This window comes from Tasmannia lanceolata, unplaced genomic scaffold (assembly GCF_043159265.1).
Source record: "Tasmannia lanceolata isolate RefF3 unplaced genomic scaffold, GAP_Taslan_0.1 ptg000016l, whole genome shotgun sequence".
NCBI lineage: Eukaryota > Viridiplantae > Streptophyta > Magnoliopsida > Canellales > Winteraceae > Tasmannia > Tasmannia lanceolata.
The window spans coordinates 1,617,395-1,673,062 of NW_027518693.1; the positions used below are offsets into that span (position 1 = coordinate 1,617,395).

The 55,668-nt window shown below is 39.2% G+C and overlaps 2 long non-coding RNA genes and 1 pseudogene across 3 annotated transcripts; 1 reads left to right on the top strand and 2 right to left on the bottom strand.

Annotated features, from left to right (window-relative positions):
- Window positions 1–21,087: 21,087 nt before the first annotated feature.
- Window positions 21,088–28,889, bottom strand: LOC143848124 (pentatricopeptide repeat-containing protein At3g57430, chloroplastic pseudogene; annotated as a pseudogene). The gene is made up of 5 exons (XR_013235323.1): window positions 26,696–28,889; window positions 26,303–26,591; window positions 25,317–25,567; window positions 21,514–21,617; window positions 21,088–21,405 (listed from the first exon to the last, which is right to left on the bottom strand). The product of XR_013235323.1 is annotated as a pentatricopeptide repeat-containing protein At3g57430, chloroplastic pseudogene (transcript).
- A 6,822-nt stretch (window positions 28,890–35,711) lies between these two features.
- Window positions 35,712–36,242, bottom strand: LOC143848851 (uncharacterized). Its single transcript, XR_013235484.1, has 2 exons — window positions 36,108–36,242; window positions 35,712–35,949 (listed from the first exon to the last, which is right to left on the bottom strand). It is a non-coding gene; the product is annotated as an uncharacterized LOC143848851 (long non-coding RNA).
- Window positions 36,243–49,424: 13,182 nt separating this feature from the next.
- On the top strand, window positions 49,425–50,030 carry LOC143848194 (uncharacterized). The gene is made up of 3 exons (XR_013235339.1): window positions 49,425–49,527; window positions 49,704–49,765; window positions 49,953–50,030. It is a non-coding gene; the product is annotated as an uncharacterized LOC143848194 (long non-coding RNA).
- The last annotated feature ends 5,638 nt before the right edge of the window (window positions 50,031–55,668 follow it).

Consider the following 55,668-nt stretch of genomic DNA (forward strand, 5'->3'; position numbering starts at 1 on the left):
CTTACCTGGAAATGCCGTCAAACTCCGTAAAAAAAAAAAAAACAAAACAAAACAAAAAAGAAAAAAATAATCAGTACCAGAGGGACTCTAGTAACCTAGATCGATTCCCAATCTGAACATCGAAAGGCCTCCTTTGGCCGATTAAATCCCAAAATCAAAACCCAATGTCAAAAGAATACCGATTTGCAAACCCTTCGAGCCTAAATCAAATTTTCTTGAAAACCCATCAAACTTGGGGCATTCCCCCGAACTACGCGAGACCTGATCCCTATACTGGGGTACGTAGGCAACTCGGTTGAACCGAGTTCGGTCGATTCAAAAAGGAAAAGAAATTCAATCCTTTCAAAAAAAAAAGAGAGGGACAAGTTCCAAAAGAAGAGAAGTTAATTGTTCCAGAAAGAAAAGAAAAAAGAAAAAAAAAATCAAACAATTTATCTTCAAACTAGGGGCATTCGCCCTGAACTACACACGACCTGATTCCTACCTTGGGATATGTAGGCGACCTGTTCACAGGTTCGGTCGAAATCTTTGTTGAGCCTTAAGCCATTCTTTGAAAAGCCCTATCCTACCTATAAAAGTCCTTCTGGTGTTCAGAACTAATGAGCTAGGTCCTGAGATACAATAAAAAAATGAAATGATGATGAATAAGAAAAATAACGGAGTTTGAAGATCTGCTAGACTGAAAACCTGAAAGGGCGGTCTAGGCAAAATTTAAGATCATTCCCCTGCTAAGTTGAAAACCCGAAAGGGCGGCTTAGGCAAAAGCTAAGGGGATAGCCTGCTGGATCGAAAACCTAGAAAGGTGGTTCAGGCAAAAGTTAAGGCTAGCGCGGTCCGCCAAGTTAAAAACCCTGAAGAGGTGACTTGGTCACGGTAAGAGAATCAGTATAAGAAGGCAACAGCCGGTATCAAGACTGAAGATCAACTGAAGTTCAAGCAAATTCAAGTGATATCCTCAAAACTGGGGGCATTGAAGCTAAGCAATCTTAGGGGTCGTAATTAAATTCTTGAGGCATTACTATTTCGAGGAAGAAGTCCGGTGTTTACCAATTGAAAAACTATTCCTTGAAAGGATAGACTTACCAAACAAAACATTAACTAAGTCAGAAGCATCACTATGTTTGTCAGTATAGTCAGTCAATCTTTATTATTCTAAGTTCACTCCTTCAGGGCTGCTCAATCCTTTGAGTAGTGCCTTTCATCTAAGTTTTCTCTTTAGAAAGAGTCAATTGTCGTTCCTATGTCCAAATGATGTAACTGTCTTGGTGAAGGAGGCCAGGCCTAGGCAGCTCCCTGCAATTATACCTGAAAGAGCTCGAAAATTTAGTCAAACAACTTCATTTCAAAGAAGATCAGCTCAGAAAAATTCAGAAGTAGAAACATCAGAAAGCCCAGCTTCCGTAAAAAGATCATACCCCAGGAAGGCACCTTAAGCTTGGAAGAACCTCAGATGCAATGGTGGTTGAGCCAATTTCTCAGAAAGATGAACCATTCAAATTCATAATTCCCTTCCGGTTAGTTATCCTGGTCAAGAAATGTTTATCTAAACACCTGTCAAGAAGCAGATCCCGCTTTTCCATGTTAATATCCAAGAGAGTCGTTGTTCTAAATTACCAATCTCAAATGTCTTGTTCAAGGTTTCAGTTATCAAAATCCCCAGAAGACAAGACCAGCAGTCTCTTTGAGAAAAATCTTGTTGAAGTTTCATAAAAATGTTCCTAATCCATTCTTGCTAGTAATGGTTCTTCGTTCCAAAGGTTTGCCGTTTCATCATTCGTCAAAGTCCTAGTTTCCAACATCTTTGTCGGGCACGATCCATAATATCCCCGATTTCATTGAGTTCAAAAAAATAAAAAATTCATCAAATCCAATCTTACGTCAAATTCAAGTTCATGGAAAATCTCTAAATTCTTCGAGCCCGTTTGTGAACGGTACCTCTTTTCTCGAGCCCATTTGCAAATGGCCTCGTCTTCTCCTTGAGCCCGTTTGTGAACGGTGCCTCATCTCTCGAGTCCATTTGTGAATGGTTTCGTCTTCTCCTTGAGCCCATTTGTGAACGGTGCCTCATTTTCTGAGTTCATTTATGAATGGTCTCATGTCCTCCTTGAGCCCGTTTGTGGACGGTGCCTCATTTCTCAAAAAATCAAAAATTCATCAAATCCAATCCCCAATTCAAAAAATCCAATCCTACGTCAAATTCAAATTCATAAAAATCTCTAAATTTTTCATTGTTGAATTCATCAATCAAAGCTATCTTGTGTCGTCGAGCCCGTTTGTGAACGGTGCCTCATTTCTCGAGCCCATTTGTGAATGGTCTCGTCTTCTCCTTGAGCCCGTTTGCGGACGGTACCTCATTTCCCAAAAATAAAAATTCATCAAATCCAATCCCCGATTCAAACAAATCCAATCTTACGTCAAATTCAAGTTCATGAAAAATCTCATGTCCTCTTTGAGCCCTTCTGTGAAAGGTGCCTCATTTCTCGAGGCCGTTTGTGAATGGTCTCGTCTTCTCCTTGAGCCCGTTTGCGGACGGTACCTCATTTCCCAAAAATAAAAAATTCATCAAAACCAATCCCCGATTCAAACAAATCCAATCTTACGTCAAATTCAAGTTCATGAAAAATCTCATGCCCTCTTTGAGCCCGTTTGTGAACGGTGCCTCTTTTCTCGAGGCCATTTGGGGATGGTCTCGTCTTCTCCTTGAACCCGTTTGTGAACAGGTTTCTCATTCTCTTAGTCCATTTGTGAATGGTCTCATGTCCTCTTTGAGCCCGTTTGTGAACGGTGCCTCTTTTCTCGAGGCCATTTGTGAATGGTCTCATCTTCTCCTTGAGCCCGTTTGCGGACGGTACCTCATTTTCCAAAAATAAAAAAATTTATCAAATCCAAATCCTTAATTAAAAAATAAAAATAAAAATCCATTCCTACGTCAAATTCAAGTTCATAAAAAAATCCCTAAATTCTTCGAGCCCGTTTGTGAACGGTGCCTCATTTCTCGAGTCCATTTGTGAATGGTCTCGTCTTCTCTTCGAACCCGTTTGTGAACAGGTGTCTCATTCTCTGAGTCCATTTGTGAATGGTCTCATCTTCTCCTTGAGCCCGTTTGTGAACGGTGCCTCATTTTCTGAGTCCATTTGTGAATGGTCTCGTGTCCTCTTTGAGCCCGTTTGTGAACGGTGCCTCATTTCTCGAGTCCATTTGTGAATGGTCTTGTCTTCTCCTTGAGCCCGTTTGTGAACGGTGCCTCATTTCTCGAATCCATTTGTGAATGGTCTTGTCTTCTCCTTGAGCCCGTTTGTGAACGGTGCCTCATTTCTCGAATCCATTTGTGAATGGTCTCGTCTTCTCCTTGAGCCTGTTTGTGAATGGTGCCTCATTTCTCGAGTCCATTTGTGAATGGTCTTGTCTTCTCCTTGAGCCCGTTTGTGAACGGTGCCTCTTTTCTCGAATCCATTTGTGAATGGTATCTTCCTCCTTGAGCCCGTTTGTGAACGGTGCCTCATTTCTCGAGTCCATTTGTGAATGGTCTTGTCTTCTCCTTGAGCCCGTTTGTGAACGGTGCCTCTTTTCTCGAGTCCATTTGTGAATGGTTTTCTATCCTCCTTGAGGCCGTTTGTGAACGGTGCCTCATTATCCAAGTCCATTTGGGAATGCTTCTTATCCTCGTTGAACCCGCTTGTGAGCGGCGTCTCATCTCCTTCTAAAAACTGTTTGAGAGCGATCTTTGTCCTTTCCCTTCAGAATCCATTCGAAAATGATATCTCATTCTCTAATTGCCCGTTTGTGAACGGCGCCGCATCGAGTTTTTATTATTATTCAAGTTCTAGGGTTTCATCTAAGGTTTTGCATTATGTTAAGGTGCGTTGTGTCTAGAGAGTCCTTTGTCGATTAAAACTACGCAAAATGGTTCTGTCATTTTTAACTTTGGTATTCAATGACTACGTCATCTCTACCAAAGAGGGGCATCTGTAGACACCCCATTTTGTTTTGTTTTAATCAACAAATAAATTAGTGTGTTAAATCCATGTGAGAACCCCCTCTATCATTGATTTATATGTTTTAGGTCATTAATATCTTGATCTGACTTTACGGATCATCAATCGGGACAAAATAAGCTAGGGTCACTTCATAGCCCGGACCCTGATTCCATTCCGAGACCCGATTTCCGTAAATCGTTAGATCAATGGCAGATCTTGACCTGGGTCTAACCATCCAAAACCACCTAACCTCTCCTCTCATCCTAACCATCCAAACCTCACCTAACCTCACCTAACCTCTCCTCTCATCCTAACCATCCAAACCTCACCTAACCTCACCTAACCTCACCTAACCTTACCTAACCCCACCTAACCTTACCTAACCTCATCCTCTCATCCTAACCATCCAAAACCACCTAACCTCACCTAACCTCCTATCCCATTCTCCTATAAATACCCTCTCATCCCACCATCCAAAGGGAGAAGAAAAAGAACCCCTCTCTTAGAAAATTCATCCCTCTCCCTCATCTCTTCAAGGGTTCGGCCATCCTTGCCGGATCGGGTGATTTTATACGTTGGGTGATATATATCAAAAGCAGTCATTATCAAGCAAGGAATCATCTTCAAAGAATTAACATCAAAGAAAAATCAAACACAAAGTGGGTTTCCAAAGAGGTAGGCATTTATTTCAATTCTATGTAGGGTCTGTTTTCATACATATCTTTTACTTTAAAAGAAAAACCATGTTAGGAAGCATGTAGGGTCTGTTTTCCCCCTGGTTAGCCTCTGGTTAGACCCTGGTTGCACCCAGGTTCGCTGCTGGTTGCACCCAGGTTCGATGCTGGTTGCACCCTGGTTCCCTACTGATTCGCACCCTGGTTCCCTGCTGGTTGCACCCTGGTTCCCTACTGGTTCGCACCCTGGTTCCCTACTGGTTCGCACCCTGCTTCCCTGCTGGTTGCACCCTGGTTCCCTACTGGTTGCACCCTGGTTCCCTGCTGGTTGCACCCTGGTTCCCTACTGGTTCGCACCCTGGTTCGATATTGGTTCGCACCCTGGTTCCCTGCTGGTTCGCACTCTGGTTAGACCCTGGTTGCACCCAGGTTCGTTGCTGGTTGCACCCTGGTTCCCCTGCTGGTTCGCACCCTGGTTCCCTGCTGGTTCGCACCCTGGTGCACCCTGGTCCGCACCCTGGTTTGTACCCTGCTTCCTCCTAGTTAGACCATGGCTAGTCTCGGGTTTGCTCCTAACTTAGACCCGACTCACTTGACCCTAACCATTAACCCAATCCAACCAAGTCATATCCCAACACAATCCGAGTCGCATGTCTGAATCCATTTGGCCAAATCTCATAAGCCCGCCCACTTTGAATTCCGAAAATTCAAACCCTTGATGATTCCTATATGCTCAATTCTTTGATGCAAATTCCCAATTCCAAAATCCCATTGCTAGATCAATGTTTCTGAATCTCAAGTCCAATGCTCAAATACAAACCCGATTCCAGATCCAAATACCAATTCTGTCTTCCAAAATCCAAGCAACCTCCCCAGTGGAACTACGTGTGGCTTGATCCCCATCACGGGGTACGTAGGCAATTTGGCACTCCCAAGTTCAGTCGCACCTTTCTCTATCTTTCCCATTCCCTCACACTATTCATCATCTCGATTCATCTCGTGTCTCTCGGAACCATTGGATTATGGTTTCCGTCGTAAGAACCCTTAGAGCCCAATTTAGGAACAATGGTGTCGTGTCGTGTTGTGTCCTAAGTTTTAGGGAGTCCTAGAGTTAGGAGTCCAGCCTCATCACGGACGCTTGCTATGTATAGCAACCGTGCCATAGGTCAAGTTACACTAGTCATCCAGTTTTTCCCTAGGACAAGCCTAGTAAACTAGGATGTAGGCTAACCTGCATTAGTCTAAGGGACAACTTGCATTTAGATAGGATCATATAGCATCTTTGATGAAATCCTAAGATAATAAAATCCTCAACTTGAATTAAATAACTTCTCTTAAAACTGTTGAAACAGTCAATCCCGTCTAGATCGGTGTCCTAGTTGAGTTAGGCATATGTAGCTTAGCTTAGGTGCACCGAACTACGTCGACTCTGATCCCAGTGAGGCTTGGGTACGTAGGCAGCTTGGATGTCTGACGGCATACCACCCGCGAGTCGGCACCACAACAAATTGTGGTGTTTTGTATATTAATTTTCTTGTAAATACTTAATCAAATCAGTTAGGGTTTTCCATGAGATTAGAATCTTAGGAGAACTTGCACTTAGATTGAATCCAGACAAATCAAGAAATCAAAATACACATTTAGGATTCACATTGAAATTAAATCATAGGATGCATGTCCCGTAGATAACATATTAACATAGAGTTGAATGAGCCATTTAAAATAAATTTAAAAGAGTTAGCTTTTGGAATCGAAGACCGATTATCGGGCAGGAATGGTGCATGTGGTGGATAAATCCCCATACCTTCCATTCTTGTAACCAGGTAGCGAGTCTAGATTTCTGGTTAATTACGGGTCCTAGATCCCACATCTAGGTGGCGACTCTGTCAGTCTCTTTTATGTGGAATTCGGATTGCCTTAGTGATCCCAAGTTCACATAAAGGACGAATCTAAATCAACACTAAGAAGCACACGCCAATCGCGTGGGTACTAGAGACCAAGAGAGTGCATGGCGGCTCGCGCCCCACCCCTCTCGCGGGATCGGGTACCACAATATGCTGGCCTAGCCATTAAACAAAGCTGGGTTGAGTGACATTTGTAAAAAGCTATGAATATTTGATATATACATTCTAGCTTGAGAGGGGAGTGTTAGAAGGTGTAGATGTGCCTAAGGGCACTCTGGTCCTTGTACTCTTCTGTTTTATATAAATACATAAGTGAGGGGAGCACACCCTAACTCATTCTTTTCCTCTACTCTCTTCTCCTCTTTATTCCCTCAACAAAAAAGGTTGCTCTTTCTCTTTTGTTTTTTCTTGCCCAATTCGGATTATAGGGAAAATACTTTTCCTAGAAAAAATTTCTCCATTCCACGATTTAGAGGAAAATGATGCCGTTATGGCATATTTGGAGGGATTTCATCATAAATTGAAGGTCCCTCTAACTAACTTGAATCATGCTTTTTCTTTTTTCTTTTATTTGTAATCAAACAATGTAAAACCAGGAAATTTTGAAAAAGTTTTTTCTCTCCTTGTTTCTTTGGAAAATTCCAGCAATCCAAACAGGGCCTTAGTGCGCAATGTAGGACAAAGAATCTTTAAATTAAATTAAAGCGGATAGAATGGAATACAAAAGAATGAAAAAAAAACCAATAGAGGAGCATAAATGCATACAAGGTTGGGCAAAATAGAAAAAAGACCCAACTAATAAAAATCACTCCGATTCTCACATCCCTGTCCATTAAAGAAGTGAGGGACGATAATATGTAGGGAAATTAGGCATTACAATGGCTGCACTCTTCTCACTTTTCTTCTCCTTCTCTTTCTCTTAGGTCTTCCTCTTCTGTAGTTGGGAATGCGCGGAAACATCTGTTACTTTACCTTGATTAGACTTAAAAACTGAAAAGCAAGAAACAATACGACCCATTTTAACTGTTGTTGCTCGATTGCTCTTGAGTTGTGGGTTTGAGTCTGGTCCGCAGGAAGATTTATATATAGATGGCGAACTACTGCATCACACCCAGATGATGTTTGGAGTGTAAAAATTGATTATGTTCGATGTTTATGTCATTTTCATGCTTTCTTGCCTCCCAAGTACGTATTAGAGTTGAAAAGTCAATAAACAACAGCATGTGAGAAAACGATATTGTATAGGTAAAGCATTAGACGCTTCTTGATTGGTGTTCTACAGTGGGGAAATTTCAAAATGGTTTGGCCGAAATTTAATGGTTTGGTCGGATTTTGGCTGGATTTTGGCCGAAATTTCAAAATTTCCCCAAAATTTCAGTTTTGGTGAGGAGTGAAAGGCATTCCCGAAACTGAAATTTGAAACCATGGATGTAATCTAACCCTACAAGTTTTTTATGTGGGATCTGATTTCACCTCATAATTTCATCTGGATGGATGCCAAAACGATCTTACAATTCATATCATGGGCCTTATGGTGGACGCCTCATGGTTCAATTATATATCACCAAATAATACAGTCTGGTAAAAAGCAAGTATGAATTCTTGGATAGAAAACGCCAAACAAAATTTGCTATATCACCAAATGATGCATAGTCTGGTAAAAAGCAAGTATGTTGCTCGGAGGGAGATGTCATCCTCAGTGTGTCGCTTGAAGAGACCTATCTACAGCTTAAAACGGTCTCCTAGAGCGTAGTTTGGGAGATTTAGTGATGTTGTTTTGCATGAAGCAATGTGCAATTGATCACTTGGTCTTCAGCCATTAGTCTGCGGCTGGATGTCTTCTCTTGATAGTTTATGTTGATGATATTATCATTACTAGAGGTGATTCAGTGGGGATACAGAAGCTGAAAACCTTCTTGCAGAAAGAGTTTTCCACCAAAGACTGAGCCGTCCATGAAACCTGTTTATGTTCCCATGGACGTGAATCTAAAACTTTATTCCGAAGGAGATTTATTAGATGACCTTGGTAGGTACATGAGGTTAGTTGGCAAGCTCATATATCTCACAGTCACTCTTCCAGACATATCATTTGATGTTGGAGTCATCAGCCAGTATAGCTCTCCTCGTACTTCACACTAGGCAGCCGTACTTCAAATTGTTAAGTACTTGAAAGGTGCTCCAGGAGGAGGCTTTTTGTTTAAGAAGCATGGTCATTAGAAAATAGAAGGGTTCACGAATGCTGATTGGGCAGGATCTCCAGCTGATAGGTGGTCCACCGCAAGATATTGTACCTTCTTAGGAGGTAACTTGGTGTCATGATGAAGTAAGAAACAAGATGCTATAGCTAAATTAAGTGCAGAACCCGAATATAGAACCATGGCCCACACAAGTGGAGAACTCATTTGGTTGTGCTCACTTTGTCAGAGATCGGCTTTCCCCCTTCCTCTCCTTCTCAATTGTATTGTGACAATAAGGCTACGATCCATATTGCTACAAATCCGGTTTTCCATGAGAGGACTAAGCACATTGAGGTAAATTGCCATTTCATCCGTCAAAGAATTGAGAAGAGAGATATATTCACAATGTTTACTAGATCAGTGGATCAACTAGCTGATATGCTGGCCTAGCCATTAAACAAAGCTGGGTTGAGTGACATTTGTAACAAGCTATGAATATTTGATATATACATTCTAGCTTGAGGGGGAGTGTTAGAAGGTGTATATGTGCCTAAGGGCACTTTGCTCTTTCTTTTTGTTTTTTCTAGACCAATTCAGATTATAGGGAAAATACTTTTCCTAGAAATTTTGCTGGATCTCATCATAAATTGAAGGTCCCTCTAACTTACTTGAATCATGCTTTTTCTTTTTTCTTTTATTTGTAATCAAACAATATAAAAGCAGGAAATTTTGAAAAAGTTTTTTCTCTCCTTGCTTCTTTGGAAAATTCCAGCAATCCAAACAGGGCCTTAGTGCGCAATGTAGGACAAAGAATCTTTAAATTAAATTAAAGCGGATAGAATGGAATACAAAAGAATGAAAAAAACCAATAGAGGAGCATAAATGCATACAAGGTTGGGCAAAATAGAAAAAAGACCCAACGAATAAAAATCACTCCGATTCTCACATCCCTGTCCATTAAAGAAGTGAGGGACGATAATATGTAGGGAAATTAGGCATTACAATGGCTGCACCCTTCTCACTCTTCTTCTTCTTCTCTTTCCCTTCGGTTTTCCTCTTCTCTAGTTTGGAATGCGAGGAAACATCTGTTACTTTACCTTGATTGGACTTAAAAACTGAAAAGAAGGAGACAATACGGCCCATTTTCACTGTTTTTTCACTGTTTTTGCTCGTCTGCTCTTGAGTTGTGGGTTTGAGTCTGGTCCCTGGGCAGATTTATATAGATTTTGAACTAGCCACATGTTTGAACCGGTTCCATGTTTATCTCATTCTCAAGTTTTCTTGCCTCCCAAGTATTAGAATTGAAAAGTCAATAAACAGCACCAAGGGTGAAAACGAAATGGTATAGGAAAAGCATTAGAAGCCTCTTGATTAGTGGAGCCCACCTTCATGACACGTTCTTTGTTATTTCGTTGCCTTAAAAAACTAGCTTGAACCCACACCATAGGATGATCCGAACCGTCCATTTGATGGGCCACACTGTAAATAGGTTGTGCCCCAACAATCATTTTCAAAGGATGATCCCAACCGTCCGATTTGTAGAGGTTTGACTGGTGTTGTACAGTGGGGCCCACCTCCATGACACGAAAATCACCAAAGTATACTCAATCATACTATCATATATTGACACTAAGCTTCCATGTAATTCCAATTTGTCGTTTCCTTGCAATTATTAGGGCCCCGAACCTTGCATGAAATTCCAAAACTATTCATTTCGGAGGTATTTCGGTAGCCAGAAATTTCAAGGATTTTTCCACGTACCCATCGAGATGGGTCCAAACCATTTCTTGACAAGGTTGAATTTTCTCATTCTCGCGTTGAAATTGCAGCCCTCTTTGAAGACAACAAAGTAGAATGCTGTTGCTTATTGACTAATCTTCAATTATAATTACTTGGAGGAGAAAGTTCATCGAACCTAAGTTTTTTCATCCAATACATCTGGGTTTGATTTGTTGGAAGCCATCTATATAAACCCATCGAACCTACTCAAGCTTTGCATAAAAAACATCTGGGTTTGATTAGCTGCAAGCCCACATATATAAATCCACCAACAATTCAGAAACGAAAAAAGTTGAAATTATGGGTCGTAATTTCTCCTGCTTCTCAGTTTTTATGCCTCATCCGATGAAAGTAGCAGATGTACCTTCGCACTACGACATGGAGAAGATGGAGAAGAACGATTTGAAGAGAGACAAGAAATTAGGGGATGTTTCCTCCCACTCTAATGTAGAGAAGATCGAGACCGTCGAGAAAAAGGAGAAGAACCTGAAGAGTGCTGCCATAGTCATGCCTCACTTTCCATCATATTCACGTCTTTCACTCCTCTAACTTGGCATAATTTAGAGACTGGAGAAGTGATCGTTTTACTAGTTATTTTTTTCACTTTTGATCGAATTCTTTCGTGCTTACTATGTAGTTTCCACATTCATTTATTATTTTAATAATTCCATTCCATTTTCAACATGACTTCATTCTTGCATCTGGGTTTCTTATGCCCAATTTAATATAGTTCTTCTCTTAATATACACTTGAAAAGAGAAAGGAGAGCTCAGGGTTTCGATGTACAATCCATCTCGCATATTAAATGTCTCCAATATTTATCTTTCATGCCAAAATAAAATTCGATCGAGGAAATATTGATTGGGAAGCCAAATCTTCCTCCGGCCAATCATTTCTGGAGTTGTGGGGAGAAGACTCTTTGTCAAAGAGGATGCTTAAAATCATGGCAGCTTGATTTCATTAATGTTATCGCCGTATCAAATTTGACCCAATTTTCACTCTTTGTTGTTGAAGGGTTTTGCTAACGAGTGCCCTAAGGGCACTTGTTAAGCATCATTTAATGGCCCTCGGAAACATGATTTTACACATAATTTTATACTTTTACACCCTTTTTGTGATTTTTTTCATGAAAGTATGTGTAAATTCATGATCCCGAGGGCCATTAAATGATGCTTAACAAGTGCCTTTAGGGCACTCGTTAGCAAAACCCTTCGTTGAATTGTGGTTTTGAGTATTGTCTATAAGTGGATTTATATCGATGGCTTGCCAATTATAATCATACGCAGATGCTTGGTGTGTAGAATTGATAATCTTTTAATAAACGAACAAAGCATTTCAAGAAGAAATTTGATATGATGGGGACCATCTATTTCGTTTGCTTAGAACGGTAGAATTTAAGAACAAAAATACATAACACAAGAAGCTTTTCTCGGAAGAAGATCACAAATTCTTAATTTTTTATTTCTTCATTCATATATCTCAAGATTCTCAACAAATAGTTCAATCATCCTTTAGATAAATAAATTAATTCGTACATATATCCAACTTCCACGAGACCAAATGAAACGTCCTCACCCAGGTTTATTTTCATCAAACCTTGATTGTTAAATAAGGAAATTTGTGAGGGTAGTGTAGTCAATTCACTATAAACCTAGGGTTTTTAGGCATAAATATACTTATTAAGCTGTAATTCACATCTAATCTCTACAAAGGAAACCCTAGAGGGAGAAAGGGCCGGAGAAAACCTTGGAGAAGGAGAAGCTTTGAAACATATAGGGATTTGACAAGATCAATTGATGATATGAAAAGTACTCTAGGATATGTATTTTGTCTTGGATCAGGTGCCTTCTCATGGTCGTCAAAGAAACAAAGCATTGTTGCGCAGTCATCAGTAGAAACAGATACATGACAGCATCAAGCACTACCAGCCAAGTGATTTGGTTAAGCGAATACTTGAAGATTTTGGCCACAAACAAGAAAAAGCAACCACTATCTTCTGCGACAACAATTCTGCCATTGCAATTGTTGTAAAGTCAATTGCAAATGACAGGTGTGGGAAATATCTTTGTATAGGAAGTGATAAGTCAAGACTTGTTATTAAGTGTGTCATGAGAAGTGTGTATGTAAAGTCTATATAAACAGTTGTATGCCTTCATTTGAGGATTAAGTGAAAAAGAAAAGAGTTAGAAAATTTCAGAAATTTCAGTTTCTCTCTTTCTCCTTCCTTGAGCTCTGCACTTGCAACTCATCTTACTTTAACAAATAGGATAAAAGAAAATTTTCTACCAGAATTGAGTGAAATTATTAATAAAAATAAAAAAATGAACCCAAGAACTACATAGTACAGCTCGATGGACTTCAAATAAAAGAGAAAATAAGTAAATAACTGGTAAACAGATCACCACCAATATCTAAACTCTCTCTCTCTCTCTCTCTCTCTCTCTCATCCAAATTAGCATATTCAGTATATACACCTTTGAACAAAGAGGAATACTGATGCCAAATTAGCGAAGAGAGGGACTAGAATATGACGGAAAATGTGGCACAACTATGGCAGTACTCTGGATGCTCTTCTTCTCCTTATTCTCGACCCTCTCTATCGTTGCTTCATTGGAGTGATATGAAACCTCATCTACGCTCAGGTCCCCATTCTTCTCATTCTTCTCCTTCTCTACTTCAGAGTATGAGTGAACATCAGCTACTTTCATTAGATAAGCCATAAAAACTGGGAAACAGGAGGAACCACGACTCATTTTGCTCTTTCAGTTGTGGGTTTCAATTTGGTCGTAGGTGGATTTATATAGTTGCTTGCTCAGATGTTTAGTTAGAAACTATAGAAATTGAGTAGGTTAGACATACTTGGTGCTCAAGTACTACAGTTGAAAATTAGTCAACAAACAACAATATATGTTACATCGATATGGCAGTGACGTAAGAGCTGATCTCGCGAATCCTGATTGCTGAATAGATAAAAGGGCAATGACCTGCACAATGGCACACGAGGTCAGAAGACCAACCCGGAGTCCTTGCTCCAGATGGGCACTTCGACACTCAAGTCAGTGAAACTAAACTGCCAAAGCAATGAATAGTGATTTCTTGGGATTCAAGTCCCTCACCTTGTCTTTATGAGGGCTATTTATAGCGAGACTTTGAGTGTAAGTTTGCTTATCTTTTGGGACAGGTGTTGTCCTGTTATTGGACCAAATTGTGCCTCTGTTTCTTTGCCCTTGGACAGGTGTCGGCCTGTGGCTGGGTGAGGTGAACAAATGATTCCATTTTGGTTTGGCGCAATGACCAAGATACCCTTTAGGGGAGGAGGGCTTTTAGGGGTTTGCCCTGGTGCCACGTGTTGTATGAAGATTGGGGTTGTTTTGCATACCCCATCAGTATACATGGAAGGCAAATGAAATGATGGAGCTCATCTATTTTTTTTAATCTTAAAACAAGGTTAATAATAGCCGCGTAGAGTGCAATGTCCATTTAAGAATGAGAAAATTGAGCCACGTCAAGAAAGGGGAAAAAAAAAGGAAAGGTCCTTACCATGACTTCATGGTTACTTGGAGAAGAATCAATGAAATTTCTAACGTCTTAAAAGGCATAGGGATCAAAATATTTAGTGTTTCATGGAAGGTTCGTAACAATCATAATTAAAGGGAAAAATGTACACGCCTACATGAGGCAATACTAGGGGTGTGCATTATTCGGATGTAACCGAATAACCGAACCGAACCGAAATCTTTTGGTCGGTTCGGTTTGATTTTTGCCTTGTTCGGTTCATTGAAATTCGGTTTTCGGTTTCGGTACCTCTTAGTGGTGGAAATAACTCGGGTTAACCGAACTGGTCATTAACTATTAAACTATGTGAAAAATATGTTTTAACCCCATTTTTTTACCCAGGACAGCCCCCAGTGCAGCTTATGGGTGTTGAACCAAGGAAAAAAACGATGAAATTTTGTTTGTAAATAAAAGACTTAAAAATCTAAAATCGAGAATATGAGATTAGAGAATAGAGACTGAGAGACGAGAGTGTAGGGTTTTCATTTTTTTTTGAGGTTTTCTTCTCCACTCACCGTCACCGACTCACCACCTCTCAGCGGTTCGGCCCTCTCCAACTCCACCGTTTCTGCCTCTTCGACTCCGAGATCCATCAAACCTTGCGAGAATCCGGCGATCCATCAAACCTTGAAGGGGGTTTTATTTGTATGAAGAAGGGATAGAAACTTTCACTTTCAGGTAAAATCATAGAAACTTTCTGTTGATGTAAGTTGAAGGGGTTTTTTTTGTATGAACTATGAAGAACAAAAGAAGGGAATCTGATTTTATTTTGCATTTTTGCCATTTCATAAAGAAAATGGAAGGGGGTTTTATTTGATTTTTTTCCATAGAAGGATGGTTCTTAAGATAGTGCATGATGGGCATCCGCATCAACATTCAACATCTTAAGGGATTTAGGGTTTCAGATTGAGTCATTGAGGAGCTGTTGTTGGATGTGGAGCCCATTTTTCATTTTTCTAGTAATAAAAAATCAAAAACCCTAATTTTTCATGGAGGTGCTGTTGAAACTTTGAAATTATGGAGCTTCTGTTGGATCAAAAACAAAATTTGAAATTATGGAGCTTCATTTCTAATATATAAAAACTCCCAAAATCAAAATCTGCTGGTTATTCGGTTATAACCGAACTAACCGGAAAATTATTACGGTTCGGTTAGTTTAGGTCCTCACAAAATTCAGTTACGGTTTCGGTTAGTGATTTGCACTAACCAAAATTATTTCGGTTAACAAGAAATTGGTTATTCGGTTCGGTTATAACCGAATAACCACCCCTAGGCAATACAACTAATTGGCCTCTGCTTTAAATTCCCACTACAATATGCAATTATATATTCCAATTTTTCTCTCAGAGTTTTTCCTTGTTTCACAACCAACAGTGATGGGGACAACTGGTTTCCTCTTTTCTCGTTGACGTGGATTTGCAGAGATTTGGAAACGAATATGGTGTGTGTAAGCAGGGACCCAAGAGCTTCTTTTATAGACGTCTGTGGGAAGGGGTGTAACACTGCAACTCCTCATCACGTTGACCCAAACATCTCTTAAAGTTTACACCTTTTCACTTTATGGCTCTTCACTTAGCGCATTTTCACAAAAGCAACTAACTAACCAAATGATCTAGGCCGTCGATCTTGCAAAGGCCACATCCACCGTTGGGATTAATTCCTAACATGTTGTCTAAAACATTCTATCATAAAATCATATACAGCCACCAAGCTTGTAATTTTTCTTCAATTTTTAGTTCTAGGCAGTTTCCACTTAATTCCAAATCTGTTCAGCACTACTGTTTTTGGTGGCGAAAACCAACTGAAATTTCAATAATTCTTCCACGTATCCATCTATATGGTCCAAGACTTTTCATGACCGGGTTTAATTTTCTCACTTTTACGTTGAAGTTGCAATCAACGCGGCTATTTGTACCCCTGTTTTTAGATTAAAAAGCAGATGGGCCCTACCATATCATTTGGCTTCTTCGAATGCCTTATGGAACCTGTTTCTTATTGGGCAGCTTGCAGCAACGGAGTTTCCTTATGGAGCCCTGTTTATCCGAACCGTCGGGTGCGAGGCTCCGTTTCTATCTTTGGCGTAGTTTCCCATTTAAGTCAGATTGTTTAAAAGAGGGTGTGGTGCGAAAGATTAGTCAGGAGTTCAAGGTTGGATCGGTGCCAAATGTGGTGGTGTATATATTATAGATATATATATATATTCCGGGGGCCATGCCATTCGATGGTCCAAACCAAATTATCCCCACAGGATGTCCCAAAAAACATGGGTGAGCTGGGTGGGGCTGTACATAGAGGAGGATTTGTAATTCTTTGCTAGGGGCACCAATGGACCCAGACGGACCGATGGATAGTTCGAATCCGAAGCATAATAGACAGGATCTAGGCACATTAGAAGGGTCCATGGACATATTTTGTATCCTCTCTGTAAGATCCGAAAAATTTCGGATCGTGATCAAGACATGGCAAAAAAAACCGATGGATAGTCAAGATTCGAAGTCCTTTTACTAAGATGCCCTCAAAATATTTCTTATATTAAGTCTTAAAGAAAGGGTATTTTCATAAAAATGAACTAAATATTGCTTAGCTTACGACTTTCAACTTCCTTCCTTTTCTAGGCTTCTTTTTCTCTTCTTTTCCTCAGTCGCCTTTTCTTCCTGTAAGCTTGTCACTTACCCTCAACAAGGATTAGTTACTAGAAAGTTGTATCGTCATGCACCCTCGAACATTGGAGTTCTTTTAATAAATAATAAAATCCTGTTCTTCTTCACAATCATAGGTTGTTATTAGATATAATGACTAATTCTTTTCAAGAAGTTTTGGAGTTCATTTCAAATGAAGAAATCTGAGATTATTTGTTGTTTTGTAAGTAGGACCTAATAGGACACTCTAATGGACGGTCCGATTTGAAATGAATCGTGACCGGCACACAAGAAGTAGGATCCGAAGAACACTCTGAATCCGATCCGACCGATAAGGGATTTGAATGGATCGTGACTAAAACATAGGTAGATCCTATCCGAAGTGGATCTGTTGAGACCCCTATTCTTTGCCTTCGAAAAATTCATCGTGTGCGGAGTAAAACATATGATGGATACATTTGTGGGCCCAGGTACAATCGGGATAACGTGAATGGAAAATCACCAAGTATGCTGCCTAGAATAATCGATTCATACTATCACATATCGCGACGAAGCTTCCATGTATTTCCAATTTGTCGTTACCCTTCAATTATTATGGCTGGGAACCTTTCATGAAATTCCAAATCTATTCATCTGGAAGGCATTTTGGTAGGCAGAAATTTCAAGGATTCTTCCACGTACCCATCGAGATGGGTCCAAACCATTTCTTCACAAGGTTTAATTTTCTCATTCTCGCGTTGAAATTTCAGCCCTATTTGAATGGCACTATCATATCATTTGGCTTAAGTCTTTGAATGCTGTTGCTTATCGACTAATTTTCAATTATAATACTTGGAGGAGAAAGTTCATAGAACCTACTCAAGTTTTTTCATCCAATGCTTCTGGGTTTGATTTGTTGGAAGCCATCTATATAAACATATCGAACCTACTCAAGCTTTGCATAAAAAACATCTGGGTTTGATTTGTTCCAAGCCATCTATATAAATCCTACTCAAGTTTTACATTCCAAACATCTGGGTTTGATTAGTTGCAAGCCCACATATATAAATCCACCAACAATTCAGAAACGAAAAGAGTTGAAATTATGGGTCGTAATTTCTCCTGCCTCTCAGTTTTTATGCCTCATCCAATGAAAGTAGCAGATGTACCTTGGCACTACGACATGGAGAAGATGGAGAAGAACGATTTGAAGAGGGACAAGAATATATCAGATGTTTCCTCGCACTCTAAAATAGAGAAGATCGAGACCGTTGAGAAAAAGGAGAAGAACCTGAAGAGTGCTGCCATAGTCATGCCTCACTTTCCTTCATATTCACGTCCTTCTCTTCTCTAACTTGGCATCATTTGTAGACTGGAGAAGTGATTGTTTTACTAGTTATTTTTCACTTTTGATCGAATTCTTTCATGCTTTAATATGTAGTTTCCACATTCATTTATTCTTTTAATAACTCCATTCCATTTTGTAACATGACTTCATTCGTGCATCAGGATTTCTTATGACCAATTTAATATAGTTCTTCTCTTAATATACACTTGAAAAGACAAAGGAGAGCTAAGGGTTTCTATGGACAACCCATCTCACATATTAAATGTCTCCAATATTTATCTTTCATGCCAAAATAAAATTCGAGGAAATGTCTAATGGGCAGCCACATCTTCCTCCGGGCAATCATTTCCTGGAGTTGTGGGGAGAAGACTATTTAGAGCACTTATTTGGATGAGACTCTTTGTCAAATAGGATGCTTAAAATCATGGCAGATTGATTTCATTAATGTTAGCGCCGTATATCGAATTCGACCCAATTTTCACTCGTTCTTGTTGAATTTTGGGTTTGAGTTTTGTCTATAAGTGGATTTATATCGATGGCTTGCCAATTATAACCATACCCAGATGCTTTGGTTTGTAGAATTGATAATCTTTTAGCAAACGACAAGACATATCAGGAAGGAAGAAATTCCAAATTTGATATGATGGGAACCATCTATTTTGTTTGCTTAGAACGGTAGAATTTAAGAACAAAAATACGTTAACAGAAGAAGCTTTTCTTGGAAGAAGACTACAAATTCTTAAGTTTTTATTTCTTCATTCATATATCTCAAGATTCTCAACAAATAGCTCAATCATCCTTTATATAAATAAATTACTCCGTCAAACCTTGATTGGTAAATCAGGAAATTTGTGACGGCAGTGTAGCCAATTCACTATAAACTTTGGATTTTTAGGTATAAATATACTTATTAAGCTGTAATTCACGTCTAATCTCTACAAAGGAAACCCTAGAGGGAGAAAGGGCCAGAGAAAACCTTTTGGAAGGAGAAGCTTTGGGCAGGATCAATTGATGATATGAAAAGTCCTTCAGGATATGTATTATTTCTTGGATCAGGTGCCTTCTCACGGTCGTCAAAGAAACAAAGCATTGTTGCTCAGTCATCAGAATACGTGGCAGCATCAAGCACAACAAGCCAAGTGATTTGGTTCAGGCGAATACTTGAAGATTTTGGCCACCAACAAGAAAAAGCAACCACTATCTTCTGCGACAACAATCCTGCCATCGCAATTGCGAAAAATACAGTATTTCATAAACGGACAAAGCACATTTCTATAAAGCATCCTTTTATTCGTGAAGTTGTGGCAAACGGGGAGATCAAATTGAATGTTGTTAGACTTGGAAATTATGGTTTTCATATAAGTGTGACATGAGAAGTGAAATTATGGTTTTCAATGAAGTGTGCCAAGAGAAGTGTGTATGTAAAGTCTATATAAACAGTTGTATCCCTTCATTTGAGGATTAAGTGAAAAAGAAAAGAGTCTGAAAATTTCAAAAATTTCAGTGTCTCTCTTTCTCCTTCCTCGAGCTCTGCACTTGCAACTCATCATTCTTTAACAAATAGGATAAAAGAAAATTTTCTACCGGAGTTGAGATTAAATGACACAAAATTGTATGAAATTATTAATAAAAAAAAAATGAACCCAAGAACTACATAGTACAGCTCGATGGACTTCAAATAAAAGAGAAAATAAGTAAATAACTGGTAAACAGATCGCCACCAATATCTAAACTCTCTCTCTCTCTCTCTCTCTCTCTCTCTCTCTCTCTCTCTCTCTCTCTCATCCAAATTAGTATATTTAGTATATACACCTTTGAACAACGAGGAATGCTGATGCCAAATTAGCGAAGAGAGGGACTAGAATATGACGGAAAGTGTGGCACAACTATGGCAGCACTTTGGATGCTCTTCTTCTCCTTATTCTCGACCCTCTCCATCGTTGCTAAATTGGAGTGATCTGAAACCTCATCTACTCTCATGTCTCCATTCTTCTCATTCTTCTCCTTCTCTACTTCAGAGTGTGAGTGAACATCAGCTACTTTCTTTAGATAAACCATAAAAACTGAGAAACAGGAGGAACTACGACTCATTTTCCACTCTTTTGCTCTTCAGTTGTGGGTTTCAATCTGGTCGTAGGTGGATTTATATAGTTGCTTGCCCAGATGTTTAGTTAGAAACTATAAAACTTGAGTAGGTTAGACATACTTGCTGCCCAAGTATTAGAGTTGAAAATTAGTCAACAAACAACAGCATACATAGAAGGCAAATGAAATGATGGAGCCCACTTCTTCTTTTTTATCTTAAAACAAGGTTAATAATAGCCGCGTAGAGTGCAATGTGCATTTGAGACAGAGAAAATTGAGCCATGTAAAGAAAGGGGAAAAGGAAATGACCTATCTCCATGACTCTATGGCTACTTGGAACAATCCATGAAATTTCTGGGGTTGAAAAAGGCATAGAGATGAGAATATTTTTCGCGTTACATGGAAGGTTCGTAACATTCATAATTAAAGGGAAGAATGTACAGGCACACATGAGGCAATATAATTAATTGGGCAAGTATAGAGACGCGTCTGCTTTAAATTCCCACAAACATTTGGGTCTGTTCATGTAATGATTCTTAATGAAACGTTACAGATGCATCATCAAAGGTTTTCCCCACTATCAAAGTATGATCCCAAAATTTTTTTGACACTGGCAAGCTTAATATACATGATAATCATCAGAGGAATTGTCTACTTCCCTCATCTAAAGTAGTAAAATAGACCCTTTATACAGAACAGCCAAAATATAACCTTTTCAGTTACATTGATAACATCAATAAAAACAAATGTTACAAAACAGAATCAAGATAATTCATCCCGCAAAGATCTTCATTATTCTCTTTTCATACACCATCTACAACGAATTGCACATGGAGAACCCTTTCAATCCCCACTTCTCCATTTATTCAGATAAGGCACGAAAAGATTATCAAATCTCCAACAAAAATTTGAGATTCTTCAAGCAATTTGTGGGCAGCTGTACATCTCATACCAGTTGAAGATAAACACATGTTGAAGCACTTTAGTAATTTACAAACACAAACTGCGCATGGGCGTTGCTGTTGGCGAGCCATCGGGTGTGTGGAGACTCAGTTGGGAGATGTCTAGCCAAGCATCACCATATGTTGCATTCAGTTTATTAATTGTAATTCCATTAGTTTTGCTAGGAAAGACTGAATGATTGTTAAGACGATGAAAACCCATCTCCATTGTATAAGTTGGAGGAGGAGAAAGAAAGCAACTTCTGTGAGAAGGTCTCAATTGTCGTAATGGACTTGAACAGGGAGATACTGGCAAAGACATGTTCATCCTCAAGCTGGCATGATCACTGTGAAAAGAAATTATAAGCATAAGGTCATTTCCATTCAAAGTCCCATGTAAAAGATTAAAATGTACGAAACAAGTGGAGGACAATGATTGTTGGCAGTGACAATACCTCGAACTCTTATACGCCATTGGAAAGCCAACAATATCTCTGATCTCGTAATCTCCATCACGTGAAGAAATATTCATTCTGTTGGTTTGAAACTCTACCGTGTGCTGCTTAAAATGTACCAAAATGAAAAAGGTTAGTTGCTAGAGAGAGAACTAAAAAGGTTTAGTAATTTGATAAGTTTATTATGATCAAAACACAGCATGAATTCTGGAAAAAATGATCAATGTTCTTTCAATAAAATCTTAAGTAAAATTATGCAAAAATAAAAATGAGATGCCAGGGGAACCAAAAATACTCAGCTAACAATGATCCATATCAAGATGAGGATGTTTTGGCATGTGCATTATTAAATAACCTTGTTAGAAAGGGCAATTTAGCCATTAATTAATCTACCCCTTTTCTCCTTTTCTGCCTATCTCTACACAAATTTATTCTTTCCAAAATTTGTATAGCTTGAGTAGCTTATAAACATGAAAGGCCTTTTGGCCCTAAAAACCATTGAATTATGAATAAAACTTGATGTTTTCATAATTGCTTAGGTGTGATGCTCTTGCTAGAGTGTGATGCTATAAATCCTATGGTGCAACTCCAGATCAGTTTTCTCTCCCTCGCTTCCTATATTCTTTCATTTCCTCTCTTCATCTCTCTTTCTCTCTATTCTCCAGATGTCTTTTCCCTTCACTTTTCTAACCTTACATTCCATCAACAATTTTTCACTATTACAGCCTCCCACCAATTCTATCGACAAATTTCAAGAGCCATACTTTTTACCATAGCCTTCTCAGCCATAGCCTTATCCAGCCCTAGCAGCCGCAACATCATCGAATTCCCTCTCTAATATGCTCCAAACCCTTTCCTTAAGTCCAAACCCTTTTCTTTGCATTCTTGAAATATTATCGGACTATGAACCGTTCTAGAACCCTTGCATAACCCTGTTGCAGGCTTAATAACAGACACTGATACATATTTTTTTTTCCAGACTTGTTTTGAGTTTCTAAACTTTTTACCTATCTGATAAAACTATCATGAAGCGTGTAAAATTTCCTGCACCAGATTTCTAACCAGAACTGATCCAACCCTGCTCCAAACCTGTTACAGATTTGAACAGTTCCAAACCCTTCACTCAAACAAACCCTTTCTGAACCAAAGTACCTCTGAACACCTGCTAGTACCATATTATCCAGACAGAGCATCAAGAGTCTAATTCCTTGCGTTGCACAAACTGTGAAACATCAAACATGTCCTATATTCCTGCTCCTAAACCATTTAATCAGTCCTATATACAAACTGTGCAGTAACAGTTCTATTACTTGGGCTGCACAACCTGTGAAGCATCAAACATGTCCTATATTCCTGCTCCTAAACCATTTAATCAGTCCTATACCTATCCTGAACCTAACCCATAACCTTTACTGTCTACTGTCACCGTTCTAAGTTCTAACCACCCAAAACCCATTACTGTTCTTTTATATCTGTCAACACTCACTTTAGACTGTAACAATCCACTTTTAAAACCTGTGACAGATACTATAGTCTATAACGTATCCCATAACCTATTTTACAAAGATCTGAGCCTAAAACCTAGAAGAAATGGTTTCTCTTGGGCGGCTGACATCATGCGGCTATTCTGAAGGTGGTGGGGAAGGCTCGACACAACATGGAGTTGATAGTGTTGTGTAATATCATGGCGGTCTTGACGGACCTGACGTGCTCCACCGGGTCGGTGGTTACGTCATAAGAATCAAGGGAGGGAGAGGGCAGGGGGAGCCGGAAGCTCTTGGGAATCGTTTCCTTCAAAATCTCCTAGGTTAAAGGATGCTCCCCATCATCTTTCACTTCTTCGAGTGGTCTCCTTCCCCCCAGCGCTTCGCCGATCATTTCTTGTATTTCATGGCGAAGGTTGTAGATCATAGGGGGCTGTTCCCTGGGCCAACCTGGCCATTGGGTTGCTATTGGTTAGGAGGCTCCGGTTTCAATCCTACGAGGTTGATCCTCCTTATATTGCCGGATTGTACGTGGAGGTTGAGGGACTCCTTTGGGCTCTTTCGACATGGTGTCTCAAGTACTTCCATCTCCGGCCGAGCAAGCAGCACGGCCTCTTGATACGCCGGGGGTGCGGCCCCAGCCCCCTGATCTACGCATCTTCGGAAAAAGCTGGCCAGGTTAGCTACCAGGCTAACAAAATGACTGTATTCACTTGTAGGGGAGGCGGGTGATGGCTGCGTCACGGAGTGCACAGCCATCCGTAGTGGAGAGGTTCGCGTGCCGGGTTCGCCACCGAGGGTAGCTCCTAGTGAGTATTCGGAGCCGTAATTGTGTTCTGTGCGGCTGTTGCACTTTGAGTACTCCTTGTGGCCATGGAGCCGTGGTTCTTGTCTTTGGCTTAGCTCCCTTTGGGTGAGGACTCTAATGGGCCCACAGTAGGTGCCAATCTGTTGCGGCCCAAATCCGGCTGAGTGCATGAATGGGTCCAAAAGGTCTGGAGATGATCCAAAAGAGGACCTGAAATCACAAGCAAAGGGTTGAGGCCACCTGGAGTCTGGGAACTCCGGTGGAACCCTTCGACACTCAAGTCAGCTCTGGAGGTAATAGATGGAACTAAGGTCAAAATAATGGCTTGTGTGTAGCTTGGCCTTTTCCTCCTCCCTCTACTGAGTGTGAGTTTCCCTTTTTATAGGTGGAGTTCCCTTGGATTGTGGGGATGCCATGCGATCTCGGCGAAGGCTGGCATTGATGCCTTTGGGGGTATCGCCGGTCTGCTCAGCTTTTTCAGAGCAATTATGACCAGGGACAGGACATTTCAAGAGGATGCCATGATTGGCACTCGTACTGCTTCTTCCCTAGGTTTTCCAGTGGTTCCTTATTGGCTGGTGAGGAGGCGCGTGACTTCTGATGGTATCGTGTAGGACAAAAATGTTGTGCTGGCTTAGGAGGATCATCATAGCTGGAGGGTGACGTGTCTCGCCATGTGGCCTCAAGTCTCTCATGGGTCCAGGGAACACGTGGCATTGTGTGGCTGATGCTCGATTTTATCCTCAACAGTTACCTTTCTTTGATTATGACATCGAAAATCTCTTTTAGTGGGTCGTGACAACGCACATGTAGTTTACTGTTCCATCTGTTTGTTGTGTAAGGATCTCTTATTTCTTTTGTCTTTTTTTAATGGTAAGGATCTCTTATTTCTTGGTGGGATGCTTTTAGAATAAGAGTATATCTGTGAATGGATTGAACTGATTTTTTATGGAAATTGGTATGATCATTCTTGTTTGAATCACATTTCTTTTTGCTGAAATTTACAGCATGAAATTGATACCAGGTTAAATTAATTCCCACACTAAAGCATATTATTCAGCATCTCAGAGTTAAAAGTCGCATCAGAGCACAACAGTCCAGCGAAGTTCTGTTACATTACTTTAGTATTTAATATATTCTTTATGCATCTAAACGTTTCTACTAATTATCAAGAGATCAAAGTGGTCACTGGGTTTGAACTTCGAACCATAGTTGAAATGACTAAAACAAATGATATCAGAATTTTCATCTTTTGCTCCAGAGTCATTGAATAGATCAGATTGTTTTTAAATCAAGGAAGATGATCGTTTTGTAATTTAGAGACCTGTTAGAAGGATAGCTTAAAAAGAAATCATTGCAAAAAGAACAGTAAATATGAGCAGCTCCAAAACAACACCAGCATATATGGCTTCCATCAGTGAGCCTAGAAGTACTTTGGGAGGATTAATTAAAAGTGGGTCCATATAATTCACAATGCAACACAGAGATACGAGTGGCTTCAAAATTATTACCGGGATATGGATCTCATCAGAAGAAAACTGCATTATGTCTTTATTGATATTGATCCTTGAACTTTTGGTGTAGCTTGATCTAGAACAAAAGGGTGTTCCAGAAGTTGTGCGGCAGTGGGACGTGCAGATGGGTCACATTGCAGATGGGTCACGTTGCAGACAAAGCTTCAAAAATCTTTTCCAACATCCAAAATATAATCTGGAATTTGTGGAATTTCTTTGCTGTATCCAATTTTAAATATTGCAGCTACCTGTTAATTCAAACAAAATATGTTTCAGGTGGATGTCGCAGAGAAAAGGAATACTAGGATTTATAATCACTTCTAAAATAAATTACAAGTATATGATTCTTGAACCTAATCTTGAAACACACACAAATAACGTCAAATTAATCTGAAAGTTCTTGGATACAGGACAATATTCAAATCCAATGCCAAAGATCTTAGTTCTTGAATGAAAAATAAAAAAGGTATAGGAGCACAGTAGGAATCTAGTAATACTCCAAAAATTTACATCTAATATGACTGGGATATGTTAGCCTCTCTTGTGGACTATGAGCAACACCAAATTCACCATCGACCCTACTGAAAGCTAAAGCCCTGTTCGTTTGAGATTGTGACAACCGATTGTGAGCCCCAAACCTATTATTGGGCTCAAAATTGCATTTAAATTTGAGTCCAATAATAGGTTTAGGCCTGACAATCAGTTGTCATAATCTGAAACGAACAGGGCCTAAGTAATTTTCTGGGACAGGACATCTCTTCATATACACAACCAGCATCAGACCTTGGCTCCATACATGAATTGGGGTGGCCTATCTTGGATCGATCAAGGGATCCAGGCGTAGCAGAATGCCTCAGATTTGGATTCAATATAGAACAAAAGTTTTCTTCCCTTGACCGAAATCTAGGACGCCTAGTTACTAGATTTTCCATGGTGATCAAAATTAAATTCAGGAGATTAAGAAAACGAAGCAAGTTGGTTACCCGAATAGCAACCTCTGATTGATCTACTCCTCACTTGGCTTCGATTTTTCTCAAGAGATGAACACATCGGAAGTCGAAATGATGGCCCCTCTTTTATTGTTTGGACTATGGAGGAATCTTGAAGATCTCTTTCTTCAATGGTTTGGACAAAGGTCGCAATCCTGCAAGGGTGAGATAACTCTAAAAACCTATCCTCAGTTCGGATGGCAGGCTGCAACTCATATTCATGAAGCCGGAATCTTTAATAACCCAAACAACGGTGAATTCGTTTCCGGGACTATAGATCAGCCTAAATATGAAAATTAATTAATAGTAGTGAAATTTTTGATCAATTACAGAGAAGAGAAAATGAAGAGTTAGGAAATGTAGCATGGTTAGAAAGTTGATATGTACCATATATAATATATGGTAGGCTGGAAATTGAGAAAAATAACAAGGACTCTCAAGCATAGTTATAAAACTCCCCACATCATTTTCAACTCGCTCGAGTCAACCCCCTTTTACCTTGCCCAAGTTTTTTGTCCGAGTCTGCATTCTGCCCCACAATATCAATCAAAACTCCTTTGACTCCCCCAAGTTATGGCCCCATCAACCGAACACTTAGACGGATCGAGTACTTGATTGCGCCATGCCGAGTTGACTATGATTTGCTTTGACCACATTTTGGCCTGCATCCATGTTTTGAAACAATGCTCTCAAGTACTGATGCAATAGGCTGGATTAGCACATGTTGCAATTGTTGTGCAGTCTAGCAAGACAGAGTTGTCTATTGTACCTTATGAAATACTAGATCTATTATCCAAAATCCACAGCCACCATCATCAACATTATTAGCTTCCCTCTAGTAAGTAATGTGTTTTTTATTCTCCACGGTCGAGAAATGACCCTTGAAAAAATCTATGCACTCTAGCACAGTGGGATCATCTAGATACACCTTATACAATACAAATTGAACTATCCATAATCTTCACACAACATCATTGACTACGAAATTTGCTCTAACATCTCTTGTATTTTCCTTGTCTGTGGATGTGAAGTGTCTCCTTGGTAGAATCTGTGAACTTTACCCTTCACAGTAATCCAACTACACCCAGGAGTCTTAACTAAACCCAGTTCTTTCATCCTCAATCTGATCCTTGAAACACCATCCAGTCTACCAACAGCGTCATAGATACTACACAATGCAATATAGTTGCTAGAATTTCCCCTCTCAAGTTCAAAAAGCCGGTAGGCAGAAATTTCTCCATGCTCCACATTCTTGTGCATCATAGAAGCACCAAGCAAGGCCCCCCAAACACTCGCTGGCGGCTCCAGTGGCATCTTCTTTATCAAATCTAACGCTTCCCCAAGACGTCCAGATCGGCCTAAGAGATCCACCATACAAGCATAGTGCTCTACACTAGGTTCAACTCCATAATCAGAACACATTGAATACAAAATCATCTGACCCTGATCAATAAGACCCGAGTGGCTACAACTAGCCAAAACCGCAGTGAACGTAATACAATTAGGCACAAATCCCTGAGCTTTCATTTTTTCGAAAATAATCAAAGACTCTTCCCCCTTCCCATGAATCCCATAGCAAGATATCAATGACGTCCAAGTAACCAAATTCCAATCATGCATGTTTGTGAACACTCTACACGAACCATCCAGACACCCGCATTTTGAATACATATGAATCAAAGAATTCCCAATGGCTACATCAAAATTAAATTCTAGACTTTTTACTACTTGACCATGAATCTCTTTCCCTTTCATCAAGTCCCCTTCTCTCCCACAAGCATTCAGAATGCTTGGAATCGTCATCCAATCCATCTTTACTCCCTCCCACTGCATTTTTCTAAAAATATCCAATGCTTCTACCGTAAACCGAGCTCTTCCAAACGCTGAAATAATTGAATTCCAAACAACAATATCTCTCTGTGACATATCTACAAACAATTTATATGCATCAAATAAACTCCTACATTTTGCATACATATCTAAAATTGAACTCCTTATAATAACATGGTCTTCAAACCCATATCTAATTGCCCAATTATGAAGCATCTTTCCTAGACAAAAATCTCCAACACCCCCGCATGCCTTGAAAAGGGCCGGGAAGGTGAAGTGATCGGGCCGAAGACCCACATTAAGAAACCAATTAAAAATGCTAAAAGCCTCATTGTAGAGAGAATTATGAACATAAGAAGAGATTATAATGTTCCAAGAATGCATATTATTTGTTGGCATTTCATCAAACATTCGGCCAGCGTCCTCGAGATGGTCGCAATTTCTGTACATTAATAAGAGATCGGTCTGAAGGGTGACGTGGGGAAGGTAGCCATGGATGAGGATTTGGGCGTGGGTCTGCTTTCCTTGTTGAACTGTGGAGCAGTTTCTAAGAAGAGAAGACATGGTAATAACATGTCGTTGGGACATATTCTAGTTTTCAAATTCAAAGCCAACAGTCGGAAAAAATCTTCTAAGGTAGGGGTGTCAATGGATCTTGACGGTCTGATGGATACTCCGAATCCCAGCTTTAATGTACGGGATATGGGCATACTAGAATTATCCATGCACGTGTTTTGGATTAGGGCTGGCAATTTCAAGAAAGCGGGGATCCGCCCCGCCCCGCTTGGTAGGGGATTCCCCGATTTGAGCGGGGAAGGAGAAGGAGAAGGAGATTTAAAAAATTCCCCGGTGCAGAGAAGGGGATGGAGTTGGCCCCGCCCCGCCCTCATTAATGCAATTTTTTTCTTGTATTTTTTTAAGTGTTTTTTTTTGGGGGGAAAACTACTAGGATCGAAACATATCTACAAGATTTCCCCCAAAATTTTCATAATTTCCATTAGTACAGTTTTGTCTCTGAAATAGCTTTTTATGTTTTCTTTACCCATAATTCATTGGGCATTGTCCCTCATTATATTAGTATATTACCCTTAGAAATCCCTAAAATCTCTCTCCCCCAATTAAAGGTAATATCTCTCTTATGAGTGATGAGATTTTATATGGTGTGCGCTCGTATAGTCCATTATTTATCAAAAAAGTAATGTATGGGGGTACGCCATAGGATGATCCAAAGCATCCATTTGATAGGCTACAATTTAAAAGTACTTTATAGGCCACACCATAGATCATCCAAACTGTCCATTTGATGGGCCACAACGTAAATAGATTGCGGCCCAAAAATCATTTCCATAGGATGATTGCAACCCTCTGATCTATAGAAGGTACCATAATATGCAATTCCTCTATAGATCAGAGGGTTGGGATTATCCTATGGAAATGATTTTTGGGCCACGACCTATTTACGTTGTGGCCCATCAAATGGACAGTTTCGATCATCCTACAATGTGCCCATCAAGTGGAAGGTTTGGATCATCCTATGCCTATGGAAGTATGGTGTGCTCATCAAATGGACGGTTTGGATCTTCCTATGGTGTGGCACGTATAGTACTTTTTAGCAAGTGGGATTGGGAATTAGGAATCTGCTAGGGACTATCGATCAATTAAATGAATCTGAGAGCAACCACCCCAGGTTAATAAAATGAATAAGACAAAATCTTAGCTTGTGTGGCTACTCTCACATGCAACAGCCAAGCCGTAACATGCCTGAAGTGATTGTCCCTAGCAAATCTTTAGTTTTAAACCTAACATTTAACAAAGTAAAGTGATTGTCTCCGAAGGATGCGGGACGGGGATGGGGATTAGATATTCCCCGTGGGGAGGGGAGGGGGATTCCCCACCATCCCCACAATGGAGAGGGGAAGGGGAGGGGGAAATTCCCCGCTGAGGGGATGGGGTAGGGGACCCCAACATCCGACCCCGACATGCCCCGTTGCCAGCCCTATTTTGGATCCTCATCATATGATTCGAAATTTTTTAAGGATCAGATCCACACCAAAGAAAATTCGATGGATAGTCATGGTCTACAATATTTTTACGAAAATACCCTTATAAAATATGTAATAACAAATGAAATGTGCAGGGTATTTTGTACAAGCAACTGTTGGGGATAATTTGCATCTGTTGGAGAAGAAAGAATAGAAACCGGTTTGCTTCAAGGTGCGAAATCGCTTTCCTTAAGACAGATTTTGCCCCCACTAGAAGTGTGCAAAGGGGATCCACGAACTGCCTCCAAGATACAATGAAGCCAGTAGGAATGTCCTACTATATTAGACGATGCTATGCACAAGCGGAGTCAAATCCGAAATGCCCTTTAGAGAATAACAAGCCTTAGAGAATCAATCTAATTACTGTTTCTGCAGTATAAAAGTAATTAGACAAATAATAATGAAAACAGTATGTAAAACGAATTTGGTGGGAGTGAGAAAAGAGAGTATAATCGCACTAGAAGTCTTGAGAATTGCCCCAAAAATAAGTAAATTCGTTTATGTCTTGAAATGGCTGGGTTCTGCACTTTTTACTGAGCCTCTGGTGACTTTTCAGTGTGAAAAGCACCCGTGAATAATGTCTTTCAAGTTCGGTTTGAATTATGGTCGTTAGATCACTTCCATACACGATTCAATGATCCAGAACAATCCTGGAGTGACTGTTGGGATATTTAAAATCTTGTCCTCCCCTGTAACCGTTAGATGATCCATCTACGGTACAGATCACAACCCCTAGATTCTTGACCGTTGGGGGAAGGGACACAACCCAATGGGGCGTGTGAAGTGCAAAGTGCGCCTAAAAAAACACCAATAAAGAGCCACTATGCGCCCTATAGCCCATTGCCCACGCCGTGTGTGCACGTGCGCAAGCGCGGACGGACCCATGGGACCCCACGTGCACATAAACAAGAGAAAGGAATGGGTGAACTAATATATGCCCATCTCCAACTTTTGCAATGTGGAACTATCTTTTCAATGCACTTCTACACACTTTCCAAAAGCAAAAGCAAAAAACAACTTTTTCAAAGAATAGTTTTTCCTTTCCCAAAACAACTAAAAGAAAATATTTTCCAAAATTTGTTTTGACAAACAAATCACTTGATTTTGAAAAATCTTTCTTTAACAGCAACTAAATTTCACATTTTTTAGATTTCGTGATTCACTTTCCTTTTCCTCCATTTCTAGAAAATGGTTCAAAGCCAGCATCATCAATACAGCTCGTCTTCTACCTATAACCCTAATCTACTTGGCTAATTCATTCACGCCATTGCTAGTGGCTCACCCATACCCTAATCCACTAGAACACTACATTCCGTCAAAATATGCATTTAGAATTTTGGCATTTAAAAAATGAAGAATGATAGATGGAAGGGCGCCCTTGCATAAAGAGCAACAAAATGGCCCTTGAATGGACCACGCAATTTTCAATAACCTTTTAAAATCGGTTGAGAAAGTAAATTGTGAGATCAAGGGCTGTATTTCATCAATAATTAATGAGTCTTGGTGGTGGGCCACTAGGCCAATTTCTCCAATAGTCTCAAATGTTATATAGAAACTTAGGAAAATATTATAATAAATAGGGAATTGCTAGCGTCCATCACAAAAGGCATTTTTGCGGCTGGTCTATCGCAAAAGGCATTTCTTCCCAAAACAGAAACCCTATCCACCCCTTCTTCAAATTGCATCTGAATCGGACTCCACCATTGCTGTTACAAACGTGACAAAATCTTCTTCTCCTTTGCTGACTGGTGACATTTGGTTGCCATGTATAAATTTGCGATCTCTTGGTTTCGAAGGAGAACTGAAAAACAATGGATTCTCCTACTTTGAATGCTGGGTTGGGGGGTTCTTTTTCCCCCTCCTGGAAGAACATGAGTTTCATTATAGGGGTGGTCGGTCTTGGGAATAGTTTATGGGTTATTTAAATACTATGGATACTGCAACTTTTCATTGACACTTAGGAGGAACAATGAAGCTCGGGAAGTGCAGATGAGGAATCAGGGAGGGGAAGTGCAGGTGGAGGTGGAGGTGGAGGTAAGAGCATGCTTTTGAATACATCCAAGGTTTTAAATTTCGGTTTCGGAGTACATTTCTGTCCTCACCGAAACCGAAATTCTCCAAAAATTTCAACGAATTCAGCCGAAATTTCGGTAATTTCCACTGAAATTTCGGGATTATTCTAAATTGAAGATTCCTCTACCTGAAAAATTGAATAGGTTTGCAACAAAAAAGTAGGAAAATTTTGAAATATTTTTCCTTTCCAAATAATCATTTCTGGTCTTCTGGTGAACATACTGTGGATTCATAAAGTTACATTTAATATTAACTGATGGGGTCCGAACTCAGCGATGGGGTCCGAACTCAGCAACCAATTGGCTGTTGACACGTGGCCCTCCCAGGGACCACTGCAAAGCCAACACCTGTCCCTGCTAGGTATGACACCTGGACCAATCAGGGACTTCCACCTGCCCCTCCTAGGTATGAGACCTAGTCCATACAGGGGCCACCACCTGTCCTGGACAGGTGGCTCTGAACCACCACCTGTCCTGGACAGGTGGCTCAGGATCACACTATAAATAGCCCTCATTTGTGCTAAGGTGAGGGATCTGAGACCAAAAACCCTAAGCTTTTTGCTCTGACATTGCTCTGCACTCCTGCTCATACTGACTTGAGTGTCGAAGCGCCCGTCCGGAGCAACACTCCGGGTTGGTCTTCTGACCCTTTGTCTTCTTGTCTGTGCCCTTGTGCAGCGCAGGACTCCGTTAGCCCTTCAGCTGTGGCTTGCCAGATCAGCCCTTCAGGCCCTACCATAACCTGTTACCAATTTTAGACCTAATATTAACACCTCAACTTTTAATAGTAAACTTGATTTCAATTTCGGTATTGACCGAAATCCGAAATTATTTAAAACCTTGAATACATAACTCCGTTTTGACCGTTTTCTTGACTGCAGACCATCGCTGCGTTGGAGTTGATATGTGACTACACACGACATTGGGGGCGCATCTTTACGGCTTCTTGAGAAAGAATAATCTTTACTATGATATGTTAAACAAAATTCTTTTTTTTTAGACTAGAATGTACGGGATATGGGCATACTAGAATGATCCATGCACGTGTTTTGGATCCTCATCATATGATTCAAATTTTTTTAAGGATTGGATCCACACCAAAGAAAATTCGATGGACAGTCATGGTCTGCAATATTTTTACGAAAATACCCTTATAAAATCTGTAATAACATATGAAATGTGCACGATATTTTTGTACAAGCAACTAAATTTCAGATTTTTGAGATTTCGTGATTCACTTTCCTTTTCCTCCATTTTTAGAAAATGGTTCAAAGCCAGCATCATCAATACAGCTTTTCCTCAATCGTTTTAAATTTTCGGGCTGCAATGGGGTGCCATGTGGCGAAACCCCTGCTTACCACATTCAGCTTTACTTATATACTAGTTCCAGTCCCATGCGATGCACAGGGCGAAGAAAAATTAGTATTCTAAAAAACTATCTATAACCCTCTCTCTATCTATGGAATTGCAATTTCTTTTTTTAATTTCGTGAGTATCTATTCATAGAAGTCCAATAGGCATTACTCTCCATAAATATAGCGTGTATCTAATCTATACACGCAAATTCTATGTATCGTCTCTCTTAGAGAGACAAAAATATACATGTCAGTTCTGTGTATAGATCCTTAATTTTAGGCGATATTTCCATTCCTTGATTTTAGCCTTTTTTTCAAATCCAAAATAAGAAGCGTATTTTACTATTTTAGGAGATTTAATTCATTGGAGAGATATTATTTTAATCAATCCTTGATTTTTGGCGATTTTTCCATTCCTTGATTTTAGGCGTTTTAAATTACGGGTGTCACATCCCCTTAACAGGTTTTTAAATTTCGTTATTAAGGTTACGTGTGATGAAGGAATACGTGTGCCACGGTGTGCCACATCCTCTTAATGCGTTATAAAATTTCGGAGTGCAGTGGGGCTGACATGTGGCGTAGCCTCAGCTTCCCACATTCAGCTTTTCTTATATATATAGATGAATTGCAATAGGTATGTATTAGGTATTTAAATGCAATCTTAAGCACGACCTTCTATAAATACATCAAATTATCAAACCCACCCACAGCAGTTGTATTTCAGGCAGGCAATTCGTGTACTGAACAAACTATGGGATAAGTTTTAAATTAGAAAATGTCAACTCCATTTTTTTCATCTACACATCAAACTCTTTTGCATACACTAGTGTGTGTGTGCTGCAATTGATTAGCTTCGATATAAAAATCTTTTGTCAATCTTCTTATCTCTTCCTCTCTTCTCTATTGTGGTAAGTTCCTAAACTCTTGCATTTGAATCTCATTCTTAATCTTTTTTAACTAAACTAAAACTAGTGTATGCAAAGTTTTTAAAATCCTAAAATTTTTATAAGAAACCCAACTCACCCACCTCTTGGGTTGCTAAGTGGAATTTCACTCTTCATGATTAGTTATAGCTAGATTAATCACCTTGCTTTGCATGCTTTGTATGTTTAGTTACTTTGCATATGATTAGTCATATTGTTTAAATATTAGAACTCAAAATTAAACAAATAACTTAGGTCGATCTCATATTACATTAGATCATTTTAGGTTGCATGTCCTATAGTTCTCACCCATTTGATTTAATAGCCTTGTAATCAAATTTAAGGAAATGAATTCTTGGAATTAAAGACTGGTTTACTGGGCAAGAATTGTGCCTAACACCTTCCACTCTCGTAACCAAGTGACGGACCTAGAACATATGGGATCACAGACTTGTTTGCAGTGTCACTTATGGGTCTTAGGTCCATAACTTCTTAGGTGGCGACTCTGGTCATTTCTCTTTTGTGGGAAGTTCGGATTGTGATTTGATCTCAAATTCATAGAAAAGCAAGCATTGTCTTAGAAAATCAATAAACCAGAAAACAGCAATGAAACAACACCACTCTTGTGGGGTTCGGAAGGGATAACCTCCCGACATTGCGCCACACTGGATGGTGGAAAACTGGGCGGGGGCCTTTAAGCCAGTACGTCAGATTTAATGGATTCCACGTAGGATTGAAGAATCCCTAATTTAAGTAAAAGAACTGCCATTTTAACCATTTTCTATGGAAAAGCGAGTGTTTTCCATTTATGTTCCCGTCAAAGTGACTCAACAAAACGGACTCGAAATGAAATAATTTTCAAGGAAAGAGAAATAAAAGGAGGTGGAAATGGAGGCATTTTATTATAGAAAAGACAGAAAAAATGGGGTTGAAAAACTGAAAAGCCATTTTCCTTTGCTCTCTCCGATTTTGTAACAGTTTGTTTTTTATATAGTTGTGTAACATTAAATGAAGTGATATACCTGCCTTCTTTTTTACTTGGGACCACCCTCTCTAGTGTAAAACAAATTGATTCTCTATCTCTATCTCTCTCTCTCTCCACACACACAAAAAACACAAATGAAAACGAAAAAGAAATTAAAACACAAGCAACAAAAACAATGAAGAAAAGAACAAATACAAGCAGAAACAATCATTTCTGATTACATTTTATTATACCATAATCCCATTTCAATGGTATGCAAGGAAAGGTTAAGTGACAAAAGCAGTACTACTGCTTGTCCACAACCCCACCATTTACATGTCCTAAAAATACTTAGGGATATCAGAGTCCTTTGCCAATAGTACAGCAGCTTGAGCATATAAATAAGAGGCAGTTGCAGCAGTCTCTCGTAATGCATTGTAAATTACAAATTGAAACTGAAAACAACAAATTCAACCATCAGCCCTCCTTATCCTTTCACAAAATATACAAAATAAGTACAAAAACCAATACTGAAAAGATCTTTTTAAGGCTATTTTTTCTTGTAGTAAGGTAGAGATGATAATATAAAACAAAATTGGAATAGTATGTTTACAGTTTGGTTCGATAGGCGTGACGCTGTTGAGCTCGTCGACTAATGGATGACGATTAGTTGCTTCAACAACCTCTTTTGTTGTAAAGGCTGCCACAAGGAGTGCTACAAAGAAGAATTTCGAAGGCCCCATTTCTCCTAAGCTTGTGCCTGGCAATGTCTCTGTGTGCCCTATATATAAGTCCGTGATGGCTATACTTTGTTAAAAAAATCTGCAAGCTTATCCTCTTGCTTCTAAATTAGGGATGGTGTGAATTTGGAGACATGCATAAAATCTTTCTTTTAATGGAATAATTTTGATTAGAGGAAATCTATGGAAAGTTAAAAATCATGGCAAGCATGCGTTTTTTATTTGGATATCTATGGCAAGTTTTCTCCTCCTTTTTCCTCATTGAGTGGGTGATGACTGTACTTTCTTAAAAAATCTACAAGCTTATCTTGCCGCTTCTAAATTAGGGATGGTAATTAATGTTGGCAAAAATGGCAAAAACGGCCAAGTTAGCATGGTCGAGTTTAATTGGCCCTATCACGCCCCGAACCAGGATCCCGGCCTGCCAAAATTCCTAAATTCTTGCGAATCTGGGCATAAAATGGAGCTTTTCAAATTTTCCTTGTGTGTTCACATTGGAATGACTACTTCTGCGAGTAATTCTCTGAGATCCTGTTTAGCACTCAAATGTCACTTTATGCCACATCTTCACATACATAAGGGTCCAATCCCGAGCGTTGCAGAGCGGTATCATGTTCTGGTGCAATATGGGCCATCTGTTTTGTATTTGATAGTATTGCTAAGCCCAAGATAATGCCAAAGCTTTTTGGTCAATACGGATCTCGGCCGTGTGAATTTTGTTAGGGTAACTCTAATAGCTTTTGGTGACTTACATGCTTCTTTGGCATCTTCATCTGACAATGATTTTGGAACAAAACTATTTATGCAAGGAATTTGAGCTTATGGATCCACGTAGAATTGTTCTTAATTCAATCCCATAGTGTTGGCCTCCATTTCCTTATAACATGGTTTTCCACTTGTAGTGTGATTGGAATTAATTGTATTCCTCCAGGCTTGCACTCCAGGTGCTTGTTGAAATATCTATGAGATTCCATGGAAAATTCCTTTTTCTTAGAAACTTAAGAGAACATGCAAATGATGAGTGTTTTATTTTGTATTGCCAATTGAGCTTGAGAAGACTCACTACTAGTATAATTAAGAAGTTGAGCGCATTGAGAAATCCTAAAGAAAATGGCCCTTGATTTCAATAACCTTTAAAATCAGTTGAGAAAGTAAATTATGAGATAAAGGGCTGTATTTCATCAATAATTAATGGGTCTGGGTGGTGGCCCACTAGGCCAATTTCTCCGCTAGTCTCAAATGTTATATAGAAACTTAGGAAAATATTATAATAAATAGGGAGTTGCTAGCGTCCATCGCAAAAGGCATTTTGCGGCTGGTCCAACGCAAAAGGCATTTCTTCCCAAAACATAAACCCTATCCACCCCTTCTTCATATTGCATCTGAATCGGACTCCACCATTGCTGTTACAAACATGAAAAAATCTTCTTCTCCTTTGCTGACTGGTGACATTTGGTTGCCATGTATAAATTTGCGTCTCTTGGTTTCGAAGGAGAACTGAAAAACAATGGATTCTCCTACTTTGAAGGCTGGGTCGGGGGGTTCTTTTTCCCCCTCCTGGAAGAACATGAGTTTCATTTTAGGGGTGGTCTTGGGAATAGTTTATGGGTTATTTAAATACTATCGATACTGCAACTTTTCATTCACACTTAGGGGGAACAATGAAGCTCGGGAAGTGCAGATGAGGAATCAGGGAGGGGAAGTCCACGTGGAGGTGGAGGTAATAGCATGCTTTCGAATACATCCAAGGTTTTAAATTTCGGTTTCGGAGTACATTTCTGTCCTCACTGAAACCGAAATTTCAACAAATTCGTCCGAAATTTCGGTAATTTCCACTGAAATTTCGGGATTATTCAAAATTGAAGATACCTCTACCTAGGGGTGGCAATGGTTCGGTTTCGGTTCGGTTTGACCCTCAAACCAAACCGAACCGAAATTTGAATCGGTTTGGTTTTACCAAACCGAAACCGAACCAAAATCGAATTTTCGGTTCGGTTTCGGTTCGGTTCTGCCAATTTTACCACCCCTTACTCATAATTATTGGAGATATTCGGTTCGGTTCTGCCAATTTTACCACCCCTTACTCATAATTATTGGAGATATTCGGTTTCGGTTCGGTTTGATCCCCAAACCAAACCAAACCGAAATTTGAATCGGTTTGGTTAAACCAAACCAAAACTGAATTTTTGGTTCGATGTCGGCTCGGTTTCGGTTCGGTTCGGCCAATTTTGCCACCCCTACCTCTACCTGAAAAATTGAATAGGTTTGCGACAAAAAAGTATGAAATTTTTGAAATATTTTTCCTTTCCAAATTATCATTTATCGTCTTCTGGTGAACAGACTGTGGATTCATAAAGTTACATTTAATATTAACACCTCAATTTTTAATACTAAACTCGATTTCGATTTCGGTATTGACCGAAATCCAAAATTATTTAAAACCATGAATACATAACGCCGTTTTGACCGTTTTCTTGACTATGCAGACCATCGCTGCGTTGGAGTTGATATGTGACTACACACGACATTGGGGGCGCATCTTTACGGCTTCTTGAGAAAGAATAATCTTTACTATGATATGTTAAATAAACTTCTTTTTTTTAGACTAGAATGTACGGGATATGGGCATACTAGAATGATCCATGCACGTGTTTTGGATCCTCATCAAATGATTCGAAATTTTTTAAGGACCAGATCCACACCAAAGAAAATTCGATGGACAGTCATGGTCTGCAATATTTTTACGAAAATACCCTTATAAAATCTGTAATAACATATGAAATGTGCACGGTATTTTTGCAAGCAACTAAATTTCACATTTTTTAGATTTCGTGGTTCACTTTCCTTTTCCCCCATTTTTAGAAAATGGTTCAAAGCCAGCATCATCAATACAGCTCTTCCTCTTCCTATAACCCTAATCTACTTGGCTAATTCATTCACGACATTGCTAGTGGCTCACCCATACCCTAATCCACTAGAACACTCCATTCCGTCAAAATATGCATTTAGAATTTTGGCATTTAAAAAGTGAGGAATGATAGATGGAAGGGCGCCCTTGCATAAAGTGCAAGAAAATGGCCCTTGATTGGATCACGCAATTTTCAAGGGTCCTTTTCCGGCCGTTTATGTAGGGGGGTCCATGCGTCTATCATTCCTCTTAAAAAATATAGTCGGGTAAAGTTGGTCAGTTGGCACAAAATTAAGGCCATGTTCGTTTTAGATTGTGACAATCAATGGTGAGGGCCCCAACCGATTATCGTCACAATCTGAAACATACAGGGCCTAAATGTGATTTTGAGTCCAATAATCAGTTTGGGCCCACAATTGGTTGTCAAAATCTAAAACGAACAGGGCCTTAGCCTTGTCATTATTCATATAATATAGGCGCCCCTAGCCTTGTTTAGATTGCAAGAAAAACATTTCTTAAGGAAAAAATTTCTTGGGATTTTTTTTTTCATTCTCACAATTTAGAAGGAAATGATAAATTTTAAAGATATCATTACAAATTAGAATTAGAGGTCCCTGTAAATAAAACTTGAATTTTGGTGGTTCAAATTACTTTATTTCATGTGTTATCAAACAATGGAAAAGCATGAAATTTTGGAAAAAAATTTCTTTTCCAAACTTTTCCAAAAAAAAACCTGCAATCCAAACAGGAACTAAAAGAAGCTAATGCCAGTTCGGAGTGATGGGGCTCCCATCAACACTTTCATTTTCTTCCCAAAAACCAAAAGGAAGTGATCTTTATTCGCCCCTTTTTTTTGTTCCCCGTCCACCCCTTATGGTGTACTTATGACTACTCTTTTTACACTGTAAGGGGTGGACCAGGGAAGAAAAGGGGTCAAATATATCATTTACCTACCTAAAACTGGTATATCTTGTCTACGTATTCGATTCTGCCACCCCAAAGATACTGCCAATTAATGGTATACAAGTAGATGATAATCATAGATAATGTACTCCTTGGTCTCACAATAATTTTAAAAACAAGTGGATTGTACACGCGGCACACAATCTAAGACTCTCACTAGCTTGATGAAGGCTGATCGAACACATTTCCATCTTAAAATTGTTCGAATGGCTGAGATTATGCGATTGATGCAGTACTGGATACTTGCCATCTGTAGTATGGTCCCTCAAATTTTCTATTTTCTACATTTGAGTACCCATCAATATCACAGGGATTTGCTAGCATCCATCACAGAAGGCATTTCGCGGATGGGCTGTTGCATGTGAGAGCAGCCACACAGGCTCACTTTCCAGCAGATTTTGTCTCCATTCACGAGGTGGCTGATCTCACATGCAACAGCCCATCCGCGAAATGCCTTTTGAGGTGGATACCAAATCCCTTTATAAAAATATTATACCATCTTTACTCGTTGCTATTGATGAGACTTTTCTCTCTTTTCTTAACATAAGAACTTCTCTAACAAAAATTCAAAAATTCAAAAATACATAAGATATCCCACTCCACGTGCATATGTAACATTAAGCATATTGACATTTTCTTCTTTGTACTTGGACTCTCCATTGCACACAATCTAAAATGTGCACGAGAAGGATATTAGTTAGTTTAGCTTCTTCCCGATTAGAACTTTTCGATCACTTTTTAATCGTACATTTTATGACATATTACAATGGAATAGTAAGTAACAGCTAAAGTACCAAAGCAAAGGGGTTGAACTATCAGTTTACTTTTTATCATGGACACAGACGACCTGTCTTGAATTCCTTCGTGTTCTTTTTGGTAGAGTTCAAAAGTAATTAATTACTAGGAAAATTTGCCAATGGGGAACATCAAAATACGAGAATTGCCAATGGGGAGCACACTTTTGAAAAATTGTTAAAGAGGGTTGATAACACCCTTTTGAGAGTTTGTTAACCCCATATAGAAGGTTGATAACCCCTTTTAGAGACTTGATAACCCCATTTCGTCCCTCTCTAACAATTTTTCAAAAGTGTGTCCACCTTTGGCAATTCTCGTATTTTGATGTTCATTTTTCCTAATTACTGTTTGCTGAGAGCAGGGCTATGGCTAAAAACGTTGCTCTCACACAAAAAGGGAAGATATAGCTAGCCCGTCAAACGGGCGACCCCCACCCACGCGGGTATTGACAATAAATGAAATGGGGAAGGATATTTCCACCCCCTTTTATTTGTCCTTCCCGCAAAAGACAAACAAAGAAGTGAACATGTAGACATTTTTAGATAAAGACAAACAAGAGGGGTGGGTATATATCCTTGCCCTTAATCAAATTAGGAAAACAGAAGAAGAACAAGACTCATAACGACAAGAAAGAAAGTTTTACCATTCCTTTTCTTTTCTTAGCTTTTTTCCAGAGCTCTCTCTCTCTCTCTCTCTCTCTCTCTCTCTCTCTCTCTCTCTCTCTCTCTCCAAAATAGAGCCACACCAAATCCAAAAAATAGAAGTCTTCTCTCGGTTGTTGCATTCACTAAAAAGATTTAAAAAGGAAAAAATTAAAACTCGATGAATTGGTCTGATCAATTTCGTATTTGATGTCCTATTTATTGTGTAATTAGTTTTTTCTTTTTGTTTTCTGTAACTTCGGGATTGCCCTTTCGGGTGTCCTTTCTTATTCTTTTATAATATTTGCCATTTAAAAAAAGAAAAGAAAAAAAAACCCTAAGGAACATAATTATGCCAAAGAATATCCCTCCATAACCTTCATATAAATTTTGGCCTTCTCCACTGTATATATTTTTTTACACCAACTTTATCTCTTCTCTATAAAATTTTACAGTGGAGCAACATTGTCGTCATCCTCACTTAATTCAATTGCAATTTTTGCACTGATATTTTATATTATTACCATATTACCCATCTACAAACCCATACATCACATTTAAGAGAAACAAAACCTACATAAAAAATAACGTGGTATTAAAGAGAAACAAATTAAAAAATTTAGAATTGAAACAGAGAAGCCTAACCCTAATGAACTGTATGCTTTTCCCCTTCCACCCTTTTGCTCTAGTTCTCACCTCTAATAGTGGTCAAATCTTTTCCATGTATACTAAGAAGTAGGCCAATAAAAGTGCGTGGAATGCCAAGTACTACTAAATGCACATGTTATGACAGTGAGATATTTTCTTGGTTCTTCTAAAATCTCAGTCTCCACATTAAAGCAACAATCTTTCCCCAAGTTGCACGACTTTTCTGTTTCAAGTGTAATAGCACAGACAGAGCTTTCCTCCTTCCTTGTTAAGTTTTTGTAAAAGTCATGAAGCTGTTTTGTCTTCTTACTCCTTTCTGATCTTTCCTGTTAAAGATGAGAATTCCCCCATAATGATAAAGCCAAGACGGTTGCTTAGGCATCTTTACAAAACAAAGGTTCAATGGTAAGGAATCTATGTGTTGATATTTTTCTATAGATTCTAGTGCAAGGAAAGAACTCAAATCAAGAAAGGTGAGTGAGTTCATCTTACAGTCCTTTGATTGAATGGTTGTGATTGTCAGATCGATGAAGTAGTACTTGATTATGGTCATGTGTAGTAGTAGGGTTATCTAAATGATCCACTTTGAGTGCTCATCAACATGTCATGTATATATTAGATGTAAATAACTAAAAAAAAAAAAAAAAACTTTAAATAAGACAATAAATAAAGGGAAATGATTTCAGCGCTCCAATGTTTTGATAAACATGCGCTCTCATGTTTGTCGTGTAGTATAAGCCCTTTAAATACTACACGACAAACATGGGAGCGCATGTTTATCAAAACATTTGAGCACTGAAATCATATCCCTAAATAAATGGCTACTGATATTTGCACTTCCATGTTTTGATAATAACACAACTCACCTTGTCTTTTCGTTTTTAATTGCCTGCTGGGAACTTTTTAAGGGATTTCTAATAGCTTTTGACAATTGGTTAAATAAAATCCACGCGGGCTCACTTTTCAGCAGATTTTGTCTTCATTCATGAGGTGGCTGCTCTCACATGCAACAAGCCATCCGCCAAGTGCCTTCTGCGATGGATGCTAGCAAATCCGTAATTAAAAAGGGTGTCCTAGTTTTGAATATCATAGGGGCAGAATTTAATGAAATACAATATGAAGTATTGATATACTGCAAATTCATTAAAAAAAGAGAGAGAAGGGTGATGATAAATTTGCACCCCCTGTAGGATAATTCGCACCCCTGTAAAGAAAGGTATGTGGTAGACTTTAACGCTTTTCTAATGTTAAAGGGGTGCAAATTATCCTACAGGGGTGCAAATTTATCATTGCCCAAAAGGAAACATGAAAATATATGGACCACCAACACATATCGACATTTGGTGAATTGTGATCTTCCTGATGTGTGAAAAAAATAAGTCTCGTCTTAGTTTCAGTGGTGATATAACTAATGAGCTAGCCTTAACAATATTTTCAGTTAACGGATGTGCGAGCGTCCATCGCAGTAGGCATTTCGTGGATGGCCTGTTGCATGTGAGAGCAGCCACCTCATGAATGAAGGCAAAATCTGCTGAAAAGTGAGACCGCAGGGTTGCTTTCACATGTAACCGGCCATCCGTGAAATGCCTTCTGCCATGGACGCTAGCAAATCCCCCCTTTTAATTATTTGTGTTCACATCTGTCATTTGTTTGCCTATGAGATTCAAAACTAGGACCTCCATTTTAATTGTGTTTACAAAAAGTGGCAGAGATGGATAAAAAAAGAGAGCCCCAGTGCACAAGGCTCTGGCCATTGCTGGTCTGGGGAGGGTTAAATGTACGCAGCCTTCCCCCTTACCTTGCAGAGAGGTTGTTTCCGTGACTCGAACCTGTGACCACCAGGTCACAATGGAGCAACCTTACCATTGCGCCAAGGCTCACCCTCTAAATCAAAGACGTAGCAATATTTATAAAAAATAATATCCTACATTTACAACCCATGTCAGTTTTCTCTTTCTTTTTTCTAACGTCATACACGTCTTTAAGCAAAATAGCCAATCACATACTTTTCTTTATCCCTCACCCTTTGAAGATTTGAACCATGTTCATAAAATGTACATATGGTGTCAAAATGAAACAAACTAAGAATTAGGATTGAAACAGAGAAGCCTAACCTTAATGAAACAAATGTTTTTAAGCTTCCACTTTTTGCTCCACACCTTCGTAGTGGTGGAATCGTTTCCAAGTACTAAAAAGCGGTCCAATCAAACCCCCCAAGTACAACTAAATGCACATGTTATGACAGTGGGATATTTTCCTGTTGCTCACCTTCAATGAATTGTTACAAAACAAGAGTTTTCTATTTCAAGTGTAATAGAATAGACAGACAGAACTTTCCCAGTCATTTTAAAATTTTCTTGAAAGTCATGAAGGTGTTTGTCTTTTTGCTCCTTTCTGATCTTTCCTGTTAAAGATGAGAAATCCCCCATGATACAAAAGCCAAGAGTGCTGCTAATGCATCAAGACAAAAAGGAACGGTTGTGTTGATATAATAATTACCTTCAGTTGTAAATCACAAACCTCTCTGTCCGTCCAGATGCCTGAAAAAAAAAAACATACAAACGGAATCATGTACTGAAAGTTATCTATGACTCTGTAGATAGACCTGGCAAAAGTGACCCGTGCCCGCGGGTTGACCCGGCCCACCCGCAAATTTGCGGGCACGGGTCTAAGTTTTCGTGACCCGTGAAAAATCAACCCGCGGGTGACCCAACCCGCAAAAACACGGGTCGGTTCGGGTCAACCCGCGGGCACCCGCATTTTTACCGTATGTTTAAATTTTTGTGAGAATGTTATCGTCACTCACGCTGTTTGTTTTTTTTATGAGGGAACTCCTCACTTTATAAAAAGTACGGTATGTCCGGCACCCTAGGATTATCCAAACCGTCCATTAGATGGGCCGTACCCTAAATAGGTTATGCTCCAAAATTATTTCCATCGGTTGATTCTAACCCTCCGATCTATAGAGGGTTAGGATCAACCCTCTAACATCAAGATTGGAGGGATAGGATCATCCTATGGAAATGATTTTTGGAGAATAACCTATTTAGGCTATGGCCCATCTAATGGACGGTTTGGATCATCCTATGGTGTGGGCCATACCATACTTTTAATAAAGTGAGAGTGCCCAGTAGTGTTGTTAACATTTTAATGTGATTTTTATTTTATTATAATTTGCTATCAAGCTTCTCTTTTGGTAATTTCTCGGCAAGTGGGCATTGTGGGTGCACATATACGCTCATCGAAAATGTTGGTAGCAAATGTTAAAAAGGTAAAAAAAAGTAATCATTACACCAGAAAAAAGTAAAATAGCGAAACTATAAAGTGTTAAATGAAAAATTACGTAGAAATGGTGATAGATTGTAAAATTACCAAAAAAATACAAATAACCTGTAGAATATGTTATGACAATTACAGGAAAATTATATGCTGTAAAATCAAAACAAAACAGTGATTACAATCCCATATTTGCGGGTGCCCGCGGGCCGCGCGGGTCACGAGAATTTTGACCCGCAAAAATGCGGGTCATTTGATAACCCAACCCGTATGACCCGCACCCGCATCACCCGCGGGTTGACCCGGCCCGGCCCACCCGTTTGCCAGGTCTATCTGTAGACTATAATGGGAAGTGGGTCCCAATTGATCCCACTACCTTCTAAAGAGTTAAAATAACTGGGACCCATTTCTTATCACTCATTTAATCTTGATTGAACAGTGATAGGATTCACCACCAAAGCAAAATCCTGTTACCATGCATGAGTGTTTCAATACAGATGCATTGTAGACATTGCTCCCAGGTTCTCGAGAGAGCAGTAACCGAACGTGAGGGATGGTCTTCCATGTCTCGCCGAGGGCCGGCTTAGAGATTCCTCCCTCTCCACCAACTGTGTAGTTGGTCACCTTGATTTCAAGAGCACAAATCATATCCTGTATTAGAATACATGCTAAAGGAATGCCAGTCCCAGTAAGCAAACCATTGTTTAAGAACTCCGAGAGTTGAATATCGACCTACCCGAGTCGACTCCCTTTTACCTTGGCCAAATTCCCATCCTGAGTCCGAGTTTTTTCCTACCAAGTGAATCAAAAACTCCTTTGACTTGCCCAAGTTAAGGAAATATTGACTGCGGCAATCATTGGATAGCCCTAGTCAAGTCCTTAACTTGGCCAAGTTCTGGTTTTTAAACACTGAACGTGGGACCAGTGCTCCATGCCACCTGACATGGAATGTGGGACCAGTGCTCCATGCCATTAACAATGTGGGATACAACCAGACTTGATACGGTTCAACATTTAACACAAGAAATATCGCATTTGCTCGATCAAGGCCTGTTAAATATCAAATATCAAACTTTTACACTAATGCCAAAGAGAGCACCTTTTTTAGATGGAATTAGGATCATTCGATCAGCACGTCACCAGGCAAGTTCACGAGAACACACACCACGTGCCACATGTACAGTGGGCCGACAACTACATTTGAATTTATTGCTGACACAAGACGTGTGTTCACACATGTCAACACTCCTTTCGACACTTTTAAGACACTTTTAAATGTACTACTAGAAGTGTTAACTAATGTGGGCATGTCGACGCGTTTTTGTAGTATGTCAAGTATGACATTTTGTTTTATTACTGAATATAGTATTTACCTCTTTTATTATTAACTCTTCTTTTATTATAACTCTTCTTTAACTAATATTTTCTATTATATCCCTTCTGCTAGACCTAAAACCCTAAACAACTCTTATTCTAATATTATATTTCATTGTTTCCTATTAGTCGAAGAGAAGTAGAGTAAATTGATGACTGCATTCTTATTTTATTATCTCACGTTTGTTTTAGAATATAGTTGATTAATCCTAAGATTTATTAGTTTGTCAAATGAATATTGTATGTATATTGTTGCAAATTATATATGATAGTAATCAGTAACTTTATATGTATGTAGTGTGCATGGGTGTATCACCATTTCTATATTTTTAGGGTTTTCCATGTCAAACACCACGTATCAATGTCGAAACTTGACACACGAATCCTTATCCACAAATCATAATTATATATATCCTTTTTATTTTAACCATGTCCCTGCTTCTAAATTTTGGGGGTTTGTCGTGTCTGACACTCCGTGTCTGTTTCAACACGAGACATTTGTGTCCGTGTCCACCAAGCATAAGCTAAAATATTAGGATTAAATATTAAATTTTGATTTAAGAACAATGACACCTTGATTTGATAATGACCTGTTAAACTGTACCTACTCAGTATGCCGTGGAACCAACTAAAATGACAAAAGGCAAAAGCAACATTCAAAATCATGGTCTTCTGCAATCTACTTGGCATAGACATAATGCATAAGATGTGCACATAAGTGTTACAATCATTGCAAAATGTGTCCCACCATAACTCAACCAAATGTAGCACCTCTATTCTCGCAGCCAAAAGCTGTTATACTGTACACAACATGCATTTTTTCATGTGTGGCATGTGACACCTACCATGAAACAGCTTATTGCCCAATTAGGCTCTTCTCATTGGTGCAATCAAAGGCATGGTTTTAAATTTCAAACTTTTCGGCTGAAATATTTTGGTTTTGGCACAAACCGAAACGAAATTCACATGAAGACGTTTCTTTACAAGATTTCGTCGAAATTTTACCGAAATTTCACCAAGATTCCGAAATTTTGCCGAAATGTCGCCGAAATTTTGTTTGAAATTTCATTTATGGACTTTTTTACAAATTTTACACCGAAATTTTATAATTCCCGCTGAAATTTATGAAATTTCCACCGAAATTGACCCTGAAATTTTAGACATTTCGGCCGAAATTTTTAAAAAAATAAAAATCATATTCATATTTTTACATGATTTCAGCAGAAATTTCGGCCCGAAACCAAAACGTTTCGGTTTCGGCCACCACCAAAACCAAAATTTAAAACCTTGATCAAAGGAACCCATGACAATACGGGGTCCGATTCCCTTAAATCCCACCAATGAGTCAATGAGGAGCAAGCATGATGAAGTCTGCGCGAATCGCCTAACCTTTTCTGATGTATTAAGATTGCCTTCTCTATGCAAATGCTTGCTGCAACAGCATTTTTCATAATTAAATCACAAAAGCATTTGACTTACCAATACAGAGATATTATATTCGTGCTCCAATTTCTTCAGAAGAAAGCCAGATGATACCATCAAAGAATGTCCTGCATTTACCCACCATTAGATGAAGATATCTTGCTCCAGTGTATTACATCAACGCTGTCAAGCAAAGGCAAAATATGCAGTGCCTAAGAAGTCAATGGAGAAATAAGTGAATTCCACCTAAACTTGGATACATAAAGCATCAAATTTTTCCATCATATATGAGAGAAGTTCAGTTTGTCCTCCCAACTAGGAAACTCCAACGGTAATTGAATTTCAGCCGTTCATTGGTGCAGTCTATGGGACCCATACCAATTCATGGTGGGTTCCATTGTTCCCTCTGTTAGTCAATGGGACCCACACCAATTCATGGTGGGTTCCATTGCTCCCTCTGCTCCTATCAAAATATAGAGTAAAATGGTAAGCCCCAAAATACGCATGGATTTAGGTGGAGATTGTGGGTCCCACTCATGGGTGTAAATGGTGCGTCAGATCATATGCCCGTTTCGGTAGAGATGGTAGGCCCTACCATATCAAAACATGATATGTAAAATGGTGGGTCCCACCCATGCTATGCACGCAAAATGATGGGCCTCAACTTATCAAAACATGTGTTGTAAAATGATGGGCCCCACCCTATGCATGAGGTGTAAGAAAATAACCATAGAACAAATTCAAGTAAAACATTAAAACGACGGAAAGAAACATGGCTAGTGTGTGTGCGCGTATCTGTAACACCATTAACATACCGTGTACCGTAAGATAAAAAATCAATGTCAACATTCAAAAAATATCCCTCCCTCACCTTGCCCCCACGCCAACCAAGACTAGGTCCACTTATATAAAATGAAAGTGGTATGCTATATAATTTTTATGTAAATGAAAATAAAATATGGTATTGATTTTGTAATAGAACAACTGCATTATAATATCCAGCAGCTAGCTTCCGATGAGTCATATCCATGACTGTGTGGCATCCTTCATTTCTTTCATTTCCATGTCATATATCAACACTACAGACGTTCATGGTAGGGGTTAATTTGGGAGAATTTCCCAACAAAGGAAAAATATTTCACTGATAAGGGAGACTAGGAGTCTAGGATGCTTACCATTAACATGATTAGGCTGCGGAAGAGCCAAGGATAGCCGGAGCTTCGAGGATTATTGGTGTTGATTTGAACTCTAAGCGATTCGAGGAAGGTGAACTATTGCTACTAACAATCAATTCATACATTAGCTAGAAATGTTTAATCTGCTTTGCAATTAGATTTGATAATAGTTCTCAATTTCACTAGATTAGGATTTTGATTAGATATCTATATGCTTTTCTTATACAATAAATATTACTTATCATCAATAATTTTTTCTGTTAACAGCCAAGAAGTTCGGAGTTACTGAGTTTGTAAACCCAAAAGATCATGACAAACCTGTTCAAGAGGTTTGCTTCTGAACGTTGCATATAACATTGTACATTTGCAGTGATCAAAATCTTTTCTTATTTGTGTTAGATGGGTTTTCACTAAAATACATTAATCCATAGATTTCTTTAGTTTAGTCTTTTTACTAGGTATATAGAATGTGATTCTAGTTAAATTTAGTAATTTCAAACTGTTAGATTTCATCAGGTGATTGCTGAGATGACTGGTGGAGGAGTTGACTGGAGCATCGAGTGTACTGGGAACATTGATGCGATGATATCCGCATTTGAATGCGTTCATGATGTAATTTTCTGCCCTCCTAGTTTCCTCTTTTAAGTCTAAAACCAATCCACAGTATATAACATTTTGTTCATGATGTTGTCAGGGCTGGCGTGTTGCTGTTTTAGGTGGCGTTCCTCACAAAGACGCTGTATTCAAGACCCATCCCATGAATGTATTGAATGAGAGGACTCTCAAGGGAACCTTCTTCGGAAAGTACAAACCACGCTCCAATCTTCCTTCAGTCGTTGAAAAGTACATGAACAAGGTCATGATCTAGACAATATAGGATTATATTTGGTATTTTCTCTATTTCTAATTAAAGTTATTGTTAGAACCCAGACATTCAAAAAAATAATAATTAGTAGACTCTCCCCATTGGGTCAGGTACGGTTAGTGAAACAAAACGGGGAGGGTAGAAAACCCAGAACCAGACAATATTTACACAACGGGTCGGAGCATTACGGTTCGATTACCTGTTGAGTTAGAGGGAGATTTAGTAAGTGAAACTCCATATCAAATGGATTCCAATCAACATCTGGCCATTTGCATTACTTGTTTTCAGAGTCATACATAATGCATCTCACAAACTACACTTTAGTAGTAAAATTCAGAGTATAATAGGTATTTTATCATTGCTTTGTTTATGGGTTGCATGGTGCAGGAGCTTGAACTGGAGAAATTCATCACCCATGAAGTCCCTTTCTCTGAAATCAACAAGGCCTTTGAGTACATGCTCCAAGGGGATGATGGTCTTCGGTGCATTATTCGCATGGATGGATAGAACGGACTGCAAATGGCATGGAATCGGGCTCGATTTCCTTGAAAAATAAAATATATGGAATAAAGGGTGTATTAGTTTGATAGTCAGTACATCTATATTTATAAGCTCTTCATTTGAAAAGTTGGTGTTTTTTCCTCTCCCATTACCCTGGTATTGTGTTTATAATGGAGGAAGAATGTGTAATGTTATATGCAAGTTTTGTAAACTACTGGCGTTCCTTTCGTTTTATAATATTCCAGTTTAGTTTACATATATCTGTTTGGATGCGCAATAGACTTTGAAAGTAGTGGAATAAGAAGTCTACAGGGAGGAGACGAGCATTGGATTTGCCTGGAATTATCTCAAAGAATAGGGGTAACTAGTGTTTGGTTGCGCGGCATGAACTAGTATATATTGTAGGAGAGAGAGAGAGAGAGAGAGAGAGAGAGAGAGAGAGAGAGAGAGAGAGAGAGAGGAGGGGGGGAGGGGGGGGGAGAGGGAGGGGGCACCATGCCCACGATTTTTCAAGCAATATTCAATCTTTTTGGGGAAATTTGGCTTGAAGGTTAGAACAGAGGGGGGATTGAATATTACCTTACCAGACAAACATGCAATAATTACCTATGAAACATGCGAAAGAGTCTCCCGGGAGTTCAATGCAATATTGGCAGCCAAACAAGGAATGGCATTTGAAATTCCTTCAAAATCCTGACGGCAAGAGTTTGTGCAACCAAAGTTTGAAGGTATCGATTTATAAGCTATATGGGACCGCATAGTAGGCATATTGGCCAATATATCGTGACTCGTGAGTATTACAAAATACTCCTAATATATTTGCATATTGGATTCCCTCCGGGTTAGTTATCCATATGCGAGTTCATATTTGGGGATAGTTAAATACATGATTTTAAACTATACATCCCAAATTTGTAAATTGTATTCCGACAAGAAAACAATGCACTCTATGCCCCAAGTCAAAAAGCCCAAAGATGAGGTATCCTCCAAGCTCGTGACTTGCATCCAGCCCAAGACCGCATATCTTAACAATTAAGCCCATGTGACTCGGAGCATAGTATTATTGTATCTTTGTCTATCCAGCTACTAATCCAGTTCAAGATAGTGCTACTCATTGCATTTTAAGGGCCCAACATGGCAAAATCATTTCATTTCAATGGCCCAAGATGGCACACTTTATAACATTCAACCGGTAAAGCTTGGTTTTTTTTCGTCTCCTAATAAGACCTTCACTTTTGTAGAATAAAAGTCTAGTCACAATTCCTACTCGAACTTCATCACAAGAAATGCTGATTGCATGAAAGATATCATTGTTTAAATCGCGTCTCGGTCGACCGTGCGTCGTGGTCGACTCCGAGCATCTCTGTCAGCAGGGATTGATTCCCAACAGAGAGCATCTCGGCCAACCGCGTGGCACGGTCGATCACGCGCATCTATTCTTAGGGGGTCGGATTTTGGATTTGTCAATTTTTTATTAATCTTGTGAAGTTCTTTGATAGGGAAAAGGCATGAAGAGTAAATAGTAATATTCAATCAATCGAGGTGCGTAACATCGTATTACTTCAGTATTTTAGTACTTCAAATCCGATTGTGAACTATCATGCCTATGATTTGGATTTCCCTCTTTATGTAAGTGAAACATTGAACTAATCGTTGATAACTGATCTGGGCCTAGTATGCATGATTACTTCATTCATATGATCCATGTAGAATTCTTGTGATCCTTGTTATATCGAGAATTGTGAACAATGTGCACCTTCGTGATATTGAACCTCTTGTGAATCCGTAATAGAACATTGTTACTTCCCTATGGGGTTAGTTCATTGGCCATGTGGTTCCCGTCAGTGGGAGGAACGATGGCATGTCGACAGGTATATACTGTGTAGGAACGAGTTCCGAACACCTTGGGCAGTCGGTGATACCAATAACATCCTTTTTTGGAATTGGCCGGTGACCTTGAAGTGGATTCGTTCTCTATTTGACTTTGTTCATCAAATGAATATGATACACGCATCTTTTGTCTTGATGCCTATGCTCCAAAGTTTGCATTGACCATGCTATTCTTTTGCTTAGCCAATACAGCCATGCAGGTGATCTTTGTTTCTTGACTCATGGCATTCTTCTCATGTGAACTCTTTGTACCTTAATGTGACTCCGTTGATGGACCTTGTTCCTTTGCTTTATTAGACCCAATTGAAGTAGCACGTTATTATGTACTAGACTTTGGGTGACTGGATTTACAATTTTCAGATTTTAATCCCAGTAGCGCTAACGAGGGAGCTGAGGCTTAGCACTTTCTATCATTTTATTAATTCTATTTGAGTCATCAGACAGTGAGTATTTTGTGAACAAATTTCAATAGACTATGTTTAATTACTTATGTTAGGTAGAGAGAAAGAGGGTGAGAGATTTGTTACGTTATAGATTTAGTTAGGGGAAATGATATCTGCGCCAAGTGTTTTGATAAACATGCGCTCCAATTGTTTGTCGTCTAGCATTTAAAGGGTTTTAAGCGCTTTTTTAGAACAGTAATATCCTCTGACATCCCTTTAAATACTACACGACAAACAAGTGGAGCTCATGTTTATCAAAAACACTTGGCGCATTTCCCTTTAATTAGATGGATCTGATATTCTTTTGCTTAGCCTTGTATATTTGTAGATGTTGCTCTGCTGTATTTGTAAAATCCAGGAACACCATTTTTGACTCAGTTGAGGGAGAAAAGGACATCTTGAGTATTGAGTATTGCAACAGTCGTAAAATGCTAATTAAAAAGTATAAAACAAATTTAATAGTGTCATTATGAAAATATCGTAGTGTGTATATCTCCCCTTAATTTAATAGCTAAATTATACTTCACAATTATAAGGTTTTAAATATTCTTATACACTAACGGCTAGCGTCCATCGCAAAAGGCATTTCACGGCTGGTCTGTCGCATGTCAGACAAGCCACCTCGTGAATGAAGACAAACAGCTTTCGTCTCCATTCATGAGGTGTCTGGTATGACATGGGACATACCAACCGCAAAATGCCTTTTGTAGCAAATCCCTTCTTATACATAGAATAGATTTAGGGTGACGATTTTTTCACCTCCTGTAGGAATAAGCGCCCCCCTTTTAGCGTGATTTGAGTATTTGACGTCAAAAAGCGTTAAAGTCTGCCCACAATTCACCTTAAAAGTGGGGCGAAAAAATCATTTCATGGAGGGTCGCATAATCCTAAGGGGGGCGAAAAAATCATCTCCCAGATTTATAATGGTCAAAGGAAACTTTACATTTATAATGATGTACAGGAGGACCATAAGCACAAATAAATCATCAATCAGGACCGTCCAGCATGTGGGCCCATCATTCGGGTGCGAAATCCTCTTAAATTAGCCATACTGGAAGAGTGGAAGGACGAATTTTATATTTGTCTGTTTGCGGGTCACTTATCTGATAGGAACATTTGATCAATCCATCAATGGTGGGGGCCACTAGATGAATGGTCGAAATCAATGAGCTCACCTATCACACGACCAATAGACACCTCGATCTCACCAAAAGGGTCGCACCAGATTATTCCTGTACTAATTTGTAGTATTCTTGTCACATCCCCTGAAAAGCTCATGAAAACTGAAATTTAGAGGAAAAAGATAAGAATATTATTATAAATTAAAGGTGCGGTGCCTGTAAATATAATTTGAAGTCCGTCTGCTCAAGGGGAAAAAAGAAAGCTTGTCTCTCTTTCTTTTTTTCTTGTCCATTGAATGAGAGAAGAGAAGAGAAGAGGGAAAGTATTTATAGATTTTTGTGAAGCAAAGTTGCTAATTAAAAAGGCTTTGATTGATTTTTTATTTAAACATTAATTAGCAATTTTAATTGGACCCGGCCAATGGGATATTGACATATGCTCTCTTTTTAAATTAAGCAACAAAGAGAGTAGCTTTGTAGAAATGAGAGAGAGAGAGAGACATGTGTCCCTTCTTTTTAGTAACATGCCATTTTGTTTATACAAGAGAGCAACCCGCGTTTTCATTTTTCATCGAAGTTAATTGAGGTTGAAAAGTGATACTCACACACCCCCTTTATATGGAAAACACGTTTTAGTATCCTTGGTGACTTTGACACGATGGGGAAAGACGCCTTTTTTATAAAATTGATTTTCAATCTCATACTTTCCTTCTTTAAAAAAAGTTAGTATATTTGGAAAAGATCAAGCTGGGTGCGTTTCCCAAGTAGAAGCATTTTCTTTCTTCAATTTGTTGCTTTCTTTGAAAATTAGGAAACTAATTTGTTTAGAGGCTAATTTGGACGGCTCTCACTTAGGGGTGCAACTCGGGTGGGGTTGAGGCCAACCCGACCCAACCCAAGAAGTTCAACCTCCAACCCAAACCCAACCCAACCCGACTCTTAACCCAGCATGGTCAACCCAACCCAACCCAAATTGTGTTCCCCTAGCCCGAACCCAACCCGACCCGATTTCCCAACTAGAGAAGAAGAATTTGTTAGGGTTAGGGATTTTGCCTCTTAGGTTTGTGATAGGTCAAGATTACGCATCCACTTTCTACACAGTATTGTGTGATTAAATACCGTTCGTCCCTCCACCACAACATATTTGTTTCATCAGCAGCAAAGAAAAGCAAAATATGTTCCAACAGAAAATTCTACAGACAAACGGGGTGGAGGAACCAATAAAATTACATTATAGATCCTCCTCGTAGAGAAAGAGAAGCCACGGCGGTCGGAGGAAGCAAGAGAATATGGAGGCCGCTGCTTCCTTTCTTACTTCTTACGCTTCTCCGAAGTCTGAACCGAAGAGACGAACTAGAGAAGAAGGATTTGTTAGGGTTAGGGCTTTTGCCTTTTAGGTTTGTGGTTTTTTA